The sequence below is a fragment of the Ornithodoros turicata genome, chromosome 1, assembly GCF_037126465.1.
Source record: "Ornithodoros turicata isolate Travis chromosome 1, ASM3712646v1, whole genome shotgun sequence".
NCBI classification, from domain to species: domain Eukaryota; kingdom Metazoa; phylum Arthropoda; class Arachnida; order Ixodida; family Argasidae; genus Ornithodoros; species Ornithodoros turicata.
This window is the reverse complement of record NC_088201.1, coordinates 178,857,561-178,910,939: the sequence shown is the minus strand read 5'-3', so window position 1 is coordinate 178,910,939 and position 53,379 is coordinate 178,857,561. Positions and strand designations below refer to the sequence as shown.

General features: G+C 44.8%; 3 long non-coding RNA genes across 4 annotated transcripts; 1 reads left to right on the top strand and 2 right to left on the bottom strand.

Moving 5' to 3' along the window:
- Positions 1–20,418: 20,418 nt before the first annotated feature.
- Positions 20,419–21,638, bottom strand: LOC135373391 (uncharacterized). The gene is made up of 2 exons (XR_010416439.1): positions 21,038–21,638; positions 20,419–20,617 (listed from the first exon to the last, which is right to left on the bottom strand). It is a non-coding gene; the product is annotated as an uncharacterized LOC135373391 (long non-coding RNA).
- A 7,014-nt stretch (positions 21,639–28,652) lies between these two features.
- On the top strand, positions 28,653–30,607 carry LOC135373390 (uncharacterized). Its single transcript, XR_010416438.1, has 2 exons — positions 28,653–29,988; positions 30,409–30,607. It is a non-coding gene; the product is annotated as an uncharacterized LOC135373390 (long non-coding RNA).
- Positions 30,608–46,195: 15,588 nt separating this feature from the next.
- LOC135373389 (uncharacterized) lies at positions 46,196–48,953 on the bottom strand. Of its 2 annotated transcripts, XR_010416437.1 has the most exons (5): positions 48,782–48,953; positions 48,641–48,715; positions 48,299–48,503; positions 47,390–47,473; positions 46,196–46,380 (listed from the first exon to the last, which is right to left on the bottom strand). It is a non-coding gene; the product is annotated as an uncharacterized LOC135373389 (long non-coding RNA). The 2 variants fall into 2 exon arrangements; XR_010416436.1 differs by having other exon boundaries at positions 46,196–47,473.
- Between the last annotated feature and the right edge of the window lie 4,426 nt (positions 48,954–53,379).

Here is a 53,379-nt window from a genome sequence, read left to right as displayed (position 1 = left end):
AAGGGTTTGAACATTTGTAGCAAAGCTCTGGGGATCACGCTGAGGTGTACACTGATGGATCAAAGTCTAGCTCAGGAGTGACTTGCGCCATGGTTTCTGGTACATGCAAATTCTGGTACATGCAATGCATACACAGATTCCCTCAGTTATGTTCATGCTATCTGTAGCATACGTAAACAAAAGGATTTTCTTGTACAACGAGCACAGTGCATAGCCCACACAATAAACGAGAAATGCTATTCTGTAGTCTCATACTGGGTGCCCAGCCACATTAGCATACAGGGCAATGAATTGGCAGACAGGGCTGCTAGAGTTGCAGTTTCTAGTGATGTTACGCCTTTAGAATTACCCTTACAAGGCATTGCATCTGCACTAACGAAATCAATTGATACAAACTGGCAAAATTTCTGGGATACTGAAGCACGTAACAAGCTTCATCTCATTAAGGCAAACTTCCAAAAACACAAACGTGGTTTGGAAAACCGTCTGCTGAGTGTCTTATTATCAAGATTATGCATCGGACATACCTTCATCACTCATGGGTTTTTACTTCGCGGTGAAGAGCCACCTCAGTGCGAGAACTGTGGTGAACTTCTCTCTGTCATACATATACTCATCTCATGTCCTCACTATGAGGCCCATCGTAAGCGTCACTTCAGACAGTATTATACACATCATTTGCCTCTTCACCCAGCCCTATTGCTTGGTGATGAGGCAATCATCCCCTTTAGCAGAGTTTTTAACTTCTGGAAATACACCGGGATGGTCAGTCTTTTGTAATTTTATATATAACTGTTTTATGCATTTGTAAATGTTTTTACTGGACATCCGGTATAGAATTTTAACTGATCACGTTCCTTTCCTTGTTCATGCACTAGTTTCATTAGTCATACTTTTACCTGAGTTTTGGCGCACTATGACCTTAGTTGTCTGTGCGCCATAAAAACCCGAATCATCATCATCATCATCAGTGTGGAGGACGAGAATGAGACAAGAAGTATAGCGAGTGTGGGAATACCCATTGAGAGAGTTATAAGTAGAGTAAAAGGGTTCAAAATCGTCTTTCCAAATAGCATGTCTTCGGATCTGAATAAGGTGTGGCATCCTTGTGCAAGGCTTGTTACCCTCACCGGGAAACCCCTTTTGGATGAATTGGCACAAATACACAGCAACTCAAGGACACGTACAGTGTTGTAAATAAACGGAAAAACTAGACAACTCCTCTTTAATCAGCTAAAAAAGACGTCATAACTCGGATACATATACAGCTGCAATGACCTAGAAGAACGGAAGGTCACGATCATTAACGGGTGAAATACGTAAAAACTTTGCCTGCCCTAACCTTTGCGATGGTTGCTCGGCCTACACGAACACTGTTTCCAACGGGTGAAATAAGTAAAAACCTGGCATGACCTAACCTTAGTGACGGTTGCACACTCTACGTGAGCAGTATCCAACAAGTGAAATATCGAAAAACATGCACTAAACGTCACACTATGGTCACTGACGCTCTACATGAACACAGCTTGCAACACCATATTCCCCTTCTTCTTTTCCTTCCTCCATCGTCCCGGCATTATAAATTGTATTTTGTGAACATAAACCTTTTCAAATTCCTTAAGATCCAGATTTGATTATCCCAATGTTTTCTCAAAGCTTTTCACTCCTTTCAAATCGCAGCATACTGTGGAATCCTCCCGTCGACGATTTCTGCTTCACCTAATTTTCTCCCAAGGTGACCCTAAGTGTCACAACACTTCTCCGCCTTACGAAGATGGCACCATCCACCTCTCTAAGGCATAAGAAGGTCGTCGTGGAACATAGTGAAATAACAGGATAGCATCTCTTTGCCGCTTATCTTCGCCCTATCTTGTAATACACCGGAAAATATAAAGATTGTGGGGTGCATTATGACTCATAATCTACACCAACCAGTCATAATCAAAATAAGCAAACTTCCTCAATCGTCCAGTAAAATTTCGCAGATTATTTTGTTCCGAGGACATCTCCTGATTGGGACCACTTCCCCCAGTTCCTTCACTCGTTTCATCAACTGAGGCCCGATTTTGCTAACGCTGATTAACATTTGAACCGAGATCAATAGCCTTTAATTTGAATTTACGCTTAACCCTGCTTCACTAAAGGGAGTTATTGTCACTCAAACATTCACCATGTCACTAATTAACGTTTGTAAAAAAGAATGGAGTGTGAACTTCAAATTCAGCAACCTTTATTCTCGGTTCAAAGCTAACCAGCGTTGGTGAAGCCGGGCCTAAGCCCTTTAAAAAGCGCGATTTGTGACCACATAACTCCAGTGTGATTTTGTGTTCGGCATCGAGATTTTGGAACCCAGCCTCCTTATTAGTGTGGTTAATATTACATAGTAACAACCAGTCCCGTCTCTAATGCACCTGCCCTGAGGGTAAATAAATAACTAAATATTCTGAACAGAAATGCTATATACCTGTCCTTGGCTTCGTGAATCTAACCTTGTGGATGTCAACGATCATACGAACGTTATAACGGAACATGGCGATCCCAATAACGAATGTTTACTATAAATGACTCTTCAGACATGCGAGTGCGGCGCTCTTTTTGTTGGAGTGTATATAGTGTCTCATATGGGCCCAGATACCGCAGCTTATTGCAGTATCGTTCCTCTAAGACTAAGTTACTCCAAGTTTTTATAGCGGACTCTGTGGATCCTATGAAGATTACGGTTCTACCCTTACGAACATCATGGCCACACGATATGATTAGAGGACACAACTCAGAACGCTGCAGTTTATACTGGACCGCGTAATTCGTTTCTGACCAGAAATAGACCCATTCAATTCAAAAGGTAGCCCCAATAAACCAACACAACCCTACACAGCTGCACCGTGGCCTTTGTTGAGTTTCCCTGGAAGGCCTGCAGTCTTGCGTCTCGTCCATACGCACAGTCGATTGAATCCGGTAGAAAGCTCTCACAAATCAACGCCACAACTGGGATACAAATCAACAGGCCACTCTCTGCGAGGGAACTCGGGCTATTTTCTGGAGCGCCTCGTTATTCTCCCTGTCTGGACGTTCGTCCGATTGAGAAGCTCCAGCAGGCGCCAGCATGTCCATCTAAATCAACACGGTCCTATGCATGAGCAGACGAGAGCTGTTTTCGAAAAGTTATTGAGCCGTCTCGAAGAAAAATCCAGAACGTTCTCGCTTATCAAGGCGCACTTCCATGCTTGAGAGACCTTGACACTGAGGAAGTAATAAAGAGACAAGAACATCAGGGGCAGCGTCTGCTTCACGCCTGCGGGGACATCCTCCCCTCATACACCCCTCCCCCACTGTATTTTAAATTTACTTTCTCTCTTCCGTCGTCCAAAAGCGGCAGGTTAAAGGTACTGCAAAGCAGTAGGCAAACATGATTTGCCGATGATGTGACTGGAGACTTTGTTGCTTCTAAATACCATATACGGAACCATACGACCGACAACGCGCTATAAATATTTTTAATTTGCCATGAAATATGCGGCGTAGTGGAGCGGTGCGACGCCTGATGTCAAACAACCCCATGTACAGCGGGCAACACTGAAAATTGGTATTACACAATATTACATCGGAACTTCGTTATTTTAGTAACCATATCATTAGTTTTTCTGTTTACCTATGCATTCTGAAACCCCTGTTAACAGTTTAACCTGTTAACCCCTGTTTTTGCGAAGTAACCCAGCGCGGGCCGCTGTTCGATGGAGGCTCTCCCTACTTCTCTGCCGCGCCTGCGCTCTCCTTCTATTCGTAGCCTCTTCCGACAAACCCTCTCTGTGAACCTCTGCGAACAAGCAAGTCCCAACGCTGCCTGGCTTCTTGAACGTCTGACACGATTTTTTCAACGGCTCAGCATTTCATTTCGGTTCGCTTATCCGCTTATCCTCAGATGTGGATCGTTGTGTGGATTGCAGGGGCGGATTTTATGGTGGATTCTGATGGATTGTTACGTCGGGCCCAGTGTTATACGCATGCAATGTGGTTGCCACAGTATGCCAGGAGTACGGATTCATTTCGAATACCTAGTACAGTACTGCCCGTAATCTTCCATTGTAATTTTCTAATTAATTGCACCGTCGATTGGAATGAAACTTGCGCAGTTTTTGTCCTGGTGGCTCGGACTATCGAATAGCCACACTAAATGACATTTGATCGGTGCTGCTTTACAGTACCTTTAAGTTTAGGTTCGGCTCATCCCTTTTGAATAGGTGACACTTCCGTACAAGAAATGTGTCCTTTCGGCGTGCCTTCAAGCTGGAATGGACCTCAACTTGTACGTATCTTGAGTACAGACTTAAAATACAGAATTTGAAATACTTTTGCCGGTATTTTGGTAGTCCACTCATACTTTATGCGACAATTATTTTTAAGGTATTTCAATACGCGTCCAGAACACGCGTTTTACTTTACTGCTTATAATAAGGTACTTTAAGGAATATATTAAATACTTCTCGGAGTATTTAGTACTCAAACTCATATAACTCTCAGTTTTGAGTTTTATTTTTCTCTAATGTAAATGCTTTCATGTAGAGTATTTAGTATCTTGGTTTATATACCTTTGCGCAGTATTCTGTACATGTCGGAATCGACGATTTCCATGTTCGCGTCGCCCTTAGCGGTGGAGGAGGAGGAGTGTCGTTGGGAGGAACCCGAGAGGTCTGCCTGCCTGATTAGGCGGCATGTTTCTCGGGAAGGGAAAGGTGGTGGAGAGGAGGAGAGGAAAGGGTGAAGTGGAAGACCGAGCGGAATCCGCTCGGGGGGAGGATAGCTGCGTCCATGGGCCGACTTCAGGGGAACTGTGCCGGCATCTGAGGGATACCCAGGAAAAACCCCAGACGGCACAGCCGGCCCGCGGATTCGAACCGCGGACCTCCCAGTCTCCAAGCGCACGCGTTACCGCTGCGCCACCGGAGCTGGTGCCCTTAGCGGTGGAATGCACAAATGTCGTATTTTAACCCCAAATGGCGACGCTTTCCGGACTGGCACGCCGCGTGGAAATGTAGTCACAGAAGACTTCAAGAAGAATGGAAAGAGGGAAAGCGGCTTGTAAGAGCACAAAGCGTCGTCCGGTCTTGACCTCGAACGTCAGCGTTACCTTGAAGTCGATTATCTCCTCCGTAATGACGAGGCAGACGCCTGCAGGTGGCTGCGCATACGCTTACTCGGTAAAGGTCCATTACCAAAACTGTCCTGATGTAATGGGATGTTCTCTGATAGCGTCCTTGGTAATTGGCAGAGGTCGGTCTTTGTCTCACGATCACAATTATCTGATAAGGCGTATCGATCTCACACTCACTTTGAACTCGGGTGAAGATCGATATCGCACTCTGTATCTCGCAGGGGAACCGGAAAAAATGTCCCCGGAAGAAATGTCCCCGGAAAAAATGGACTATTCTCTAGAGAACTGGCCTAGGATTTTCCCTCTCCCTCGCGCGCCCCGCCCACACGGAGCGCGCCAATGGGAGGACGCGTGGGCGGAGTCGACTTTCATTGCCATCTCGGGGCAGAGGTTCGAACGTAGACGGAGACGTGCTTTTCGCGATGCTACGTCCACTGGGTCCCCTGAGGTGGCCCGTGTTCCAGAGATGGCGCTGCTCGATCTGTGAACCTAGGGACGTGCGTTCCTTGGGACCACGAAAATGGTCGGCGATAAGTACTGTGTCTGAGCGATGCTCGCGTTTGTCTGTTTGTTTTGTTTTTGCTTTTAATTTTGCTTTTAATAAACGCTTCATGATCGGCGTCTCTGAGCGATGCCCGCGTTTGTTTGTTTGTTTGTTTTTGCTTTTAATGAACGTTTTATGATGGCTTGTTTTTGCTTTTAATAAACGTTTCATGATGGCTTGTTTTTGCTTTTAATAAACGTTTCACGATCGGCGTCCCTGAGCGATGCCCGCGTTTGTTTGTTTTTGCTTTTAATAAACGTTTCATGATGGCTTGTTTTTGCTTTTAATAAACGTTTCATGATGGCTTGTTTTTGCTTTTAATAAACGTTTCATGATCGGCGTCCCTGAGCGATGCCCGCGTTTTTTTTTTTGCTTTTAATGAACGTTTTATGATGGCTTGTTCTTGCTTTTAATAAACGTTTCATGATCGGCGTCCCTGAGCGATGCCCGCGTTTGTTTGTTTGTTTTTGCTTTTAATGAACGTTTTATGATTGCTTGTTTCTGCTTTTAATAAACGTTTCATGATGGCTTGTTTTTGCTTTTAATAAACGTTTCATGATCGGCGTCCCTGAGCGATGGCCGCGTTTGTTTGTTTGTTTTTGCTTTTAATGAACGCGGACGTCTTATCAAGATCATTCTAACAACGCGTGTTCCATATGTTTAATAAAGCAAACAAACGCGGGCATCGCCCAAGGACGCCGATCATGAAGCGTTTATTAAAAGCAAAAACAAACAAACAAACGCGGCCATCGCTCAGAGACGCCGAGCATGAAGCGTTTACTAAAAGCAAAGACAAGCCATCATAAAACGTTCATTAAAAGCAAAAACAAACAAACAAACGCGGGCATCGCTCAGAGACGCCGATCATGAAGCGTTTATTAAAAGCAAAAACAAACAAACAAACGCGGCCATCGCTCAGAGACGCCGAGCATGAAGCGTTTACTAAAAGCAGACAAGCCATCATAAAACGTTCATTAAAAGCAAAAACAAACAAACAAACGCGGGCATCGCTCAGAGACGCCGATCATGAAGCGTTTACTAAAAGCAAAAACAAGCCATCATAAAACGTTCATTAAAAGCAAAAACAAACAAACCGACAAACGCGAGCATCGCTCAGACACAGTACTTATCGCCGACCATTTTCGTGGTGCCAAGGAACGCGCGTCCCTAGGTTCACAGATCGAGCAGCGCCACCTCGGGAACACGGGTCAACTCAGGGCCATGGTGAATGGAACGACCCAGTGGACATAGCACCGCGAAAAGCACGTCTCCGTCTACGTTCGAACCTCTGCCCGAGTTGGCAAAGAAAGTCGACTCCGCCCACGCGTCCTCCCATTGGCGCGCTCCGGGTGGGCGGGGCGCGCGAGGGAGACGGAAAATCCTAGGCCAGTTCTCTAGAGAATAGTCCGATATTGCAGGTCTTGAAGTCCTCGGGCTAAAAATAAATACTAAAATTCCTAACCACCTACTAAGTGTTTTTACTTGGAAAGTTCGACCTACTTTCACTTACGATTTCTAGTAGCGAATACACTGCAATCAAATGTCACGTTCGTTGATACAACGTGCACACTTGGCTGGGATATTCTTATTTTGTTTCTTTCTTCTCATACTAAGAGGTATATCCTGCGTGACGTCGTACTGACTGATGCGCAATCCGAACGCCGGGATTTTGAGACTAGATTTTAGGCCTGATGACACAGCTATCCTTTCAGGTTTGAGGGAATTATCGTCGCCCTAGTATTTTTCTTCATCAACATCAACATCAACGAAAGAGCAGGACGTACTTTTTTCTGTACCAGCTCGCGTGGAGTAGCGGTTTGGATGATCGCCCTTCACGTCGAGACTGGGAGGTGACACGGGTTCGAATCCTGTCACCAGATGTGCTCTCTGAGGTTTTCCCTGGGTTTTCCGTCAGACTTTTCTGACGAATATCGGCACACTTAGCCCTGAAGTCGGCCCAGGACGCGTACTAACCCCCTGTCACCCTCCCCCTGCTGTCCTCTGTCCACGCCTGTACACCGCGTACAGCAATAGTTGCTTCGCGGCGCTAATACGGAAAAACATTTTCTCTGCTAATTAGCACAAATGTGAAGTGTCACACAAAGTAGTACGCCGTCCAATTTCAACAAATCAGGAGAGAAGATGTCATTCGGAATGGCCAGGAGCATGTCAAGTTCTGTTTTAGAAGAGCGCAGATCGACGTGCAGGGTGATGTGTAAAAAGGAAAATAAAATGCGGGGGGACAACAAAATTGACAGGCAAAAATGTATTTCAATATGTCTAGCGCTGTCACATCTCCGGAGCCCCATGACTGTACAGGCCGCTTTGTTGCAAGACACAACGAAGTAAATTCACCAAAACTGACCCACAGCGACTCCCTAGGCAAAGAAATGCTATGTGTGAGTAGTCATTTTAAAATGAAATTTAATACGAATAAATTAAGCGACTCGTTGCATAACCGTAATTGGATACATATACAACATATATTGGAATACAAACATGTACGGTACATGTATGCTTAAGTATAGCGCTTACTCTTTTTTCCCCTACATGTGCCGGCGGGGGGGGGGGGGTATATGTTTATTCACACAAAAAGGAGATGCCGGCCTTACATATGCAGCTTCGGGACTATTCAAATATATTCGCTTTAGTAGAAGCATCAATTCGATTTGGTACTCGAACATTGAATTCCATATTTGATTCGGAAATGGAATAGCATATACGATTACTCGCTTTGGTGCTCGAAAATCCAAACGTTCACACCCTCCTAGTAAAAAATCAACGTCCGAAGTCAACCAGTCCACGCGTACCAAAGTGAATTTTCCTCAGGGGACATTTTTTCCGGGAACAATTTTTCCGGGGGCATTTCTTCCGGGGACATTTTTTTTCCGGGGACATTTCTTCCTGGACCCATCGCGCGGAGCCGCGATCACAATACTTTGAGTAGCTTAATGTTGACAGTCGAATACACACGATAAAAGCAGGTGACCACAGATCACAACGCCGTCAGGCGGGTCTCACACGAGTCACCATGACAGATCGCACTTTCACGATCACGTAATCAAGATCCAAGAATGCACACAATATCGGTTACGGCGAATAATAGTGCACTCACGAGATAATGTGAAATATCACACACAAGATGGCGGAGATACCCGATAACAAATCTTGTTTGTAGCGACTTTGATCGAGACTGAATGTAATGCGGCGTTTGACTCAACGTATGAGCCTAATGCGTATGTTTGATGGAGGATGAATCATATACGGTTCTGAGTTTTGGTAAACGTATTGGGAAAACAATAAATATTTCGCTTTGTTTTTCTTCTTGGAAAGTCAAATGCATGATGTCCATTATAGCTGCTCGAATACGCAGTGCCTGAGTGAAAAATCAATTAAAATTTTGTGCTTAATGCAAAACTCTTTAGCGTGTACTCGAAAGGAGGAAAGGAGTGTTGAGCCATTAGAGATCTCCTTAAAGGGACTGTCTCGTACAGATCGAGCGATTCCGAAACTTAGCTGAAATTATATTCAAGAGTGCTACAGAAACACAGTCGCGAAGTTTCAACCAGAACAACGAAGTGGTTTTCGAGAAATTTGAAGGAATATGGCGTGACAGCAGACGACGGAAGTCGCAGCTGGATTAAACTCCCTCTCATGCAACGTCGCATGTGACGTGGTTATGGTATTTATGGTGGCAGGTCTCCCATTGGGCGACCGAAGCGCAATGCACAATACAGTCGGAGGTGTATGCGCTTTGCGCTTGGAAGTTGTCACGCGCGACGTCGTAATGTCTGATAGCAAATTTAGCGATAGTGACGGGTCCCTGTCACTAAGCGGTGAAGATGAGCTCATCGGCGCCGATCGATTGAAGAACCGGGGACGTCGATGAACCTTTAGCTACTGACCCTTTGCCACAACAACGTGGTTAGCCAGTGAAAGTAGTGGATGATCCGGAATCGATTGACGGGTAAGACTCATCCATAAAAGCGCATTTTTTTTGCGTATATATGTTCCACCTGATAGTGACACCATTCTAAATTGTACAAACATTGCAGGCGTGTGTGTAGCCACTGCTCGCCAATACCAGGATGTGTTGTGTGCACAATCCGGAACCTGTTTCGATTCGTCACGTACACATGGTGTTGTATTCTCCTGAAAGGTGTTGTAAGGTTTGTTTTTGTTGCGCAGATTCTTATTTGCATATAAAAATGTGTGTTTCATGGTACGTTATGCAAAATTTCAGACTTGGGCATTTCGTCATATGTATCAAAACTTGGTTAGTCTGCTGAAGAAAGCTTCTCTCTCTATCCATTCCCGCAAGCGGCAGGAGGTTGTCAACGTGATAAGTGAAGGCTTTCCATTCATGTCATTACACCTGGAGCAAATGACAAAATCAAGGATAAGCTGATCTACGTCAACGTCTTCAATTACCCCTAGCCTATCTGCAGATCTCACATATCCCCACATCCCACATATCTGCATCAAAGACCATGCTTCTGAATCGAATGAGCCCTTATCATCATTGATGATTATAATATTTCATATTAAAAATACCTAGACGTGCATTACGAATGTGCAAGATGGAACAGCCTTATTTTTGCTAATGTTATGGCGGTGTGTTCATGACTGTTCAACTGTTTAGATATCAAACTTACCTAGACGTCCATGACAAATTTGTAAGACGGAACAGCGGTTTGCAACTTCATGTAGTCTGCCTTATTGTTGCTCATATTACACCGCTGTATTCATGAGCCCATATACTGGCTCAGATTTTGATTCGATATCAGGGGTTGCACATTAACACGTACAGCACGTTGAATACGAAAGATGTGGAAATGTTTAAAAAATATGAAAAATACCTAGATGTGCACGACAAATTTGTTAGATGGAACAGCAGTTTGCAACTGCTCGACATCTCATCAGTCTTATTTTTGCTCATATTACACCGGTGTGTTCATGAGCCCATGCTGACTCAGATTTTGATTCGATATCAGGGGTTGCACATTAACATGTCCAGCACGTTGAATATGAAAGATGTGGAAATGTTTAAAAAATATGAAAAATACCTAGACGTCCACGACAAATTTGTAAGATTGAACAGCAGTTTGCAACTGTTCGACATCTCATCAGTCTTATTTTTGCTCATATTACACCGGTGTGTTCATGAGCCCATGCTGACTCAGATTTTGATTCGATATCAGGGGTTGCATATTAACATGTCCAGCACGTTGAATATGAATGTGGAAATGTTTAACAAATAAGAAAAATACCTAGACGTGCACGACAAATTTGTAAGATGGAACAGCAGTTTGCAACTGTTCGACATCTCGTCAGTCTTATTTTTGCTCATATTACACCGGTGTGTTCATGAGCCCATGCTGACTCAGATGTTGATTCGCTGTCAGCAGTTGCAAGCTAACATATTCCAGCACGTTGATTATAAAGGTTGCGGAAGTTGAGTGTTTATGTAGTCATCTTTTGTTGTCCCTTATTGTAATGTACGTCCGCAGCACTGACAAATTGTGTTAAAATTTGGTTGTTGGTATCGGGTAGTCATAATGGTGTTCTGCAGCAAGCTCTGAGCAACCTGTCGTCCTGTCCTGTCAACATAGATGGGTAGAAATCCAGCGAACCGGTAGATATGTAGGAAGGGAGTTGCCTCAGGACAGAAGCCGCCGATATTTCGAACAGAGACTGTTCTCAAGTCAACAAGGTTGTCAACAAGTTGTCAACAAGGTTGTCTTGTCTTTTGCTGCTTGAACATCATATAATCACAACACTGATTTGTGGATATAACTTACATATTTATATTATGCAATACTTTTCTCACATCAGCAATGTGCAGGGAAAAATTAAATAGAGCTGTGAAGCCTGCGAATTTGATTTGTTACATTTGTGATCCATTAATAGGTGTTGATTCTGGCACAGGAAGGACTGCTATACTCTCATCAGTTGGTGTAAGTTACTGAAGGGGTACAAGACAGCATTATTGAGCATAGTTTGGCGATATACAGCTCCGCTAGGGACAATACTTTAGAGAGGCTATATGCAAAGCAAACTGATGTAGCCTGCTCGATCAAGCACTTCCTTCTCGCAATACTACCAAGGTACGCGGGACTGCCGTTTCGTGCGGCGCCGACAATTTCTGTACACATCATTTTCGGATATTATCAACAAAGTAATACCTACCGTTCAATACTGCGTATCCAGTTCTTTGGACACCGTTGCCGCTAACAGTTGACTGCGTGACGGCCGGTCAACAACTTTTAGTTTGAGCTGCGTCCGGCGCCGTCTCATACATATCGTGCTCGCAGAACGTCTCTTACCTCATATGCATCGTGAACGAAACGTGCGGAGTACATGCACGCGTGTCACAACCAGACCTTTTGTTGAACATGCTTCGAGTATATGTGACTCCCAACAGGTGCTTTTCTACACCCACTTTCGTCACATATTGTCGTCGACAAAATATTTGTTATACACCCGGGTTACGTTTCCACCACTTTCTTACGGAATATTCTTTCCTCAGGTAAGACGAACTAGAAGTGCTCAAAATACTGAACGATACGACAAGTTAGTAAATAAGCGTCAACTGCCTTAGGTGGAGTCATCCACGTAAACTCCCACTAATGAAGATGCGAGACGTATTGACATTGTTGTTCGGCCACATTTTACAATACGCGTCTTTCGTTTGACCACACCAAGTGCAGCAAATTTATTGCCGTCGCCGTGATCCTCGAGCACCTTTTGGAAGTCGTCTGCTCTCACCGCTGCAAAAACGCGCGAGAGCAGACGATTTATTCATCCAATAAGCGGTCTGCCATCGTAGCGGATATCGCTGTTGCCAACAGAAATCGCGATGTGCTGGCGCTGTTCTTATCAACTTAATTCGTTTATTTAATAACCGTGACGATTCTGGACGAGCGAATTCACAGTATTACGTTTTCAGCAATGAGGAATCGAATGGTACGCTTTGTGGATGGGCCAGGGTGTACGAGACCGTCCCTTTAACGGCTAGCTTAAGTGGCTTCTGGTTCTCGGTAATCAGTGACATGCACCAATAAACGTAGACCGCGGTCGACGGAAACGATTTATACACCGTTGACCAACGGAACGAGCGCATCAAATTAATGAATTTTAATCTCATTCGCTCCATGTTGACCTACAATGAACACAGAAAATGAAATCATCCCCAATAAAATAAGTAGCCAAGCACTGTATCCCGTCTGTCACAGCTCAAAATACTCCTGTTTGATCACGAACCGCGCCCGGATCTTCAGCTTGTCATTACCCCACAATGCGCTTTATTCATCAACTGCTTTATTGCTTTGCTGTGCTTTATTCAACATCACTTCGACCGGGATTTGCCACGGGCCCTTGCGGGAACTTACACATTGGGGGCCGGATGCTGAACTGATCGTTATCGTTATATTTAAAGTTGGCTCTCCAAAGTCGCTGTGATAGTCTCACGCAGGAGCCCGTGGCGGATCACGCGCCCAAGTGATGCATTTAGAGGGAGACTCCGCACCAAAAACCTGTTGAGGTAACAGTGCGTCATCAGTCCGTACCGTATGATATTTCAGTGTACAGAGGTTGAAGCAGGAGGAGCGCTCCTTCCAACTATTTTATTCCAGGGATTTTATACGCAAGCATACAGATTTTTTAAAATCCATTTGTATGAACAATACGGGATAAATGAGATTTTTCCGTTAATTCTGAGCACCTTTATCAAATTCAATTTGCGAGATATTGATGGAAGAATGACGTCACTGAAAGGGTTAGCCAGCTGTAGGACTCGATCCCGCATGTTCTAGATTACCGGTTTAGGGCTCTGCCAATTGAGCTAAGCCCCCCCCCCCCCCACCCCACCCCCAGCGACTTCCAAGCGTACGTCGTCTGAAGGGACAAACCAACCATATCTCCCTCATCCCACTTTCACTCTTACATGTTTTGTCAGTCGTACATATATTCATAGATAGGATCGATGCAAGCGGCGTCTTTTGAACATGATGGCAATAGATGTTCTGAGGCTGGAACACAAAGAAGGGGCAAATACATACAAGCTTCTAGTTGCTTGTACGTATTTGTCCCTTCTATGTATTCCAGGTTCAGAACATCACTTGCTATCATGTTTGCGAGATATTGAATTTTCCCAATTGTATTCCGAAATTTTCTCAGTCCACCTGACTTTTTCTAGACAGCGCGTGTAGGACTTATCCCATTCTAGAGCACAGTGCATTCACTACTACAAAAATAATATCCGGGGGAAAATTGCGAAACCCTTCCTTTCAAAGGGCGTAAATTGTGCAAAATTACGGCCGCACGCTTAGGTCTCCGCGAAAAGCGATCCGAGGAGGTCACGTATACGCTCTGCAAGTAACCGAGCGTTCTGCGCATATCTCCTCTCCCGGTTACTCCACTCGGGAAGCCCCATTGGCTAAGGCGTCGCCCTCCCTCTTCCCTCTCACTGCCTCCTCTCATGCGCAGAGACGCACTTGCACAGCGTATACCTAGCCTTTCACTTTTCCTTTTCCAACCTTCTTCCATACCATACCTGGGTAGTAATGTCATTACTGTAATGAATTACTTTTCACACACAAAGTAATTAATAATTTGTAATGTAATTTAATTACATTTGGGCAGTAATTTTAATTACATTACGCACTCAATCGGCGCGGGGAACGTCAGTTCCCTTCGACGAGTCAGTTGCCTTAGTTAGGGCACCCACAAACAAACGTTCTTCAGGTCAACGGTTTGTGGCCTTGGAGAATCATTGTTTGCGGGCCCCATCCTCCAGACAATCTTCCTGTTGTCGTGATACTTTGTGTCACCTTCGTCTCTACATTGTGGAACGATACGTCATACGTGGCACACTAGCCGGACATGTAGAAGAGACAAATAGAAGAGTACAAACCAACAGTTGTTGCATTGTCAGCATACATTTCCCCGAATTTCAGGGGAAGGCAAGTTTCGTCAACTTTTGTGTTTTGGTCTCTTGTGCCTTCCACAAAACCTGGGAACGTGTATGCCAATAATGGCAAAGTAATGACTTTGTAATGTCCTTACTTTTTCGTAGTAATTGTAATGTAATTTCGTAAATTTTGTAAATTTTGTAATAAAGTAATTGTAATGTAAATATTTCAGTTGCAGTAATGGGTAATGTAATTTAATTAAATTCTAACTGGGGTAATGAGTAATGTAATTTAATTACATTTTAGGAGTAATTTACCCAGGTATGTTCTATACCGGCAACATGGTTCCAACGCGAAGCTCTTGAAAGCAGAGAGAGAGAAGAAGAGAGGAAGAGACGGGTGACCATTTTCTTTCGGCCACATGTAATGTTATCTATGATGCAGAACTGAGCTTCGCCGCCAATTGGCGCTGTTCGAAAGGATAGTTTCTGCAAGCTTCTTCCAGATATTACTTTTGTAGTAGTAGTGAATGTATTCTGTACTGCAGAGGGCTAAACTGTGCATGCACTTTCTGTTTCTGCCTAAGAAGTGAGGTTGACCTAGCAACTTTAGGAGTTCAATTGGGAAAATTCAATTTGTCGCGAATTAGAGTTTATAAAAGCGTTCAGAAGTAAAGGAAAATCACCACAGAGATAAATAGCGTTGATCCCATAATGTCCAGACAAGTGGGATTTTAAATAGAATTTTATGACACGTTACGTGAAACACCCTGTACCTATACGTAAACTTACGATAGCATACCAAAACAACATTTCAATAACGAAAGAAATCTAGTTCCTTATCAAACAATGCGACAGCAGGAGTGCTGGTGGAGGTTGTTCCTAAATCTCATATCTTTTCTGCTTCTACAATCCATGGACGACCCTCTGTTTCCAAACGTGTGACGTAACGAGAAGACCTGTTCGAGATTATATGTTGCTGTGGTGGGCAAGAAGCGGGAAAATATGCGTCGGCTGATAGGCCGAAACGGCTGATAAGGTTGATAGGTGCCCACCAGCATGCTATGCGCGGCGGTGAAACGTAATCGGTGACGTAGGGGTGCAGGTCGTCTATATGACAATCTTGTTCTTATGTCTTGCTATCACATTGCATGTTTGTAGCGTCGATTTTCCACAACAGCCCCACCCTCAGTGGCTCAGTCGGTAGCGCGTCCGACTGCTGGTCCCAAGATCGCGGGTTCAGATAACTGGTGCAACCCCGCAGGGGGCGTCAGTGCATGATGATGTTCCGTGAGTGGCGCCACCACGAGCCCCAGCCCTCCGTCCCAAGCTGTGATCAGTTCCATTTCGACGGGATGAAAGGCGAAGGGCACAGCTCTTGACCAGTGGCGGTCGGGGTCTTCATCAAGCCCGGCAGATGGGTTTTCTTTAAAGCTCCGGGATGTCCTCACGTGTGAGGACCTGAAGTGTGCGCGACATTTTGGTCTGTCGCATTTTCTATAATCGTGCATGGTGAAAAATGCTTCTACGGAAGGGACCGCGAAGCGTCTCCGGATCTAATTTGTGTACGACCCAAGCTCTAAGAAATTTATAGCTAAGTATATGATTCTTGCAGCAGCAGGAGGTGACGAAGAAAGGGTAATACCTTTGGGGTGGGATGCCACCGTTCTTCATTAAGATGGCGGTGGCGCCTCTGTCTAAGCATGTACCAGAAATAGAATAGAAATAGAAAGAAAAAATTGAAACGTAGCTCGCACTGGTGCGACCAGCTGTACCAGGACGCTTGACGTGTGGAAGCACTGAATGAATTCAAGCGCATGCGACCGGATGACTTGTTAATAAAGCGCACCTCAACAGCTGACTGTGACACCATCCTGAACATACACACACACATGTTGGACAAAAGAATTTCAGCATCTTTACGCAAGACACTGAACGCCAGTCGAGGCATCATCTCTGTGTCTGAACTTATTGACGGGCCTGTCGAGAAAATTCATCTGAACATGAAGGTTCAGAATGTCAGATGTACTCAAAACAAAAGTAAGGAATACATGCGTGCATTACAACCCAAAATATCATCCTCTCTTTTGATCGACGCACTTTTCCTCAAAAGTTGAAAGTTGGGTATGTGTCAGCAAAAGTGCGGCCATACATTCCAAACCCCTACGCTATTTCCGTTCTAAGAGGCGTGCGCATGCCGCGGACTCGTGCCATGGCTGTAATTGTCGCGCATTGTGGCAAGTCTGACAACGAGACCAAAGAGTGTAAAGTGACAGGCCGCTGTGCCTGACCCTACTACTCCTGTGACCACCCATTTTACTCGATATCCTGTGCGAAGTGGAAATATGAAATAGAGCTCTTGCACGTTAAAGGGTAACTCCGCACCAAAAACGTGTTGAGGTAACAGTGCGACATCAATTCGTACCGTATGATATTTCAGTGAACATAATTTCTGATCCCCAAGTGGTGCAGATAAATAGAAAAGGAATATTTCCTTTGAATTATTAGGCGCTCCTCCACGAAAAAAGCAATCCAACAACACTGGGCTTCACCTCACCGGTATTCCTCTTGTACGGCTTTCTGTATGCTTTGCTTTAACCGCTGGCGAATATTTTAGCACGAAATCGAGGAAGCAGATGACTGGTCATCCATGTGGCACGAAGAAATTAAAAAGCGCGTGCCCGGAAAACAGCCGCTGGCCCGCACGCGACTACCGGTGATGTCACGCAGTGTACAGGAGGTAGGAGAGCAAACCTTCAGAAGCTTCGGTTCCGTTTTGAGTTTCGCAGCTCTTTTAGCAACAACAGAGTCACCGACTGCCAAACCAACTTTATTTATCCCTTCAGAAGAATGTATCGAGCTTATTTACATAGTTACAATAGTTTCGGATTGCCCCGGAGTCTCCCTTTAAAGTTACACATAACATCCGTCATCCGAAAGCAAGGAAGAAAGTTACTTCCATCATATTGAGGAATAATCCGCCAGAGCAGTAAAACAAACAGTAAAACTAGTCGCACAGTACACGAAGATTGAGCCAATGATAACCACACAGTCAGACAAATGTGAAGACAAAGGAGGTAGAGGTCTGCTTCCAGCCCCCAACCTTCCGTGGCATCGCTGTCAACGACGTCGCTTCTCTCATCGCAGTCCAAGCAGAGGGCCTCCATGGAGTGCGATGACAAGACGAGCTCTGAACGCTCCTTTGCGAGCACGAGCTCCCAATCCCCCCCCAAAACAGAGTACCGTTAGACTAACGGGGAGTGGGTCGCTCCCGAATATGTCTAACGAGGAGCTTGCGGCTGGGCAGAAGAGGCCAACGCGGCAACGAGTCACCCTCCCCCCCCCCCACACACACAGACACAAAAATAGATAATGAAATATCTTCCTAGTCTGTAAAGTTAGTAATATACACCCGTCTTCTTTGTACTGGGGGGGGGGGGGGTCGAGGTAGCTTGCCGTACTTGGCCGCACTCAAGTGGGCATCGTCACGACTATAGCCACACACAAAAAAAAGGAAAGGGGGAGAGGGGAGTTGACTATTTCAAAGTGATGCACAGGCAGGATGACCGATATTGATGGGACGGAGGCACACTGTAAATGAGAGGTACACTAGAGTGGTCACTCAACGAGCCCCTTCCTTGAGGAAAGCGCACGAGGCCGCGAGTTTTTGAAAGTCGTTCAGCATAAGAACCGCCCTGTTTGTACCGCCGTCATTATGCGTCACACGATCCTCCAATGGAATAAAGGGGGTTACTTTCTAATTTAGATCATGTCGACGATCTTTTCGAGAAGTACAACGCAGCATGTTTTTGTCTTCAAGAAACATATTGAAACAAGAACACACAAATCCACTGCGCAGACAGCATACCTTTCGCGAACATCGAACCTACACCACCCCAGTATCTGGTGGTGTAGCGATCATCACGCGAGGATCTCTCCCAACCAAAGCACTTCACCAAGTTACAGACTTCGAAACTGTGGCTGTGCAGATGCGCCTTGAGAGAATTGTCGCCATCAGTTCAGTCTATTTGACACCATCAGAAACTAGTACACAAAAATATTATTCGGAACATTTATTCAGCCAACCTCCAACGCCTTTTATACTTGTAGGTGACACATAATACACATGCTCACAATCCACTTTGGGCAGTACAAAAACCGACATTCGAGAAAAAATGTTCGAGAACTTCGTGTTATCAACGTCAATCTGCCTGGAAGGTCATATCGTATAAACAACGCAGCATCTATCATTAGTGTAGAGCTTTAGGCCATGGTTCTGGCATTTCACTGCATTCTTCAGGGTGGCATAAAACCGACAGCAATATATATAGATTCCTTGCGTTCCATTAGCGCCATTTGCAGCAGGCGCATATAAAACAATTTTCTTGTGCAACATGGACAATACGGCACAGAAGAATGACAACTCTGTACCCAGCCATACAGGCATACTGGGCAACGATTTGGGACCGTGGCAAATAAGCCTGATCACAAGATATCCCCAACGTACTTCCTAACATCAAATCCATTCTGCGGAAACGCTAGCCCCTCCTCCAAAGCAATGACCGACTTAGGAGCATATTCACCCATCCATTACAGGTGACATACCGACGCGCAAAAAACCGAGCAGACTCCTTGGTCAGGGCCAAAATTGCAAAACGAACACCCAGTACAATGGAAGACGTCCCTGCAACCTTCCGCGCTGCAAGGCATGCAAGCACGTTCAAGACACTAACTTCATCAAAAGCACTTTACACCACTCTGTTAACCATGCATCCACATACACAAGCCCCAATACTGTATTGAATGTGGCGAACGCAATATATTGGTGAAACCAACCAACAAATATACAAACGCCTTGCCAGACGCAGAACCGACACATCCAACAAGCTCCCCAAAGCAGTCGTCGAACACTTTAACGTTCCTGTTCATAATTTTAACAACATTACCCTATACAGCGTGTTTGCTCTAACGTGTCAAGTAATTTTATTTCAGCGAGCGATAAAAGAAAAATGAGCACTACTTTTCAGCTATTTGACTAAGAAACAGGTGCTACGAGTGAAGCACTTTCTTACTCAAGTGGCACAAAAATACCACTTGCTTTTCTTTTATCGCTAGCTTTTAATATAATTTCCGGACGCCTTAGAGCAAACACCCTCTACGTTCTAGACACCGGGATCAGATCCACACGTGACAGACGTGACAGGGAGTCTTATCTTATATACAAGTTCAACTCCCTTCAGCCGTTCGTTATCAAATCACGAGGCACCCCAGAAACACTTCGCAGATGATACACGCCCAGACTCTTTTACTCCTATCCTGTCCCCTTTATCATCTATCGACACTGTTATGTTCCTGCATGGCCAGTACGTTTTATTTTCTTTGTTGCATGCACAACTATGCATTACAAATATATGTTACAACAAACACACACACAAAGAAAAAAAACTTTGCATGCTTTGAAAAATTTCCCCACGTAACCAGTAACCTCCTTATCTTGCGGAATCCTCGCCCATTTCTGCCTGTTGTCCCATTTCGTCCCGTAGTTCGCCAGCTTTGCATTTTTGTAACCGGTCTGCACCGAAGATGACCTCATTCGCATAATCCCCAGTAGTAGGTACTGGACTCTCATGGTGCACAACGCCCAACTGTCCTGAACACGATTTAATTAGCAATTAGAGCTAATTGGGACCCCCACATTAATCAGCACCCTCCAGGGAGCCACCACACTAATTGGGGAAAGTCTAACTCGTGTCCAGACCAGCTGAGCGTTGTGCACCATGAGAGTCCATAAAAAATAAAAAAAATAGATAGAAATAGAGTGGAGAGAAGGAGTTTAATTGAAGATCAACGGCGCCATCTTGAAGAAAGCGGTCCGGAAAGGCCGCTGACCGTCGCTGGGTGACGGAGCACAGAAGCAGGTTGCAAAGCATCGCAGCTATGACCACCAGTTCCGGACATCCTGTGACGTCAGCTGTGACGTCATCACGGCATGTCTGGGCAAGTTAGGACAGCTCTGGGCATGCAAGGAGAAAAACACTCGTAATACAGAGGCTGGAAAAGCAAGAGTACGCAAACCATCAATAGCTAACAACAAAAAAAATTAGTTACACAACAAATGAGCCCACCAGAACAGGAGCGCAGAACCATGCGACTGCTCCATCCGAGAGGCAGGCAGAAACTGACTCGTAATGGTTTTTGTCCTGTATAAACCCCGCAGCTGCACCCCCTAGCGGTTACTTTCTCAACTAATCTCACAACAGAATTATTAAGAATCACGCCAGCGCTACTCCCGGTCCCAAGGCAGAAGATGATAGAAAATGGCGGGAATGCCCGGACAACAGCAACCAGCACCCGACGTGCACGGGCACGAAAATCGCAAATAAAGCGGGAACAAAGTTGGCGAAATCATTAGTTACACAACAAATCACCTCACCACAGTAGGAGCGCAGACCGATGCGACTGCTCTCGTCGACAGCCAGGGATCAAGTGACGACGGAGCGAACGACCGCACGTCTTCTCCCAACGAGAGCCAGAGGTGGACTGACGTAAGCGCCACTCTACGGGTGCTACGCATGCGCGCGCTCGTAGCGCCCTCTGCGCGCTCCTACCGCCACCTGCGAGAGGCTAAGAGAGAAGAGCATTCCTGCGCCCCCTGCTGGCCATTCTCATTGGTCGTGAGGCTAAGTGAGAAGAGCATTCCTGCGCCCCCTGCTGGCAGTTCTCATTGGTCCAGACATCATCCTATTGTCTCAGGGCTACACTGTTTTTTTTTTCCACTAATGCTCCTTTGGTCAATCTGCAGTGAAGCCACGGTATGACGTCATCATGCACCTGCGTGGCTCAAGGACGCGTGCGCTCTAGCAGGGGACCTATTATTTATTGAATCACTATCCCAAGATTATTTCCTTTATTCTTCTATAACCATTGCATAGGAAACTATTGCAGAAGAGCACCATGCATGAAAACTGATCGTAGGAATTCCAAAGTCTTACTAAATGAGACTTGCAAAAGAACAAAACATCCTAACATGTAACTCCATCAACGGCTAATGAGAGGACTAGGCACTCAACAAATCAACGCGCGCAGAACTCAGGGCAGCAGTATCGTCAAGACGACAATGTTCCTTGTCAAAAAAAAGACAAAATACAAAGCGTTAACAAAGGAAAGCATGCATATCGGGGCATGTCAGGACACGTCAGGACAAATTCGCACGACTGTTGGGCAACAGAGGAAAACGAACACTTGAACAGAGTGAAAAAGGCACTCACCATCATTTTTCCCGTTCACAGCATTCCCTCATTGTAAATCCGCTCGTCACAAAATCCACCTGCATCGTCGAACACCATTCACCAGTGACGAACCATACATCCACACCCCATCAGAGGCAGACAGAACCCCACCGAAGCTACGCTCTTCCACTGACGGCCAACGCCAGGATCATAATTACCGTGTCTACACCCGTCAGTGTCCAAGAGAGAAGTGAATCCTTGCGCCCCCTGCAGGCCAGCCTCATTGGTCGTGTCGGCATCCTATTGTCTCAGGGCTACACAGTTTTTTTTCCACTAATGCTCCTCTAGACAAGGTCAACCTGAAACAATAGTCTCTCGGTATGCGGTCATCATGCAGGTGCGTGGCTCAAGGACGCGTACGCTCTAGACAGGGCACCTGTTATTTATTGAATCACTATCCCGAGATTATTTCCTTTATTCTACTATAATGATTGCGTAGGGAACTATTGCAGAAAAACACCATAGACAAGAGGAGATTGTAGCATTTCATTCTCAAAGTCTTACTGTACAGGAAAAAAAAATGGTTCAGCAAGACATAAAGTCACACACCTGTCCCCCTCGCGGTTACTCTCTGAACTAAATGAATCGCAAAATTATTAAGAATTGCTCTACTCCCATTCAAGGCAGCACTATCGTCAAGAATATGCCTTGTACAAAAGGAAAAAAACTACATGCAGAAGGAAAGCATGTCAGAACAAGCCCAGGCATGTCAGCACATGCTTGTCAGACAAGGGGGGAAAAAGCGAAAAGAAACAAAGAAGGAAACCAGCATCAAACTATTTCTTCTTATTCAAAAACAGTGCTCATCATAAATCTGCCCAGGACAATACACACTATTTTTCTATTGCCACACTTTTTTCCAGTAACGGTCAATGCATTGCTACAGACTGCGTGACGTCATCACATCCTGTCTGAAGAAGAAGAAGACACCGGCAAAGACTCCTATTATTTATTGAATCGCAAGATTATTTCCTTTGTCCTACTCTTAATGACATTGATTCTCTCATTAAAATTCAACAAAAAAGCACCCCGCATATTATCGATTTTCACCCCAAAGGCTCATCATGGTAATTAGAATTACAGTAAACTGCCACTGCTCTTTTAAAATAATAAGTGAGACCACTCAACATCACCTCCAGGCTTATGTAATACATGACCCTTTCTATGCTCATACATTCGTTGTCTGAGGCTACACCTGCGAGCAAAAAAGGCGCGGAAGCCGGGTGGGCAAAGTTCCATTCACGCATGGCGAGCAAAAAGGTGCGAAAGCACAAGACAGAACGCCTTTACGGGAACACGATAGCATTCCTATACTATATTAATGATTATTGCATTGCAGTTTAGAAAAACTACAACTAAACTATAATTTTAGGAGCCCAACTTTCTATGGAAACTATAATTGCCCTATTACTTGGATCGCTACTAATGAAGCGCTCCAATTTTTTCTCTCTTCCCATTTCAGCCTTGTCATGCAGGGGAGCAGACTCATATCCAAAATAATTAATTTACACTGAGGGTGCCGTGCTTCAGGAATTCCTATCCTGCGCTCAGATGCAAGCATTTCTTCACGGATACCTTTAACAGCTGACTTCCTCAACATATCGAACACCCAACAAAATCAAACAAACAATCAGAGAAACCCTCTTCTCAGCTGCACCATGCGACTTTCTTCTGCGTAAAATCGGTGATTTGAAGAAGAGAGCAGCGAAAAATTGTGCGCGCTTGTGCTCGACCTGAAGCATATGCCAATAAACCAAGAAAAAGGCACTCATGTCTGGTATCTGATAGTGCCACATACACAGACGCATTGCCCTTGCGTAAAGAAAGCACAGGACACGGATACACAAATTTCCTTAGGTGAGCAGGGAAAAGGCTTAAGACCTCAGGTCACCACACATCGCCACGCGGCTAACACAACATGACACCAACAACATACTAGCGGCGGGAAGAACTGCAACACTGCTAAACAAGTCCAGACATGCCACGATGACGTCACAAATCAGGGGAAAAAAAAGCACACGCATGCACGCACAGAGGACAACGCATTAAACACACGGAGCGCTCAGGAATAATCGTAGCGTTACCGCACATTGCTACGAAGCTCAACGTCTAACACAAGACGGCAGCAACAAGATATTAGCGAAGGGTAAAAATTGCAACACTACCGAACAAGTCCAGACATGCGACATCGCATACAAAACACTGCTCATCGGGGAAAAGGCCTAAGCCCGCGGCGGATCATCATAGAGCATACACAACTTCATTTTTCTATTTCGCGTAAACTAAACGCGGTCTGCTTGGAAAACGACGTACAAATTTTCTTAAGGAGCAGAGAAATATATCTACTCCGTGCTCAGATACCAGCATTTCTGCTCAAAAATCTGCAAAATTAAGCACTGCTTACTTCGTCAAGATATCGAACAAAATCAAACAAACAACCCCACTTCAACTGGTACAACACTATTCAGCTTTTACGCAGGAGGCTTTGTTCTACATAAAAAGTAGAGAAAATAAGAAAAGAGCAGCGAAAAATTACACGCATTTGCGCTCCAATAGCTGTAACTGCAAGAAACCGTAGCGCACGCCAATAAACTGAGAAAAAGACACTCATGTCTGGTATCTAATAGTGCCACATACACAGTCGCATTACCCTTGCGTAAAGAAAGCACAGGACAGGGATACACAAATTTCCTTAGGTGAGCAGGGAAAAGGCTTAAGACCTCAGGTCACCTCACATCGCCACGCGGCTAGCACAACATGACACCAACAACATACTAGCGGCGGGAAGAACTGCAACACTGCTAAACAAGTCCAGACATGCCACGATGACGTCACAAATCAGGGGAAAAAAAGCACACGCACGCACGCACAGAGTACAACGCATTAAACACACGGTGCGCTCAGGAATAATCGTAGCGTTACCGCACGTCGCTACGAAGCTCAACGTCTAACACAAGACGACACCAACAAGATATTAAAGGGTAAAAATTGCAACACTACTGAACAAGTCCAGACATGCGACATCGCATACAAAACACTGCTCATCGGGGAAAAGGGCTAAGCCTGCGGCGGAGAGCAGGAGAAAGCCGCTCGGCAGAGGAGAGTTCATCAGAAAGGGATTTGTTTGTTTGTTTTTTGTTATATGTTGATGAGTGTCAGTATTCACTAGAGGTGTACGAATATTCGAAATTTCGGATATCGTTGGAATATTGTTGATATTCGAACCCTATTCGTATTCGAAAATTTGATAATCGAGAAATTCGAATATTCGAAAATTTCGAATAATAGAGCACAAGCGCCAGCATTCCCGCTAAAATGAACAGAATTCCAGGTATTGTGATTAATTTTGCGAAAATTCCACGTTTGGCACGTCCTTAGCGCGATTTCCAATTGGAATCTGACTTCATGTGCATCCAGCAAAACCGCAAGTTGGCTTCACAGCATGCTTCCGCGCATTTCATGCAGCCAACTTTAAGGCACAACGTCTGGTAGGCTACCTAGCCGATTTGATTTTTTTTGTGTGCTTTCGTTATTTTTTAAAGATAATACAGACTCGAAGAAGTGTTTGTTTGTTTGTTAGTATGTGCCTGTCACGTTCGTAGCGCTGTTCAAGCTTTATTTGGTTTGCAAAAATTCAGACTTTATGGTATTAAGCTGTTCGAGCAGAAGTGACTTTCCCTGCTCGCTTAAGATAAATTGTGTATCCCTGTCCTGTGCTTTCTTCACGAAGGGACAATGCAAATGAGTATTTAGCATTATGCAATAATTATCTGATAGCAGAAATGGGTGTCTTTGTCACAGTTTATTAGCGTGTGTGTCGATATTTTATTTTATTTTTCTCTCTTATAGCTATGCGAGCAAAAGTGCGTGTAATATTTCGCTGCTCTTTTCTTATTTTCTCTACTTTTATGTAGAAGAAAGCCTCCTGCGTAAAAGCTGAATAGTGTTCTATGAGTGGAAGTGGGGTTGTTTGTTTGATTTTGTTCGATATCTTGACGAAGTAAGCAGTGCTTAATTTTGCAGGTTTTTGAGCAGAAATGCTGGTATCTGAGCACGGAGTAGATATATTTCTCTGCTTCTTAAGAAAATTTGTACGTCGTTTTCCAAGCAGACCGCGTTTAGTTTACGCGAGATAGAAAAATGAAGTTGTGTATGCTCTATGATGATCCGCCGCAGGCTTAGCCCTTTTCCCCGATGAGCAGTGTTTGGTATGCGATGTCGCATGTCTGGACTTGTTCAGTAGTGTTGCAATTTTTACCCTTTAATATCTTGTTGGTGTCGTCTTGTGTTAGACGTTGAGCTTCGTAGCGACGTGCGGTAACGCTACGATTATTCCTGAGCGCACCGTGTGTTTAATGCGTTGTACTCTGTGCGTGCGTGCGTGTGCTTTTTTTCCCCTGATTTGTGACGTCATCGTGGCATGTCTGGACTTGTTTAGCAGTGTTGCAGTTCTTCCCGCCGCTAGTATGTTGTTGGTGTCATGTTGTGCTAGCCGCGTGGCGATGTGAGGTGACCTGAGGTCTTAAGCCTTTTCCCTGCTCACCTAAGGAAATTTGTGTATCCCTGTCCTGTGCTTTCTTTACGCAAGGGTAATGCGGCTGTGTATGTGGCACTATCAGATACCAGACATGAGTGTCTTTTTCTCAGTTTATTCGCGTGCGCTACGGTTTCTTGCAGTTACAGCTATTGGAGCGCAAATGCGTGTAATTTTTCGCTGCTCTTTTCTTATTTTCTCTACTTTTTATGTAGAACAAAGCCTCCTGCGTAAAAGCTGAATAGTGTTGTACCAGTTGAAGTGGGGTTGTTTGTTTGATTTTGTTCGATATCTTGACGAAGTAAGCAGTGCTTAATTTTGCAGATTTTTGAGCAGAAATGCTGGTATCTGAGCACGGAGTAGATATATTTCTCTGCTCCTTAAGAAAATTTGTACGTCGTTTTCCAAGCAGACCGCGTTTAGTTTACGCGAAATAGAAAAATGAAGTTGTGTATGCTCTATGATGATCCGCCGCGGGCTTAGGCCTTTTCCCCGATGAGCAGTGTTTTGTATGCGATGTCGCATGTCTGGACTTGTTCGGTAGTGTTGCAATTTTTACCCTTCGCTAATATCTTGTTGCTGCCGTCTTGTGTTAGACGTTGAGCTTCGTAGCAATGTGCGGTAACGCTACGATTATTCCTGAGCGCTCCGTGTGTTTAATGCGTTGTCCTCTGTGCGTGCATGCGTGTGCTTTTTTTTCCCCTGATTTGTGACGTCATCGTGGCATGTCTGGACTTGTTTAGCAGTGTTGCAGTTCTTCCCGCCGCTAGTATGTTGTTGGTGTCATGTTGTGTTAGCCGCGTGGCGATGTGTGGTGACCTGAGGTCTTAAGCCTTTTCCCTGCTCACCTAAGGAAATTTGTGTATCCGTGTCCTGTGCTTTCTTTACGCAAGGGCAATGCGTCTGTGTATGTGGCACTATCAGATACCAGACATGAGTGCCTTTTTCTTGGTTTATTGGCATATGCTTCAGGTCGAGCACAAGCGCGCACAATTTTTCGCTGCTCTCTTCTTCAAATCACCGATTTTACGCAGAAGAAAGTCGCATGGTGCAGCTGAGAAGAGGGTTTCTCTGATTGTTTGTTTGATTTTGTTGGGTGTTCGATATGTTGAGGAAGTCAGCTGTTAAAGGTATCCGTGAAGAAATGCTTGCATCTGAGCGCAGGATAGGAATTCCTGAAGCACGGCACCCTCAGTGTAAATTAATTATTTTGGATATGAGTCTGCTCCCCTGCATGACAAGGCTGAAATGGGAAGAGAGAAAAAATTGGAGCGCTTCATTAGTAGCGATCCAAGTAATAGGGCAATTATAGTTTCCATAGAAAGTTGGGCTCCTAAAATTATAGTTTAGTTGTAGTTTTTCTAAACTGCAATGCAATAATCATTAATATAGTACAGGAATGCTATCGTGTTCCCGTAAAGGCGTTCTGTCTTGTGCTTTCGCACCTTTTTGCTCGCCATGCGTGAATGGAACTTTGCCCACCCGGCTTCCGCGCCTTTTTTGCTCGCAGGTGTAGCCTCAGACAACGAATGTATGAGCATAGAAAGGGTCATGTATTACATAAGCCTGGAGGTGATGTTGAGTGGTCTCACTTATTATTTTAAAAGAGCAGTGGCAGTTTACTGTAATTCTAATTACCATGATGAGCCTTTGGGGTGAAAATCGATAATATGCGGGGTGCTTTTTTGTTGAATTTTAATGAGAGAATCAATGTCATTAAGAGTAGGACAAAGGAAATAATCTTGCGATTCAATAAATAATAGGAGTCTTTGCCGGTGTCTTCTTCTTCTTCAGACAGGATGTGATGACGTCACGCAGTCTGTAGCAATGCATTGACCGTTACTGGAAAAAAGTGTGGCAATAGAAAAATAGTGTGTATTGTCCTGGGCAGATTTATGATGAGCACTGTTTTTGAATAAGAAGAAATAGTTTGATGCTGGTTTCCTTCTTTGTTTCTTTTCGCTTTTTCCCCCCTTGTCTGACAAGCATGTGCTGACATGCCTGGGCTTGTTCTGACATGCTTTCCTTCTTCATGTAGTTTTTTTCCTTTTGTACAAGGCATATTCTTGACGATAGTGCTGCCTTGAATGGGAGTAGAGCAATTCTTAATAATTTTGCGATTCATTTAGTTCAGAGAGTAACCGCGAGGGGGACAGGTGTGTGACTTTATGTCTTGCTGAACAATTTTTTTTTTCCTGTACAGTAAGACTTTGAGAATGAAATGCTACAATCTCCTCTTGTCTATGGTGTTTTTCTGCAATAGTTCCCTACGCAATCATTATAGTAGAATAAAGGAAATAATCTAGGGATAGTGATTCAATAAATAACAGGTGCCCTGTCTAGAGCGTACGCGTCCTTGAGCCACGCACCTGCATGATGACCGCATACCGAGAGACTATTGTTTCAGGTTGACCTTGTCTAGAGGAGCATTAGTGGAAAAAAAACTGTGTAGCCCTGAGACAATAGGATGCCGACACGACCAATGAGGCTGGCCTGCAGGGGGCGCAAGGATTCACTTCTCTCTTGGACACTGACGGGTGTAGACACGGTAATTATGATCCTGGCGTTGGCCGTCAGTGGAAGAGCGTAGCTTAGGTGGGGTTCTGTCTGCCTCTGATGGGGTGTGGATGTATGGTTCGTCACTGGTGAATGGTGTTCGACGATGCAGGTGGATTTTGTGACGAGCGGATTTACAATGAGGGAATGCTGTGAACGGGAAAAATGATGGTGAGTGCCTTTTTCACTCTGTTCAAGTGTTCGTTTTCCTCTGTTGCCCAACAGTCGTGCGAATTTGTCCTGACGTGTCCTGACATGCCCCGATATGCATGCTTTCCTTTGTTAACGCTTTGTATTTTGTCTTTTTTTTGACAAGGAACATTGTCGTCTTGACGATAGTGCTGCCCTGAGTTCTGCGCGCGTTGATTTGTTGAGTGCCTAGTCCTCTTATTAGCCGTTGATGGAGTTACATGTTAGGATGTTTTGTTCTTTTGCAAGTCTCATTTAGTAAGACTTTGGAATTCCTACGATCAGTTTTCATGCATGGTGCTCTTCTGCAATAGTTTCCTATGCAATGGTTATAGAAGAATAAAGGAAATAATCTTGGGATAGTGATTCAATAAATAATAGGTCCCCTGCTAGAGCGCACGCGTCCTTGAGCCACGCAGGTGCATGATGACGTCATACCGTGGCTTCACTGCAGATTGACCAAAGGAGCATTAGTGGAAAAAAAAACAGTGTAGCCCTGAGACAATAGGATGATGTCTGGACCAATGAGAACTGCCAGCAGGGGGCGCAGGAATGCTCTTCTCACTTAGCCTCACGACCAATGAGAACGGCCAGCAGGGGGCGCAGGAATGCTCTTCTCTCTTAGCCTCTCGCAGGTGGCGGTAGGAGCGCGCAGAGGGCGCTACGAGCGCGCGCATGCGTAGCACCCGTAGAGTGGCGCTTACGTCAGTCCACCTCTGGCTCTCGTTGGGAGAAGACGTGCGGTCGTTCGCTCCGTCGTCACTTGATCCCTGGCTGTCGACGAGAGCAGTCGCATCGGTCTGCGCTCCTACTGTGGTGAGGTGATTTGTTGTGTAACTAATGATTTCGCCAACTTTGTTCCCGCTTTATTTGCGATTTTCGTGCCCGTGCACGTCGGGCGCTGGTTGCTGTTGTCCGGGCATTCCCGCCATTTTCTATCATCTTCTGCCTTGGGACCGGGAGTAGCGCTGGCGTGATTCTTAATAATTTTGTTGTGAGATTAGTTGAGAAAGTAACCGCTAGGGGGTGCAGCTGCGGGGTTTATACAGGACAAAAACCATTACGAGTCAGTTTCTGCCTGCCTCTCGGATGGAGCAGTCGCATGGTTCTGCGCTCCTGTTCTGGTGGGCTCATTTGTTGTGTAACTAATTTTTTTTGTTGTTAGCTATTGATGGTTTGCGTACTCTTGCTTTTCCAGCCTCTGTATTACGAGTGTTTTTCTCCTTGCATGCCCAGAGCTGTCCTAACTTGCCCAGACATGCCGTGATGACGTCACAGCTGACGTCACAGGATGTCCGGAACTGGTGGTCATAGCTGCGATGCTTTGCAACCTGCTTCTGTGCTCCGTCACCCAGCGACGGTCAGCGGCCTTTCCGGACCGCTTTCTTCAAGATGGCGCCGTTGATCTTCAATTAAACTCCTTCTCTCCACTCTATTTCTATCTATTTTTTTTATTTTTTATGGACTCTCATGGTGCACAACGCTCAGCTGGTCTGGACACGAGTTAGACTTTCCCCAATTAGTGTGGTGGCTCCCTGGAGGGTGCTGATTAATGTGGGGGGTCCCAATTAGCTCTAATTGCTAATTAAATCGTGTTCAGGACAGTTGGGCGTTGTGTACCGTGAGAGTCCAGTACCTACTACTATCCCCTCCACAATCTAACAAAGCGGCGATTCACTTCGTCTATAATAGCCTGAACGAACCCTTTCTTGCCCTCGGGTATTGACCACCAATTCGCAATTTTAACACGTCACGCCTAACCCTTTAAATAACATGCCAATGATAAGGACGGTGCCCAAAAGGACAGCCCTTGTTCGAAATATCCCCGGCTCTCGTCCTGATGCAATTAAGTACCTTCATTTATCGTCTTTATTAGTGTGGTGAATATTACATAGTAACAACCAGTCCCGTCTGTAATGCTCCTGCCTTGAGGACTAAATATTCTGAGCAGAAAGGCTAGATACCTGTCCTCGGATCCTAGCTTCGTGAATGCAACATCGGGAATGTCAACGATGCTATGAACTTAATAACGGAACATGGCATTCCCATTAACGCGTGTATATTATTAATGACTCTTCAGACATGCAAGTGCAGCGCTCTTTTCCTTTGAGTGTACAGTGTCTAGTGGGCCCAGATATAGCATCTTATTGCTGTATCGTTCTTCCAACTCAGAATGCTGCAGTTAATACTGGACCGCGTAATTTCTTTCTCACCAGAAAGTGACCCATTGAACGCAAAGAGGTAGCCCCAATAAACCAACACAACCGTACACAGCTGGACCGTGGTCTTTGTTGGGTTCCCCTGTAAGGTCTGCTCTCTTTAAGATTAATGCGTCTCGTCCACACGCACAGTCGATTGAAACTGATGCAAAAGCTCTCGCAAATCAACGCCACAGCTGAGATACAAATCAACAGGACACTGTCTGTGAGGGAACTCGGGCTATTTTCTGAAGCGTCTCGTTATTCTCCCTGCCTGTTCGTTCATCCGATTGAGAAGTCCCAGCAGGCGCCAGCATATCCGTCTAAATCAACAAGTTCCTACGCATGAGGAGACGAGAGCGGTTTCCCAAAAGTTATTGAGCCGTCTCGCCAGGAAAATCCACAACGCTACCGTGTATCAAGGAAAACTTGCATGCTTCAGAAACATTCAACCTCAGGAGACAAAAAAGAGAAAGAGTGAGAGAGAGAGACGAGAAGACCAGGGGCGACGTCTACTCGCCTCCGGGGGTGATACGTGGGAATTTTGTGCTCCCTCCCCCGTATTTTTAATTTTCTTTCTCTGTTCAGTCATCTAAAATCGACAGGTTAAGGTTCACATTGTCCTTCTTGAATCAGGCCGCACTCGGTGGCTCAGTCAGTAGCGCCCTCGCCTGCTGATTCCAAGATCGCGGATTGTTCGGGAACGGTTGCAAATTGGTAGAGGGGGTACAAGTTGCTCAGCCAAGCCGAGGGATGTTTAGCATGATGCGTCGTATGTCGAGATTTCGGCGCGGGCAAAATTAATCCACAGACCCGACCACGTACTGTGGCGTCACTCATTGGTGTCCGCCCATTTCATCGAACGCTGTTTCGTCGAACGCCGTTTCATCGTGCGGCATTTCATGGAACGCCTTTTCTTCGTACGCCGTTTCATCGTGCGCCATTTCATGGAACGCATTTATCGTCGAACGCCGTTTTATCGACGCCTGATTAAGGTGAGGTCAGGAGAACATTCATGTATATCACACTTTGCCGCAAGAAAAAGCGGCGGCCACCGATTCGATGAAACGGCGTTCCATGAATTGTAGCTAGATGAAACGTCCATTTGTCGACGAAATCGCGTTCGATGATGTGTCACGGAACTAAACCTCACACTTTTCTCCCGACGTAATGCCCCGAATCATTATTAATTTTGCATCGGTGACATCTTTCTGCCCGAAGGCGTCTTTGCGCCGCTCCTTCAAGCGCGAATGGACCGTTTCAAGCATCGTGTCGCCCATAGGGACGGAAAGACGAACGTCGTATTCTAACCCCAATTGGACATGGCGACGCTTTTCGGACAGACACGTCCCGTGGAAAAGCAGCCAGAGGAGATTGCAAGAATAATCCGGAAAGAGTGAACGCGCATTGTACTGTTTTTAAGTACAAAGCTTCGCCAACTCTTGGCCTCAAAGGTCCGCGTAACCTCGAAATCTTTTATCTCCCCCAAAATGACATGGCAGGCGCCCGCAGTCGGCTGCGCATGCGCCTACGCTTACACGGAAAAGGCCAATTACCAAAACTGACGTGACGTAATGGGAAGTTCCCTTGATTTAGTCCCCTGTTATTGGTTGTGTGAGGAAAGCTACCTCGTAATGGTGCCATACACAGGGTAAGGTGGGACAAGATGCGACATTTTTGACTGGACGCCGTCCGTCTCAGAGACGCGTCGCCCTATGCGCTTGAAACTTTACTCATAGGTGGCTCTGCACGTCCGATTTATTGCATGTGAGAATTGTCCGGATTGGTACTTGCGTTAAAGCGAAAAAGAAATCGGTTTCTTCTGCCTGTAATGTAGAGACCCGCAAAACAAGCGCGATTTTCTGTAGTCCTTCTTCTTGTGAGCTGTGCAGCAGCGTGTCGCTGGCTTATTCTGCCAATGTAACTTCACATCCTATTTCTTTATTCATTCACCTAGGTATATCCTATTTCTTTATTCATTCATCTAGGTATGTGCAAAATATGGGCACTCTTGTTTTTCCGGTGTTTAACTGAAACGTTAATGCATCCGATGGTATCCACGGGGCAAGACGCGGCAACTTAATGTAATTTAAATGTAATGCAATTTTAATTTTATGTAATTTAGAAACTTATCACTCAAGGTTAGATCGTTAGGTGGCCTTATGCTCGTCCTGTCTTTTCCGGTTGTGCCTCATATGCACCAAATGCTCATAACCTCCAAACGCTCAAAACCTCCAAACGCTCATATGCACCGAAAAAAAGTTGGTGATTTTGAGCGTTTGGTGGAAATGAGCAGGAGGGGAGAACCTGCTCATAAGCACCAAACGTCCAGAACATCCGAATGCTCATATGCACCGAAAGGCGGGCGAGCACAAGGGCCGGGTCTTCCTCTCCCGCATTTGGAACAAGGTCATAGGATGAAAAAGGGGGAATGAATGGAGACTACCAAGACCATTTAGTGTGTCAGTTTGGAAGTGTATGAAGTTCGAATTTGGCTGAATGTGTGGATTTGAATGGGATTATCGTGAGTCAATTCGTGTTTGAACGTGACAAACACGTCCGCCGTGGTGTCCGCTCATTTGGTCGAACGCCGTTTGATCGAAGGCGTTTGATCGAACGCCGCATGGTCGAAAACCGTTTGATGGAAAGCCGTTTAATCGACGCCGTTTATTCGAAACACGTTTGTTCGAAGGGAGTTCAAAATTGCATGCAGTGTCATGCGTGTCATTGATCTCCCGCATTTGGAACAAGGCCATCGGGTGAGAAAGGTGGAATGAATGGCGATTACCAAGGCCGCTTAATGTGTCAGTTTGAAGTTTATGTAACAGCTTGGTCCTGCTTTTATGTAGCCAGAACGAATAGCGCCTTGCCTTCTCGTTTATGGATTTCAATTTGAGCTTTATTTTCATAGACATGGAGGCAGCCTAGGACAAAAGACTTGACTCTAGCTCGAAAGGCACTCGGCTCCCAGGGCTGTAGCAACAAAGAGCGTGGTCCCCTCCGAACATATGTCCGGGTTCACTTACAGTGCAGAAGCTGGAATACGATATTTATATAGGGTTTATATTATGCATACATGGGCCTGCAGTGAACATTTGCGCAAAACCCTTCTTTCGAGCCTTGTTCTTCAGTAGTGATAGATATAGCACTTGTTAACAAAGGGCCGCTCAGGTTACATGCGACACGCACACGCACGATAAGATATATCAGAAAACAATGGAAATCATGTATCGATAGTGTGAACAATGGGTTCCCAGGTTTCAATAACATGCCCCGCCAGGATAAGGTAACGGTTAACTCAGATAAACAATGGGAACTCACGTGTCGATAGTGTTTGATGGGCACCTGGATGCACGTTTAATGACATTTAATAACACGCAATGACATGTAATAATGCACAATGACATGTAATAACACACAAATGACATGTAATAACACACAAATACATTTAATAACAGGCAATAACATCTGATGACATTTAATAGTATTTTTCCGATCGGGTTGACGTCAGTCCGTCACCTAGTTTGGTTGCCGTGTCAGAGCGCCAGGTAGTTTCGGTTCCCACCAAGCGCCCTCTAGTTTTCAAGCATTGGCCGTCTGTAGTTTCGGTTTCGGTTTTAAATGAATGGACGCCAAGCTTGGTTGCTCCACGTGTAGTTCTGGTTTCAGTTTCAAATTCCTAGGTGTTGCCAGATGCCCTCTGGTTTCAAGCTATTGACCGACTGTAATTTCGGTTTCAAACCGCAGCACGCTAGTTTCGCTGTGACAACGTCAACGCATTTTCTGGCGATATAAATTAAGCGTACGTATAGAAATTTCATCAGAAAAAGAAAAAAAAACATGGTTGACCAGTTCTATGTGAACCTGCTCTCAAATGCATCTTTGGATGTGTTTCCCGACAACACAATGAGCAAGTTCCGAGTAAAGCTAGCCCATCCACAGACGTTGGAGGGTAGGTGGGAGGCCGCCTTAACAGAAATCAACATCCCTTTTGCGATTAAAAATGTAACTGACACAGTCAATAGTATATCGGAAACGACATTCCTTGGTTCTACGATTGAAGCAACAGAGAAGGTCAAGTTCAACGCTAATGAAAACATTCTCTTGTCTTTGAGACAATTTTTAGCAAAACATTTGCAGTATAAGACAAGAATTATACGTGGTAGCGGTCATTATTAGCGCAACTCTTGCCGCTAAGCTTGGCATGGCTGAAAAGATAATCGGCTGTGGAGAGTTGGACAGAGGGTCACCCGTGAAGCTACTCAAATACCAGGTGGATACGGAAGAAACGATTAACATAGTTACCTATCATTCACGAACGGTAAAGTATGAAGTTCCAGAAGGCTACTACGAATCGGGGAAGGACCTCGTTAATTCCATTAACCATGCCTATCGAACAAAACTTCATTTGTCGCAAGATGCTCGTCTCCTCGTATGTAACCCATACAACGGAATTTGTCACCTGGAACGCATGAACGATGGCAATGTGACCTTTCATCCTTATTTGGCTTTGATGTTGGGCTTCGGAAAGAGGACAACTTTCTCAAGTTATGCAGTCGCCGAACGAGACGTTTGTCTATTCCCTGCTCAAAACTATATTTTCATATACTGCGATGTCATCGAGAACGAATTTGTGGATGACGTGACAGCACCACTTCCTCGATCGATACCGTTCAGAGTCCCGGGTAGGAATGATGTGATGTCTTATTTATTCACAAACCTGTACTATAAATATGTATCTGCGAAGGAATTGACAACCATTCAAATCGAGTTGGCAAACGAGATAGGTGATTTCATTCCATTCATTTCTGGCTCTGGACGTGTCGGGTTGACGATCCACCTACGTAATTGTATATAACAAACCCACCATGTTGCATAGCACATTTTGGTGCAGGAAAGCGAGAGCATCTACCACACTATACTGCTCCCGAGCTTTATCAGATTGGAGGAGGCATATTTGGTGACGTATTGAGGGGTTTCTTGCCCATACTGACCAAGAAGGTAGCGCCATACGTTGGAAGAAAGCTCCTTGATACTGGAAGACATATAGCCGAGGAAGTCCAGCAAGGAGCATCATTTCGAGAAGCCGTCAAGAAAGGAGTAGACCGCACAGTGCATAAAACTCGTGACGAGTTACTTCAGAGACTCACAGGGAAAGGAAGAAAACGCAAGGCCGTTAAAAAAGCTCGACCTGCGGAGAAGCGGAGGAAATCTGACTTCTTTACTTGACAGAAAAAAAAAAAAAAGAAATGTCTATTGCAGTAGTGCATAAAGATTCCTGTGTGTGTACTACAAACCAGCTGGAACTCTTCTCTCTTCCACCTACAAACTTTGCTTTGGAGAAGTCTGAATACGTCGAGTTTTTCCCAGTATCTGCTCCGACATCAAGCGGAGTGATCGAGTACAATGTTCCGGGACTGGGTGGGGGCTTCTTAGATCTTCAATCCAGCTTTGTGCGTATTCAGTGCAAGATCATTCGAAAGAATGGAGATCCAGTGGTAACTACAACAAGCACTTCAACAACACCTGATGCAGTCATACCTGTCCAAGCGTTTGGTTCATCATTGTGTCAACACGTACATATCTACCTGAATTCAACCTTGGTTTCGAGTTTCGAACATTATGGCTACCGTTCCTACTTGGACATCATTACGAATGCCAACAATGTAACTCAGACACACACCCTTTCAGCAATGTTATACGAGCCAGACCCTTTAGGCACGAGTGAGGTATATGCTCCCACATCTGATTCAAAAGGAGTTTTCGCTCGTTACAAGCGAACCAAAGGATCGGCACTGTGTGACATGTACAGCCCAATCTTCAGCGACATATGTCAACAACAGAAGCTCATTCTTAACGGAACCGACATAAGAGTTGTGCTACGTCAAGCGTCGGACGATTTTCGTCTCTTGCAAGCTGATGGTGCAACAGAAAAGCACACTGTGGAATTTTCACGTATCGTGCTCTATCTCCGACGTGTTCAGTTACCGCCGAGTATACTCGTTGGTATAGAACGAAGACTTCAAACAACACCTGCAGTATACCTTCTCCGAGGACTGCAAATTAAGTACAGAACCATCGCCCCTAACCAATCTCAGGTGATATTTGACGACTTGTACAGCGAGCGAGTTCCCTCCAAGTTAACAGTATTGATGGTCAGGAGCGATGCCTACCAAGGTAGCAGACCACGAAACCCATTCAAGCTTGAGAACTTCAAACTAAAACGAGCACTGCTGGACGTTGGTGGACAACAGTACACGAATGAGTTCGACTTCCAACGAGACATCTATTCCAAAGCCTATATACACCTGCTTCACAAACTAAAACGCAAGGATATACCAATAGCTCCAGCTGCGTATGCAAAAGAGACATTTATGCTTTATTACCATCTGACTCCAGATGCAGAAGTGAATGCTCTTTGTCCTGTTGTTCAAGCCAACGTTCGTCTGACCCTAACGTTTGCTGCCAATCTAACAGAAGCAGTTACGGTGTTGTTTGTATCCGAAACACCACGTGTGCTAGAAATCAACAAAGACAGACGAGTGAAATTTGTCTGAAAAATAAACATGGAGGAGTGGCAGTTCTATGCAGCATTCAGTAGACACTACTGCACCAGAGAACTGTTTCGGGGAACCTTTGCATGCAATGAAATCGCAAGACAGGAAGCCATACCCGGGATTTATGTGATTAACACAGCTCCAAGGAGCAGTAACGGTGAACACTGGACCATGACTTATGTTTCCGGTGACAATGTGGTTACGTATTTTGATAGTTACGGCATTCAGCCCGTCTACAAAAAATTCTACCAATTCATTCATCCTACCAGGTCATTTTACTATAACAAGAAAAGACTTCAGGGCTATGGATCAGCTACATGTGGCCTCTACTGCCTGTATGTAGGCAGCATACTCGCTTGTGGATTCTCGCTCCGAGAGTGCACTCAGAGATTTTCGTCAACGAACTTCACACTGAACGACAAGCTGGTACCCGTCCTTGTACGGAAGCAATTCCCAAGAAAGACAGACAACATGTCATGTTGCAGTGTACTTTGACACAATAAAATTGTATTTATTTCCATGTCGTTACAGGCACAATCTTATATATATATATATATAAAAAACAGCATTACAACAACAACAGCCAGGTAGGGCAACATATGCATAAAAACTGTCTACATCTTTCCATTGGATGCGCACCCAAAGGGTAACGTGTGGATACCATCCTCACAAATGAAACGCTTTGTGTCTAGGGGATTTAAAGCTACTTTCATAACACATACACTTTTATTTATATTTTCCTTGCGCACAATGAGGTTCTGACAAACTTTGTACACTTCACCAAGCTTAAGAGAGTCTATGTACATTGAATAATGCAACTTCTGGGCTTCACATTGTTTCACCCCCTTAGCACGATTGTATCGTCTTTTACTATGGAAGTCTAGTGCATAGAGCTTTGGTTTCAGGCAACAGAACCCTAGGATGTGGTCGTGGGGCATCTCGTTCTTAAATTTTCCTAGCACCATCTTGTTTTTCGTAGAATACATCGAGTCATCACAAGAATGACCAGATGTATCAAGGTGGGTATCGGCGAGCTCCGCAAGGGCCTTCTCATCGCTCAGCATCACGATATAAGAATCTGTGTCCATATACAAGAGCCTTGTGTCCGGGGCTACCCGAAGCAAGTAGTCATACATCATGACTTTAGACAGCTCGAGAATAGTGAACCCCAGGTACAGAGGCTGTCGCATATGGACTATCGATTGAGCGAACTGAAACAAGACTACGTTAGAGCTTAGAGCCCTGAATTGTTTGAGGTTCGGTTTACGCAAGAATCTCAACACATGCTCCTCGGAAGTTGCTAAGCGACAGTCGACGAACTTTCGTACATTCATACATGTTTTCCCATATACGGAGTTAATTAAACACTTGTACAGGTTACGTTCGAAGGTATTGGTTGCCTGCTTGCGTAGTTCATGATGGAAGTCAACATAGGATCGCAGGAATGGTTTTTGTTTGAACCTGAGCACCCGGTGAATTTTCTCGAGCCGAAGACCCAACTGTAGGTACAACTTTAGACTGCGATAATGAAGAAAATACTTCTTCTTGTCAAGCAATGTAAGGAGTAATTTCGGTTCTATATCATGCTGTGGGAGGTTAAATTTTTTCATCAGGTCTTTCTGATAATCCGAAAGCAACTCATACGGGACGCTCATTTTTTCGGGCGCGAGCGGTAAATCTTTATGTCGTTCGTGGAGCTCTTGTACGTAGGCCAGGTCTACCTCTAAAAAATAACCAACGTCTGCATAATCTGAAACAAGGGTTACATCTAAACCTGCAACCTCTTCGGGTGACAGCCATTCAAAGTCTCCGAATGGGAGTGGTTCACGCATCACTGTGCCATAGAGTCCATTTATGTCCATGTAATGAATTATGGTCTTTGGTTTTTCGGGATCGTACTGATCTGTCCCTGGGACATTTGCAGTGGCCATTCGCGTTGAACACTGGGTCATACCACCACGCAGGCCCCGTTCAATTAACAGATAGGCATCGGGATCGTGGATTAAATCCAGATTAATCCGGCTCATTTTTAGTGTGCAAGACATGGGTAGTCCCTGGAGTGACACGAAATGAAGTGGTTCAATTTTGTGTGTCTCCAACGCCCATATTCGGAAGTTTTGAAACACGTCTGCCAGAAGCAATGCGTCCGTCAGAAGGTACAAATCCGAGTACTCGCCCAGGCTCTTCAGTTTAAATTTTTCAAACACATTTTGCGCATGGCGGTAATCTTCCTCGCTCACTTCTGATCCGTTCAGTTGGTTAAAGAACTGGTCACGTGATGGCAAACAGGGCTCGTCGTAACGTTCAAAAGAGGTAACGTAGTTATAACAGAAAACCCCTTTACGTACAACCAACCTGAAGTAGTCCTCCTCTGCGAAAAACTGACGCAGACACCTGAAGTTAGATTCACCTTTGTCACATAGATTTTTCGTAAATGTGTCGAGACTAGCATTGAGGAAGCTTAACGAGTCTATGAAGCGGAACACACCAATGTCTATAGCCTTAAACTTTTGACAACTGGAGGCTATCACTCTGATGTCTGTCTTCCGAAGCAGGTGCAGATGAGCTACTATGAATCCGAGGTCATAATTGGCATTATGTGCAATGATGGGCACTTTCCGTGGTATCCGCAGTTTCAGATTACATCCCTGACACAATGATTGGCGAAATTCTCCACTTACGTGATCATGGTCTCGCACTTTCTGCTTCTTAGTGAATGGTTCTTTACAGATGTTACAGTGAGTGGCTTCAGAATGTTCGAGTTCGTCTCCTGGGGTCATTTGCAAGGGCACAGTCTCGTGCAACATCGCATACAGCTCATCATGCAAATTACGCAATAGTTCCATGAAAACGGAAACGCAGTCTGCACAACGGTAAATATGTTTCTTCAAGACATACGAATCGCACGAGCGTATGACGAGGAGACAGAAGGATGAAGGGATGTGTTCCTCGTAGACATTCCCGCCTCCCGAACACGGTGATAGTACACTCTCAAAGTCGTATACACAGTAGAAGGGAACTTCCGACATCAAATGCTCTCCGGCAAACGACAGTGTCTCACCCTTCTTTGGAAAAATAGTCTTGGACACTTTTTGTTGTTTACACATTAGTAGATGATCGGCGAGTACACCCGGGGTGGTGAAACCCATCGTACATCGTTTGCAGTGAAAATAACCAGGTGGTGTGAACAAAGCATTGAAATTAGTAATGAGTACAAAATGGAAGTCAATCAGCAGTAGCTCGACATGCTTCTTGCACTGGTCGTCGACAACCCTAATCGGGTAAACATATTTTTCGTCTTTGTCATAACCGTACACGTTAATGCTCACATCGTTCTGCTTCTCAAACATTTCTACATCTTTCGGGAACACTACAGGAAACGTCTCTGGAAATACATATTGAGACAGGTATGACCTGTAGGATGAAGCTCTGCATCTGTAAGAACCCTTTGCAGGCTGATGTAGGCTTTGCTGATGTAGACCGGCAAGCACGCAAAATGCGAAAAACATGTTCTGTTCACTATCCTCGTGAAGGTCGACACTCAGAAGACACCGACACTTTTTTTTCAATTCGTTTGGCAATTCAAAGTCGGTACAACCAATGAGCTGTGGTGCGAGACGACTGACATGAAGAATGCAGGCGTGAATTCGAAATAAGAAAAATCCCGACCCTTGCATTTCAAGCTTTTCTAAATTGTTGGTGACTTCAGTGCCTACTTCAATGACAGCACGTTCTACGTCTCGTTCCGACCACAGCGTATGCACACTCGAAGGAATAAATTGAGTGACAAATATGATCTCGTCCTCAGGCGTATGTCGACCGAGTTCCGCCTTCAGCAAAACATAAAAGCGTAACGGAAATCCGAAATGTCGAAGTACACCGGCAAGGTAGCGTCCGTTTTCATGAAAGAATGTGCTGACATCCTGCCCGTCGTCGTCTCTGTCATGTAGATGAAGCTCATAGCGGTTGGTATAGTTGCGGAGCGTACAGAGTGTCTCACAAAATGGGATACAGGGTGTTGCAAGGTTATGAACGTTAGCCAGATGAACTTGAAGTCCCAGCGCTGTTGTGTAGTGCTGCCGATCGGCCGGAGGACAAAGGTGGCATGTCACCATTTCTTTTTATTTTTTTACTCGGATTGACCGAACACGATGTCTGGCGAAAGAAGACGTTTCCCGTCTTTTCCAACTCGCTCTTTCTTCTCCATCCAGAGTCCGCTCGTGTTCCTCATGTCTTCGATGTCTTGAGTGCTTAGTTTATGAAACCGAGCTGGAAGGAACACCTTTACGTGCTCGTGATCCTTCATAATTTCTACGTAGACCGCCTCGCCATACCTCGTTTCAATTTTGTTAACATCAACCACATCATACTTGATGTTTTTAGGAATTGTCGCCATTTTTTGAAACTCTCCACATTTCTTTAACTTGTCAGGTTTATGCAAGATCGACGAAGACATGATGCTTACTTGTACACTGATGCAATGATGACGACGATGATCCTTCGGACACGTTGGACTGGCTGAAAACAAAAGGAGCACATGTTAGAACACTGCAAAATATTTCATCATTCTGAACACCATACCTCCTCAGAAGGAGGTTCGAGAGTGAAGGAGCTGAGCGTCAGACAGTTCTTATATAAGAAGTTGCCAGCATGGCAACCTTGAGGAGTCTTCTTTTTTTTTTACATCGTCAACTCTGCAGTCGAACCTACCTTTGCAGTTTGCTTTTTTTCCCTGCAGTTTGCAAGCACGGACTTGTTTATCTAACGAAACGTATCTTGACCAGACTTCATTCCCTTGCACGAAATGACAGTGATAGCACCTTTTAGGTTCGTGACGCCTGCCTCGGTGTCAATTTCAGGGGCTAGTCAAAGTGGGAAATCCACCTTCGTGGCACGACTAATTAAACACAGAGCTGTCCTCTTTGACAAACCGTTCAAGCAAATATGGTATATCTTCTTTATAAGCAGCCGGTATTCGATACTCTTCCTGAAGTAAATTTCAGTCAAGACATCCCTGCAGATCCGGAGAATTATAGCCACTCATTATTTATATTTGACGACTGTTTAGCCGACCGGCAAAGACTCAAAGAAATCTTCAAATTTTATATCGCTGGGTGTCACCACCTGTCAATCACGGCTGTGTTCATCTCGCAATACCTGTTCGTCAACGACCCTTTGTATCGCACAATACAATTCAATAGCACGGCTCTCGTTTTATTTCGTTCACCACGCACTACAGACCAGCTGCGTATGCTGTCCAGGCAGATTTTCGGGCGAAATGATTTGTTGCCCACGATATATAAAGATGCCTGTCAGAAACCATACTCATACTTAGTTATCGACTTGTCTCAACAGAGCAACAATCACTATAAGGTGTGGACTAACATTTTCCCGGATGATCACAGACAGATCGTATACAGGTCATGAAAAGGCTTAACAAACACATTCGTTTCCTTCGTATGATCGCTGAAGCAAAGACAGGGGAAGATCGTTACAACCTGATTCAACATGCCAGCAGGGAACAGCTACGAACAATCAGGGAGATTTGTATGAACCTCTGCAAAGGAAACATCGACGTACCGCCGAAAGTTAAAAAGCAATTGCAGCCTTTTGCAACACCCATTAGGACACTGGCTTCCAGGCAAGACCGTGCAGATGTGAAGAAAGTTAAACGGATTCTTCATCAGTCCGGCGGGTTTTTGCAATTTTTGTTGCCCCCCTTGTTAGGTCTCGTTTCAAGTTTAGCGGGCAAAAGCATCGCAAAAGCAATCGGCATTTAAATAATGCAGAAATACGAGCTTGTTCCCTATCGGGAAAGCACTATTCCGTCGATATTGAATAAACAGGAGCCTGATGATATCAAGGCCAAGGAGATCATCCAGTACTTGCACAAGCTATTGCATCCTCCCGCGAACACATTAAGACAGCCTAGTGCAGCAGGTGAGGAGACAAATCATGTGGCATCGACAAGAGAGCAGACACAGATTCAAGCGGACGAGGAGGAAGATGCCATCGTTAATTTTATGAGCAGCGGCTACAAGATGAGAGCAAGCCAATTACTGCGTTTACTAAAACCCGTGCTCAGCTGGAATAGTAAAACGTTTGAGCTCATTGTCAATGGTGAACAAATACCAAATACCAACGTTGTAGACCTTGTTTATTATTTGGTCACAAGAGCGCGAAATGTGTGGCGACCCGCGTATCTCGAGAGGATCCTACCACTATTGGTCAAGCTAAATATACCGACACTTATCGTACATCCATCTCGACTTGAAAAGGAGACTGCAGAGCCATCAGCCAGTAGTCCTACGTTCACACCTGAGACACCTCGTCGACGCATTTCTCCGGTTATCACAAGAGCGGCTAAGAGACTTCAAGAATGGAATTGATTGAGCACGTTGGAAACGCAACAGGAACACTGCCCAGCAAACCACCAATATCCCACAGATCTCCCAAATTGGTCTCACACGTCACAGACGTCACGTGTATCCTCACAACGTCCACTGTATATCCACCATGGGACGTCACAAATGTCCCCCAGTGAATATTCTGTGGATATACTACGGATATCATAAGAATGATATTTCTTTACATTAAAATAAAGATTTCTTGTGGCGATAGTAGCCATTTCCAGCATTCTCAGAATGCGTCACAACCTCATTTTTGCATCAAAATGTTATCAACTACCTTTCAATAAATAATTTCTCACTTAAGGCATGTCCAACAGAAGGAACGTGAAAACTCACAGAATAAGATTAAAACACTGTCATGCATCACCATATTTCATCACCGAGAGGCTTTACCAAGATCAATCTGTAAAATGTGCTCCACCTACATTTTCTCTCCATAGTTGGGATGCATGATTACGGAAGAACAAAGAGAGCTAATTGCGTAGATTTATTTGTGCTTGTTAAAGGAATCATCAGTGAATCATGAAATGAATAGGCATGGACCGATAGAGATTGTTATATCTGCAGCTTCTATTTCTGGTAATCGCGCATGCAATAAAAAAACGCATCCAACAACCGTATTCTGTGCTCTCTTTCATATTTGTCGATACACGAATTCGCCAGTCATGACACACAGCAAAGCACTTACCGGAATATAGTGGCCTCATATTACAAATCTTACAAAACAACGCAATGCGTAGTAGCACCACAGTACCACCCCAGAAAAAAAAAAGAAAAAGAAAAATGCAACAAACAAGGCTGTCTTATATACTAGGACCTTGTCGTTTGTTTTGTGTCGTTCTGCCGTCTGATGTGCTTTTTTGTGTCATATCCCAAGCAGCACAATGTACTGGAAGTCGAGTACAATAGGGGTGGACGGGTAGGTGGAAGGCCTTGAACAGACTCTTGAAACTAAAGAACATTAGTAAGACGCATACTGTTCACCCCTACTGCACTCGACTTTCAGTACATTGTGCTGCTTGGGATACATCCTGTCGCAGTGGCTCTGACATGGGGTCCACGAAGACATTTATAGGGATTCACGAGATCGTTGGTGCTCAGTCACGAATTTACACATACCAGCGACCTCGAGTGGGGAGCAGCATTAGCATGTTCCACGCAGAGGGCAGTCTATACAACGACGTGATTGGTCGTGGTCTGCTGACATCACATGGCCGCCCCCTTCTCCCTCCTCTCACGCTGAACGGAACTTTGTCAGGATTGTTATGGTACGTATTTGCAAGAATCGCGTACGACCACGTAAGACTACCATCTACCAATACATGTCACACAACCTCGACAGTACAGCTTCTGTCATTTTCAACAACAGATGCATGTGAATTTCATGAGATGCATGTGAATACGCTTTTCAAAATTTACAAGCCCAAAAAGCAAGCGCAGAAATAGCTTGTGCATCACTGTAGACACTCGCTTTTTCCATTGATGGGATCGTACCACACATCATTGCACAAGTAAAAGCGAAATGGACCAACTTTTGTTTCATGATTTTGTTTTTCGTGTGGAATAAATTATCTAATTTCACATTAATAATTTGCTGTATTTATGCTTGGCATAAATTCCCATACCCCTCTCCCCACCTCTCTCACCAACTATGTATAACTGCATGCAAACATACAAGACCTGTGTATGAAGTAGTGCACATGTATTTATTATGTCTTAACTTTCAGCAGAATGTTTGTGGCCTCCTCTAACCTGTACAAAAGAAAAAGGGTGACATAAGTATCATTATATGACAGCATTTATTATGACAGTACAAGTGTCATATTATAATATCTTTCGACCTCATTCTGTGCGTGCAAAGTAGGGAAAAAAGCGAGATGCTTGACAATACAGCAAATTAGTAAAAATATGAGGACACTTGAATCATATGTTACTGTTTTAACGTCTCATATTTCAGCACGCTTAAGTGCGATACTGTGTGCGACCTTTTTGGTGCCTCTTTTCCAACACACCGCTTTTCTTGTAAGAACTACGAAAGGGTTGCTGAAAGAAAAAAACAAGACATATGAGTGGCCATCATGTATACATGGTGTTATCCAGAAATCCCCCAGCTGAAAATTTTTTTTAAATGCTGACAGCATGGAAGATGCATGATGTAAGACCCCCCCCCCCCCCGAGTCTCGGGGTTTTACATCACGCATCATCTCCACCAGCTCGCTTCCTAGCCATTTTTATCTTTATGGAAGAGTTTTATTCTCGGTTAGCATCCCTGGATGTTCTCCCGTGATCTGACCACTGTGTTGCTCATATGCATAGGTTCATTGAATCAATAAATATGGAACTAGTGAATTTTATTTCACCTGATTTAGCACCTATGCGATAGCAAAGGAGACGTTTAGTAAGAGCTATTGCATTGAAAAGATTAAAAGAAACGAGGATCCACAGTGATTTTTTTAGTTATTACTAAGTTCCGGTTCATGTATCTAAAAAATCAGTAGGGGTTCACACATGGTGTGGCAATGGCGAGAAGTGTTCAAGAACGCTCAGCTGAAAACCAGAACTGTCTTTCTGCATGGCTGTAAATCTTGACTTCTGTGTTTAAACGAGATGTTGATAGAGATGCTTTCATTTGAGTTCAAAAGATGTAAATTAAGGCCACATATATGAGACTCCTTCCCTGAACACACAGATTACTTGCAACAAAATTTGCCTGCTACCCCATGTATTAAGACCAAAAAGTTCAGTGTACCAGAGAGATAAGATGTAAAAATTGAGGGCACACGGAGCACAGCTATCAAGCTTTCTTAACACCACCTACTTTGTGATTTCCACCTCATGAGGAACAGAGTGGCATGTTACAACAGATGCGTAGTGAAACACTGAGCAGCTCAAGAGCAACTGTGTCCACAGTTTTTTATTTATTTTTACTGCAGACCACGTCCCACTTCAGATTATTAACACAAGATGGTATAGTGACATGTCAAAACAGATACTTATATGTGAGTTATGCATACTGTGCAATTTGCTTAGGGCATGCAGCAGGACAACTTACTGCATGTCACAGGCAGTGTGGTTTTCGTCAGGGCTCCTGGAGGGACTGGGAGTGCAGAGGTGCTCAAACGGGTCTTAGCAGAACCTGACAAAGTAGTCTCTAGTGAATAGAAAGAACCATTGGACTTCTAGATACCACACGTAATGTTTTAGCCTCTTTTGATACGACCCTCGCTGGTATATCACATAACCCGTCAAACTACTTGTAAGGAACATCATTTCTGTCGAGTTCTGAAACACTGAACATTCGTGCTTTTGAAGTATTACTCGTAAGAATATATAAAACTCTCAAGCATCTATTACTGAAAAAACAGGTGAACTTCAGTGTGATATGCATCCTACTGCACAAAAGTCTTTACAATAAGTGTTTGTGACCATGTCGTTTTCCCTCAGACATTTACTATAAAAATATTGCAGTGGATTATTACGCGCCACATTTAGCAGAAATGACACTGCAACTGACTTGCGCAAACATGCCAGGAGCTTTCTCATTCGTGACTTCATTATTTATTGCTAGTAAGAAGAAAAGACAGACAGCAAGAGAGCCATATTTGATCAACAGCACCTGCTGAAGTGGAGCAATAGAATGACGTAGTGCATGTATGTACCTTTAGTGCAAGTAAATTTATTGTTGAAAGCTATTTTTGAATTTTTTAAGTTTTCTGACAAGCAACCAATCCTGATTTTTAAAAATATGCAGCCACACAATGTGCCCAATAACGTTGTTCCACCAGTAAGTGCAACATGGTATACACGAAAGCTGCATCATAAAAATCACTTATGAATAGAAACCACATGTGCATTCATAAATAAACTTGAAATATAAATCATGAAGATAATACATGAACATACATAAATATTCATAAACAAACTTGGCGCAGCTAGCATACATACGCAAGGTTCTGCTTACCACTTTGGAAAAGCTTCGAAGCGATGGCCTTTTGGAGCATACGGTTAAGTTTCGCCGGACTTCTCTCTGTAAATGTTCCACGTCTTCTTCTACCTTTCGAACGTTCGTGTGCTCGATAAACTGATTTTCGCGGAATCCAGGGATAGAAACTATTTTTTTCTGCATGCCTTCGTGCAGTGCTTCTCGCTAGTTTGCCCTGCCTTGCCTAAAAACCGCAAAGAGGACATGTTTCGATCAGCGCGTACTGGTGCACGTCGTGCGACGCGTGATAGCGATTCACTTCTAATCAGTCAGTAGCACAGAGAATAAATCTTCGTGGCCGATACAAGTGCCGGTTCATACCTTTTTTTCTTCTGCACGTCGTTTGCCACCCATTTTACGTCTGCTTCGGCGTCAATCATTCATCCTGCCTTGTTTCTGGAATGATTTTACGATGAAGAAGTAAAAAAACTTGATGAAAGTGAGCTCTCAAAACCGTCTTACCTGTCGTGTAAGATGTGCCGCCTCGTCGCATTCCAAAAAGTACCGTACAACTTTTGTTTGTTGAAGTCATCTATTTGGTGGAAGTTCATGGTGGAGTCCTGCTCGACGACATACTTTTCCGACTCGTTCTCATATTGAATACACGACACATAACTGCCAACCAGGTCCCCCAAGGTCGCCATTTTCTCATGTATTTGTTCCTATCCCGATGCGTGCAATGCCGGAGGCCGCCCTTAGATACCCCATTGTTACCAGACGTTGGCTTGCGTGGATTGTAGCGCGCTAAAGATCCAGTTGAAGCACAATCCAAGCCAGGCCAAGTCACCGAAGGAGAAATGGACGACTGCAGCGCCTGCGGCGCCTGGTACGACAGGTACGCTATGTGATGCACGCAGCCGTGCACTAGATCCTTCCGATCGCTCAACACGTTTAAAAACGGGACCAAAAAATGAAACACGACAGAGAAAGTTGTTATACGCGTTTTATTTGGACATATAAAGACTAGATTCGTTCGCAGAAACAACAAAAACATTTTGCCGCTAAACTTAGCGCGCTGAAGTGATCCGGAACGGCAACAGTGGGGTATCTAGTGGCGGCCTTCTTCGTTGCACGCTTTTCCGAGGTGAGTTTGGGGGACCTGCTGCCAACAAACGGAACCACACCGAACGACAAAATAATAATGGCGTTGTCATATGCTTATGTACAGGAACACATTCAGGATCAGGCCTGCTACGAGTACAGGGGGCGCGCTATGTTAGTCGTCGTCATGGAGAGAAAATATTCCTTGCGAATAATGTTATTAATGCCCGCGAGAGAGAAGCAAAAAATGTGTACATTAAACTAAAATAAGAACTGAATTTCAGCAAACCTTACTAGTACATAGGTCGTGACATAAGTAAGTGAATTTCGGAAAATTTATCCAATCCGACCCAATCCAATCCAGCTGCTTTAAGCGGGAAGCGGTTAGACGCGGGTGTGGTGGAGTGGTTTCTGCCGTTCATTTTTGGCACTGTTTGTTTTATTCGGTTTCGTAGAATCATAGCGTGCGTGGACTGGCCGTGACAACTGACAGCAGTAAACAGAATGAAGCCTTCAGTGAATGTAAATATTTGCATCCGTTGTTGACGAAGCGAGTTGCGGTTTCAGGCTTAGGTGTTCGTACTAGGCCCAAACTAATTTAACGGTTTGCTAGCACTTTCGCAGGAGCATGCCTAAGCACAGGGATAAGTACATTGCCCAGAAGGCGTTGGTGCAAGCACGAGCTACAATGTCACTACTTGGGGATAGTTCCCGGCCTGTTAACGTCGCGTCTTGTCCAAATGTACGCGATAGTACCCCTGCTGTCCCGCTCGAATGTGAAACTCTACATCTGCCCGAATCGATAGCATGTGACACAACGAAGCAGGTGCCCATGGCCAACCCTAGTGACGATCATCGTGAAAACCCTGGCTTAGCGCTATTCGAAAGTGTGGGTTTTGGATTGGAGCGAAATTTACCAGAACGCGCCGGCAATGAAAGTGACACCAATGACATCGGCTCAGAGGGTTCGAGCGCTGCGTTTCGCCACTCTGACAGTTTAAAGACGTCCAGTGATTTATCTCGTCATCTCCGAGCATGGGCCGTAGAAAATAGCGTAACATTAACTGCGATTACCCACCTTCTCCACATACTTCAGCTGCATAGTTGCTTCGTTGATCTGCCACGCGATGCCCGAACGCTTCTTGGAACACCTAGGAACGCTGCCACCTGTATCTCGAGTATGCCTCCCGGTAGTTATTGTCATTTTGGGTTAGCTGCTAATCTTGAACGTATCCTTAAAGGTGCTGGTCAGCTGCCTGAAGTTGTATCACTTTTGTTCAGTATGGACGGGCTGCCTCTTACTAAGAGTTCGAAGTGTGAGTTATGGCCAATTCAGTGCTTGCTGAAAGGACTTAACAGTACTCCACCGTTTCTAATTGGTGCATATTGTGGGCCTTCGAAACCACCTGCCAATGTCTACTTAAGGAAATTCGTTGACGAACTAAAGGCACTTCTGCAGAGTGGACTCACAATAAATGAGACAGTCATAAGGGTAGAGGTTGACTCAATAATATGCGATGCACCAGCCCGCTCCTATATTTTCTGTACAAAAGCGCACACTGGACACTCTGCCTGTCCCAAATGCATGGATGAGGGCGAGTATGACAACAGTCGAATGCACTATGCCACAATGACTGCGACGTTAAGGACAGATGAAAGCTTTCGTGCACAAGTTGACTCAGAACATCACAAAGAAACAACAATTTTGACTGAACTACCAATCGATATGGTACATAGTGCTCCTCTGGATTACATGCACCTTGTCTGTCTTGGTGTTGTAAGGAAAATGATCTTGCTATGGGTGAACGGACCACTGTCAGTGCGCATGGGTCCTAGTGACAGAAATAGCTTCACAACAAGAAGTGGTGAACTTCAGGGAAGTATTCCTTGTGAATTTGCTCGGAAGCCAAGAGGATTGGATGAAGTGGACCGGTGGAAGGCGACAGAGTTTCGACTCTTCCTCCTGTACAACAGTCCGATCATTCTTTATGGCTTGCTCCCACAGGCAGCATACCTGAACTTCATCACTTTACACTGTGCTATATCCATTCTTATGAAACCTGAGCTCTGCCATGCACAGACAGACTATGCTGCTGCTTTGTTGGCACACTTTGTTGAAACCTTTGCTGACATTTTTGGGGAGCATTTTGTTTCATACAATGTGCATGGTCTTCTGCACTTGGCAGATGATGTGAGAAACCGTGGTCCCTTAGATTCCTTCAGTGCCTTCCCGTTTGAGAATAATATGAAGGCACTGAAGAGGCAGCTAAAGAAACCAGGGGCAACGTTAACGCAGCTCTATAACCGGCACTGTGAGTATCTGCTTAGTGATGTGAGGCATGAGAAAAAAGGCAAAAAGACTGGCTTTTGTGATCCTCACAATTCCGGCCCACTTCCCTCCCAGTGTAGGCAGCCCCAGTACGCAACGTTTGCTTCCCATGACTTCACCTTAAAGACGAAGGGCCCTGACAGATATTGTTCAGTAAATGGCACATTAGTTGAGGCACATAACTTTGCAGTGTGCAGACTGTCTGAGGAGCCTTGTGTCATCGGCTATGAACTTGTGCGGGAGCGTGATTTCTACGTGAAACCGTTTCCTTCCTCATTAACTGGAATCTCTGTTGTCTCTCGAAAGGCAGATCTCAGGGTCTGGCCACTTGCACAGGTCTCGAAGGTTTTGTGTCTGCCATATGGAACAAATTTGGTTACAATGCCTCTTCTGCATTTGCAGTAAGACGTCGCTGGGCATGTGCTTGCATTGCTGCTCATGAGACTGACTCATTAGAACAGTGTTATCGAAATATAATTACACTTTGTAAGACGTATCGTGTGATCAGAAAGCCTACGGAACATGCCGCCAGTGTAACTTCCCCCAAATGTGATATTTCATTGGCTGGACAGTAGTGGCTAAGCGAAGATAAAACAGTCCACCCTTGAAAGATGATGAAAGATGAAAGTCACTGAAAAGGTTAGCCAGCTGTGGAACTCGTCCACCCTTGATTTTGTTTCACAGTCGCCCGCAACCCTCCAGCCACTGGAACATCCTTTTCAGGGGGAATTACACCAGCTGCGTGTTCCATAGGCTTTGTTTCTACCTCAAGAATTTTAAGCTTTCTTTTAAGGTGCAGTATACAATTGCACACTTTGTCGAGCATGATGAAGTGGAGGTGGTTCCATGCACATGGATATCTGGAAGTTTTTGCAAGTGGCCAAGACTTCCCACAAACAAAGTTCGTGCCATGATCAAAAAGGGATCTCTCCCAGGCCACAGCTACGACAACTACAAAGTGGACATGAAAGGAATATTCCGTAAGTTTTCTTGTTGAGAACTGTATGTTCCGTCCTCATGGTAGCAATTCTACCTCAACAGCAACCTACGAAAAAGCGCGAGAGAATCTGGCAGTCTCCGAGTACACTTCTGACTTCAGCGGTGCAAAGGAGTTACCACCTAAGAGAATACGACGTGCTCGCACATTTGACAGTGACGAAGATGACGCATTCCCTGCTGTACCTGACAGCTTCGCAAAATGTATGTGTATCCCCTGGTGGCTACTGCTACGTCGTAGTTAATTCGATATGTTGCCAAGGACATTGTTAAAGCACCATTGCTGTGAGCATTGGTTGAAGCACAACGAGCTTTTGTGCTGTTTGAACATTTCTAGAAGTTTTTATGCAAATTGTTACATTTTACAGCTGGTTATTCTGGGAAATCTCCATCCTCATGCCAGTCCAGGAGGAGTAGCACAGGTAATCAAATCTAACTGCAGATGTTCATGAGATGTTCATCTTGCTATAATTTTCTCCTGCTGCGTCTCTGCTAGGTTCCAACCAGCGTAGCTGCTCTCCCACACCGTCTTACAGTAAAGAGATACCTTGTGCCTCTTCACAAGATGCACGTCGCCCTGGGTCTGCTTTAACTGGTTCTTGCCTCGACACCACTACGCGATTCCAGGAATCGTGCACCCAACCTGCCAGCGGGAGCCGTAAGTTCTTTGCTGGGTTTCTCTCAAAATACCAGC